At 43.7% G+C, this 72,089-nt stretch overlaps 2 long non-coding RNA genes across 2 annotated transcripts; both read left to right on the forward strand.

The window, feature by feature from the left end:
• The first annotated feature begins 23,196 nt into the window (after positions 1-23,196).
• Positions 23,197-46,527, forward strand: LOC121032802 (uncharacterized). Its single transcript, XR_005791486.1, has 4 exons — positions 23,197-25,340; positions 42,087-42,267; positions 43,312-43,368; positions 46,250-46,527. It is a non-coding gene; the product is annotated as an uncharacterized LOC121032802 (long non-coding RNA).
• A 4,832-nt stretch (positions 46,528-51,359) lies between these two features.
• Positions 51,360-55,604, forward strand: LOC121032803 (uncharacterized). Its single transcript, XR_005791487.1, has 2 exons — positions 51,360-53,029; positions 53,476-55,604. It is a non-coding gene; the product is annotated as an uncharacterized LOC121032803 (long non-coding RNA).
• The last annotated feature ends 16,485 nt before the right edge of the window (positions 55,605-72,089 follow it).

The raw sequence follows: 72,089 nt of genomic DNA on the forward strand, positions 1-72,089 counted from the left end.
GTCAAAACTGTTTGCCAGGAAACAGGATAATTACCAGAAAGAGAGGCCCCGGAGAGGAAGTGGCATGTGTGATACACACACTTGTAATATATCACAGTGCTTTCACTTTCTGTTAATTGATTAATCAATCAGTCGATAGATCACATAGTACTGGAAAGGACTGCTTATGTACATTGTAAAATAATTTTAGAATATTATTTCAGAAACAGGTAGCATTAGAGATAATCATCACCACTGCAAAGTCCTATTAAAAACGGTGTATTTTGCCTAGGGAAGAACGGTCCTCAGAGTTTAAATGCTGTTAATTTCGTGTACTCCATTTAACACTGGTCTCAGATGATCTGAGACAAAAGGTTTCTGTGGTAAATTATATCTGGGAAGCATGCCAACTAGATTAGCTCCCAAAGACTCTGGTATATCTTAGTAATTAACAGGCTCTGAGAAAACTTACAGAGAGAAACCCATTTAACGCTATATAAGTATATTCTAGTATTTTTCCTGTTTTTGGTCACAAGTACTTTTATTTATTAATACAACAGACACCTATTTGAGGGCCTGTCAATTCTTCTGGACCTAGGGGTACAGCTGTGATAAGGTCTTTGCTTTCATACGCTTATGTTGTGGAACCTTTATTTTTAACCAAAATTTTCCTCCAAGTGATAGCAGTTCATAGGACGCATGCTCTATGCCACATATTTTGGGAAACACAACTTTATGTTGATGAGCTCCCGAGAAAAGTGTGCATTTTCCAATTAGAATGCTTCCAGCCATAGTCTGAGATGCACAAAATTAGAATAGGAATCTTCTAGATAGTGAATGATGTGAGAATGGCTGGAAAAGTATAAAACATGATACCTGCCTCTCACTTTGTCAGCTCCTTTTTTTTTAATTTAATATAATTTAATGTCAAGTTGGCTAACTTACAGTGTATACAGTATGCTCTTGGTTTCAGGAGTAGATTCCTGTGATTCATCGCTTATATACAACACCCAGGGCTCCTCCCAACAAGTGCCCTCCTCAATGCCCATCACCCACTTTCCCCACCGCTGCCCCCACATCAACCCTGTTTGTTCTCTGTATTTAAGAGTCTCTTATGGGTTTGCCTCCCTCTCCGTTTGAAACTATTTTTTCTCCTTCCCTTTCCCCATGGTCTTCTGTTAAGTTTCTCAAGTTCTACATATGAGTGAAAACATATGCTGTCTTTCTCTGACTGACTTATTTCACTTAGCATAATACCCTCCAGTTCCATCCACGTTGTTGCAAATGGCAGAATTTCATTCTTTCTCATTGCCAAGTAGTATTCCATTTTATATATAAACCACATCTTCTGATGAATGGATAAATAAGATGTGGTTTATCAGCTCCTTTTCTTTAAAATATAAAATTTATTGTCAAATTGGTTTCCATACAACACCCAGGGCTCATCCCAACAGGTGCCCTTCTGAATGCCCATCACCCAATTTCCCCTCCCTCCCACCCCCCATCAACTCTCAGTTTATTCTCAATTTTTAAGTGTCTTTTATTGTTTGGCTCCCTCCCTCTCTAACTGTTTTTTCTTTCCTTCCCCTCCCCCATGGTCTTCTGTTAACTTTCTCAGGATCCACTTAAGAGTGAAACCATATGGTATCTGTCTTTCTCTGCCTGACTTATTTCACTTAGCATAACACTCTCCAGTTCCATCCACATTGCTACAAAAGACCATATTTCATTCTTTCTCATTGCCACGTAGTATTCCATGGTGTATTTAAACCACAATTTCTTTATCCATTCATCAGTTGATGGACATTTAGGCTCTTTCCATAATTTGACTATTGTTGAAAGAGCTGCTATAAACATTGGGGTATAAGTGTCCCTATGCATGAGCACTCCTGTATCCCTTGGGTCAATTCCTAGCAGTGCTATTGCTGGGTCATAGGGTAGATCTATTTTTAATTTTTTGAGGAACCACCACACTGTTTTCCAGAGCAGCTGCACCAATTTGCATTCCCACCAACAGTGCAAGAGGGTTCCTGTTTCTCCACATTCTCTCCAACATCTATGGTCTCCTGATTTGTTCATGTTAGCCACTCTGACTGGTGTGAGGTGATATATCAGTGTGGTTTTGATTTGTATCTCCCTGATGAGGAGCAACGTTGAGCATCTTTTCATGTGCCTGTTGGCCATCTGGATGTCTTCTTTAGAGAAGTGTCTATTCATGTTTTCTGCCCATTTCTTCACTGGCTTATTTGTTTTTCAGGTGTGGAGTTTGGTGAGTTCTTTATAGATTTTGGATACTAGCCCTTTGTCCGATACATCATTTGCAAATAGCTTTTCCCATTCCGTCAGCTGCCTTTTAGTTTTGTTGATTGTTTCCTTTACAGTGCAGCTGTATCTTATCAGCTCCTTTTTGTGCCACAGGGACATCAGCTTGTGAGGGCCTCACACTTGGCCCCAGGGCAACTTCAGGTCATGGTCCCTGTTGGTCTTCTAGGATCCTTAGGCAGATTTCCATTAGTCCAACTCCCACATTGGACCTCCACCGACAGCTAGGTGGTGAGTAGGCCTCAGTGTTCTGAAATGGTCCCTTTTGTCCCCTTACTTCTGTGGGTCTGGTTTGGCTTCACTGAACTTCACTGTCCGCTGAGCTCCTGGTAATTAGAGAATTTCCTTTCTGTTCATAGGATGCAAGCTCTGTATTTATTTCCTGTTACCACTTCACTAGACACAAATCCACATCTTCATTCGAGTACGTGACCACATCCAAACCAGGTTTTAGAAATAAGTTTCCTATCACTGTTCAGTGGAATATCTTGGTTTATTATTTTTCTGTTTTCAAATTAGTTTTGCTTCTAGCTCATTCCTTTATCCCAATCATGTTAGTTTGCACAAAAAGCCACATTGTGGCTGGGAGTTGTTAAGACAGGCTTGGACCACCCCACAGCACCCCCCACCCCCCCGCCTTCTGAGAAAGGCAAATGAGTGCTTATTGCTGTAGACAAACTTCAAATGTCCTAGCTCCTGCAAACCCCTCAAGTTAACCCAATACAAATATCACTTCCACAGTTTCAATCAAACCTCAAACACTGTGCCAGAAATTAGTATGCTAGAGCTCCAGATGATCAGCATCATGAAAAGCATTTATGCATTCTATGGACTGTGACTACATGTTTAATATCCAATTAAAGAATAGGGACTTTTGCTGGTGATGATAAGAGACAAACAAAGTAGTAATTACACAGAGAGATATGGGTGATGCGTGATTACAAAGTACAAAATTAGACACTGACTGGAATTTTCATACCTCCACTAAATTGTTCCCAGAGTCAGACTTTGATTTTGGGATTCTATAATTACATAATCACAATTTACACTTGTCCATAAAAAGTGTACCTATAATATATGCAATGTTTCCAAGGCATATATATTTTTTTCAGGAACCACTTGGACATTCTGGTGGAAGAGTTGATTTAGTGTGTAATTAGGAATGAAGTTTCCAAATTAGACTGAGACCAGATTCTGCATCTGGGAAATAGAAATTAGGAATGGTGCCAGATCTTCCCCAGTGTCTTTGATTACCCTTCAAAATCCTGAAAGTTTCAGAATTAGCATCAGTAGACCTAAGAACAATGTCTGTTAAAGCGACAGATTGAATAATTGGCTGCCTTTTCCTCCAGGACACAGATTGTTCACACAACAGTGATCAATTTCCAGTTTCCCCCAGCACCCTTCAGGGCCCTGACTACCCCATACAGTGGGGTACCCTGGGGTAGGTGGAGATCAGGATGCGTTTCATAGTCTTGGGGATGATTTCTAACCTTGTGATGCACTATAGCATGGAAGGAAGAGCTACTATGTCTGTGTTCTGCTCAGCAGGTCGAATGTTTTTGACATTTATAGAGATGGGTATACTTTTCCATATCACAGCTTTATTTATTTATTTATTTATTTATTTATTTATTTATTTTTAATGTTTATTTGAGAGAGAGAGAGAGAGAGACAGTGCATGAGTTGGGGAGGGGCAGAGAGAGAGAGGGAAACACAGAATCTGAAGCAGGCTCCAGGCTCTGAGCTGTCAGCACAAAGCCTAACTTGGGGCTCAAACTCATGGACCGTTACATCATGACCTGAGCTGAAGTCCAACACTTAACTGACTGAGCCACCCAGGCGCCCCATATCTTTTAAAGACTCCTTTTAATTGTATCCACCCCTGCCCTGCACTATGCCAGCATACATTCCATAAAGGGGGTCCTTTTTGTGGTTTCCTTCAAGGTCCCATCTGAAGCTTTCACTCTCTTCCTCTGTGCTCTTGGCATTTTGTGAAACACACATTCAGTGAACTCTGTAGAGGTGTCTAGATTGTCATGGGCATCCCTGATACCTTAGCATCAAGTGTAGCACTCAAACATGCATATGTGTTCTCAGAATCTAGTATTCACAGGACAGGTGAGGTGAATAAGAAAGTTCCGCCTATACAGCAGACAGCAGAAGGATAAAGGATTCTAACTCCCATGTGGTGAAGCTGTCTGAAGCCCAGTGGAGAGGCAGAACACAGAAGTTCTTATCTCTGAGTTTAAAAAGAACCAAAGTTAGAGAAGATGATAACTATCCTAAAGTTTCCATCCTATAGCTGTAGGGGTGGAGTCCTGAAGGAGCAGGTAAGGGGTTTGCTAATTTTGATGCCTTCTATATGTGTCCGGGTAGAGATCAGTTAGGTTCGTTAACACTTAAAAAAAAGTGCTTTGCATTTATTTCGGAGGTGTCAAGGAAGCAGGTGTGGGGGTGGGGAGCTGAGGAGCATCTTGAAATGAAAGTGGTCCCTACTCTGTAGCCTGAAAAGCTAAATTTTGACAATCAGAGAGTCAGGGAGCAAAACCCCTGGGCCTGTAAGAGAAATAGAAAAAATATAAGAGAGAACTTACTTTATGCTAGACGTTATGGTAGATGCTTTGCAAACATTTTGCTATTTAATCCTTAAAACTGTATCATTGGCCCAATTTATAGATGAGGAAATGGAAGATGTTTGGGATGAAGCACCTTTGCTCCATGCCACACAGGTCATGCAGAGAAGAGCTGGGGATTTGCTCCGGCTCCTCCAGCTGCACCAGGGTAATTTTCTGTACCAAAGCAGCTAAGCATAAGGATTCAATATTTGAATATACTGTGAAATGATCGTCACAATAATTCTAGTTGCTGTCTGTCACCACACAGGGTTACCAAAATTTTTTTCTTACAGTGAGAACTTTCAAGAACCACTCTTCCAGCAACTTTCAAATATGCAATAGAACACTGTTGGCTGTAGTCACATACGCTATGTTATATCCCAGCACTTACTTATTTTATAACGGAAGGTTTGTTCTTTTTGACCATCTTCACCCATTTCACCTCCCCACTTCTATCTATCCTTGCCTCTGACACCACCCATCTGTTTTCTGCTTATGAACTTTTTGAGGATAGAGATGGAATCTTTTGCTTCTTCGGGTCACCTCTCATTTGCTCCGTAGTGCTTTGCACATAGAAAGTACAATCAGTAGTTCCTGCTTTTATTTGGAAACCACACCCATAAGTCCAAAGATTGTACTTCCGCTTGGTCTTATAATAGCAAGACTGACTTTTTAGTGAAGAACGCTTTCTTTGACCAGCCCTTAGCACGTGGAGATTAATTCGCTGAGCCTTTCTCCTTGATCTAGGACATGCCGACTGAGTCTCATGTTCCCGTGGTTCTCATCAAGGAACCCTGAATAGTTTTCAGGTCGGACACAAAAACAAAACCAGCACGCCCACATTTGACTGTTGATTTTCACTTGATGTAACCAGTTTTGGTCTCTTGAAACAACACACAATTGCTTGCCACTTATTTGAGGCACACTGTCTGTGACCTCGTCCTTTATGGAAACACCATGACATGGGTTTACAGTCAGAGTTGGGCATATGGTGGATGTATTTCAGGAACCCTAAGAAGGGCACAATATTTCCCTACTCATTGTAGTCAATGAGTACCTATCTTTGACATGTTGCAAGTTTATTTATGGAGTCCAAATTATGAGAGTTAATCCTGTTTTGTCAAAGCCTTGTATGACATCCCTCTGATTAGGACTGTGCATGGTGATTTATTTTCAGCAACGGAACATGGCATGATGTGCCATCATTATTCAACATCTCATTTGAGCCCTGGCAGATCACTTGGAGCTATTCTGCATAGGCGAGTACTTAGCATAGTTAATGTGCTTCACCAACAGTTGACATTCTGATCAAAGATTTTGAACACAAAAACATTTCTAACTTTTTCTTTCCCTTTTCCTTTGGTATTTGTTTGGTCTCCTGGGGTCAGTTTTATTCAGTGACAGAAAGAATATATATTTTCCTTTAGTGTTAGAAGTTTTACTCAAGTGTGTCTTTAAAAATGGGGAAGATATAGGGAAAGCATTTTATCTCCCTGGTGTTGTTTTCCTTTTGTTTCAGGCTGGTTTCCATGCACTGTTGGCAGGCGGCACGATGCACTATCAGCTCCAGGGAATGAGGGCTCACCATGTGAAACTGCCGTGTGCACACCTGTGACCTTGGGTCAGTCACTCAGCCTCTGTGGGTGTCCCAATTTGTGAAGTCAGGACAATGATACAATACCATTATTCTAATATTATCCAATAGATGGTTATACATGTAATGTTACCCACCAGAGATAGCTCACCATTAAAAAACATTTTTTTTGAAGTTTTTAAATTTATTTTGAGAGACAGAGAGAGCAAGCAGGAGTGGGGCAGAGAGAGGGAGAGAGAGAATCTCAAGTAAGCTCCACACTGATGGCTTTAACTCACGAACAGTGAGATCATGATGGGAGCCAAAACCAGAGTCAGATGCTTCACCGACTGAGCCATCCAGGTGTCCTGACATTGGGCATCATTTTGAAATCTGAAAAGAACAGTGCAAACATAAAAGTATTTGTTCCCATTTGCTTTACTTTCCATGTTCTGTGCCTTTTGAATGTTTTTGGGACTGAGTTTTAGCTTACTTCCTTTGGTCTTTGGGAAATCCCTGTGCTGGCCTCTTAAGACCATCTTGATGTGTCCGTAGCTTTGATCTACTGCAAATTCCTGCCTCTAAACCTTTGCTCTTGGGATCTCTGAATTCACATTTGCCCCTTTTCCTTCTCTAGCATCTCTTCGTCTTCCTGTTGCTTTTTCCCCACCACAGACCACTGTCTGTTTCTTCTGTATCCCAACATTTTCTTCTTTCATTCACCTGTTTTTCCTTCTCTCAGCCTCTGTTTTGCAAGTACCAAAAATAGCTAAAATTCTAAGAGTAATTCATCCTCCTCCGTGGATGCATTTCATGCGTTTCCTGCTGCAGCTTTAGTGGCCCCAGTGGCCAAGCTCATCTGCTCACACAGCTTGACTTGTCCCTACTGGACTTCTAGCTACTGCCCAGGGTTATCTCCGAAGCTCCCGACCGGACTACCCACCAACTTCCTGCACATCTCTGGGGACCACTTGCTGGCACCTCCAGCTACACACGCCCAAGCTGAGCTGTGTTTCTTCTTTTCCAAACCCTGCCCCCAAAGACCAAAACCTGAGGGGACCCCTCTCCTTCCCCATCTCCTAGAGGCATTTCATCAGCCACTCCTGGAGTATTTGTTCTTAGGTCTGTTGGTGGCCCTCCAGACACCCTGCCAGGACTCTGTTCAGACCTTCCCCATCTGATTCAGCATGAACGTGTTTGTTGTGCATGCACTAGCTGGCAAACACCTTGAGAAGGAATATGTTACAAGTCTGCATTCTCAGTGACTTGCCTGTAGTGCCCAGCACGTGTTTTCAGAGCAAGAGGTTGGATATCCTGAGGCTGAGCCTTCCTCATTATTGAAATATACCTTTAGGAGAGGGTCTCTAGAGGTCTGCCCCATGGTGTTCACCTCAGAAGAACCAGTCAGGGTGTGAGCTCCTGGATCACATGGGTGTGGTGGCTGTCAAGGGACCCCTTTGACTAATTTTGTGTCTTATGAAATTTGGTTTGAGTATTCCTTGTGAGGAGACCACCTAGTTGTTGTTGTTGTTTTCAATGTGTATTTATTTTTGAAAGACAGAGACACAGACAGAGTGCGAGCAGGGGAGGGCAGAGAGAGAGAGAGGGAGACACAGAATCTGAAGCAGGTTCCAGGCTCCGAGCTGTCAGCACAAAGCCTGATGAGGGGCTTGAACCCACAAACCGTGAGATCATGACCTGAGCTGAAGTTGGACGCTTAACTGACTGAGCCCCCCCAGGAGCCCCAGGAGACTACCTAGTTGTTACCTAGCAGGGAGTACCTTGCAGAGGTCTTGTAGACTACAGAATGGTGCTTAATTCACCTAATTAGCTAAATGTGACACCACACACACACACACACACACACACACACACACACACACACACGCTTTGCAGAAAGGAAAGATTTAAGTTCCGGAACAGGTGGAGGGGTCATCGTCATGAGTGTCAACGAGTGTTCTCCACACTTCTCCTGGGCTTCGTAGAGTAAGAGTAGCTGCCGAGGGTTGGATTTGTCCTGCGGGTGGCACACCCTGGGGATGGGGAAGCCCTCTGGTGGCCAGGATGTGTGGTTGCATCCTGCCTCTCAGCCACCAGATGCTACTTTCCTTATCTGTTGAAGCTATGCTCTTATGGCTATCTCTGCAGGGTAAGTGTGCCTGTGTGTGTGTGTGTGTGTGTGTGTGTGTGTAGCAAGCTGAACAGTATGCTTATGAACAGTTTCATAGCCCTTTGTGACCTGCAGGGCATTTATAGTTAGAATGTTACACGTTGGCCCTATGGGCTGGGAGAATTACCACCCCTTTATACAAAAGAGTGTGGAGTGAGTGAGATTATGATTTGCCCAAGGCCACATAGCTTCTAAGTGGGAAAGCTGGGGCTAGAAGTCATGTCTCCTGTTCTTAACTCTATTATTTTATTTTATTTTTGAGAGAGAGGGAGAGAGAGAGAGAGAGAGAGAGAGAGAGAGAGAGAGAGAGAGAGAGCGCAAGCTGGGGAAAAGGGCAGAGGGAGAAAGAGAGAGAGAAAGAATGTTAAGTAGATTCCATGCTTAGCATGGAGCCCAACTCAGGGCTTGATCCCACGACCCTGGGATCATGACCTGAATCAAAATCAAGAGTCAGAGGCTCAACCAACTGAGCCACCTAGGTGCCCCTGGCTCTAAATCTAGTGTTGCCTGTCATGAAAGACCTATCAGTTGCACCCAATGAGTTTCTCAAGAATTACCTACCATTCCATGTCATGTAACCAGTGAGAGTCTGGGCTTCAAATGCTTTCCTCTAGTAGAAAAATGATCGTGTTCCAAAGTGGTCACACTGGGTGTTAAGTGGTTAGCTCTCCATTCAGCTACCCAAATGTGCCTCAGTGTTGGACGAGAGGGGTCTGTTAAAAAAAATTAGAAAAGTGAGCAAGTCAAGGACAGTGTGGGACAGTTCATTCTACCTCTGCCAGTGGTGCCACGGTGACATTTCCAGGGAGTCGGGGGTGGAAGTCTGACGTCTCATCCCTTCACGCCCCACCCCGTGCATTCTCCTCTTCCCTACCCTCTTTTTTCACCACTAACCCTTGTCATTTGCCAACCAGTGAATGAGTCAGGGGCATTGTCAAGTGAGCCTGCAGACAGAGGACTGTCCTTTATCCAGTGGAGAGTTACAAAGGGAGTAGAAGCCATGTTCCCTGGGGTGAGCAAGGTTTATGGTCCAGCTTTTCCGAATGTAAAGGGCAGCTTTTAGACTCAGGAGTGGATTTTGACATCAAATAGCACCAAGACTGCCTTTTTTCCTGGGATAATGTGTTTAGCTTCTGTCAGTAAATAGCAGGGATGTTCAAACAATATACTGGCAGCTGCTGAGCTGACCTACTGCATGTAAAGAATCAACTGAATAGAATTCACCAACTTCAACCACGTACATAACACGATGGCATTGATGGATCTGATTTAGATGTACTCTCAACTCTATTTCCAACAAAATTGCAGTCCAGTTATGACATGATCTTTCTGTGTCCTTTTCCAGGCAATTAATGAATCCCCAAAAACTTCCTTAAAATGTGTGATTGCTATCTGTCTGCTTTCAGCATAACCACAATTTAGCCACTATCGTGCATTCTGGTTTATCTTTGGTGTTATTAGCAGTTACAGCATGCCCTCTAAGTAAGGCTGCCTTATTCTAATGCTTGGGTGGGTAGCTTCTCTGCATTGCTATCTTTGATAGGAGACCATAGGAAGTTTCATCTATTTATGGGCATTTGCATAGCTGACATGAAGAAGATAGGCTGCAGTGAAAGATCAGATCTGACGGAGGTAGCGATTCTTAAAGGAAATAAGAGGAACATTCTTCCAAGGCTATCTGTAATCACCACTGCACCTGAAAAACCAGACTACATTTTCTGAACAGCATTAAATTCTGACAGCTGTAAAAGTCACACACATTTATTCTTGCTTCACATCAAGATTTAGTGGACAGGTTTACTTCAAGCATCATGTTGAGCTGATAAAGTAAGAGAGGGGGAAAAGAAAAACATGCTCACTACTTTTACAGCTCTAAAGTTAATGGCTTAAAAAATGTGTGCTCTTACTTTTTTTTTTTTTTTTTGCATGGTTCGTGGAAAAAACAGTGCCTCAAGTTATACTAATGTTGTCATGGTGATTCTATGAAGGCTCTTTTCATCTTGTGGCTGTAGATTTACCCACAGGCACTGCTGAGGCGTCCTGAGACGATTGTTCCAGCAGCTACGGGCCTTGGGGGACATGCACTTAAGGTATTTGTACACTGGCAGGATTGTCAGTCACCCCACAGTGGGCTCTCCCACCAGGGAATTTAACTCCAGAGTGGATACACTCAGGGCCTTAGCAAAAGGGAGTAGGAACGGAATAGAATACAAGGGTAGGCAGATGTACATAGAGAAGAAAGAGAAAAGGATCAAATCCAAACAGAAATTCTGAAGAAGCTGAAGGAGAACCTAAAAAGTCTACTAAAGGTGTTATTTCCTTGAAGAGTTAGGGTCTCCACCCATTCTACAATGAGTGATTTTGAGTGAAGGACACGTGACAACACATTTCCCTGGCCAGAACACTGGTTCTCTGTGACTTTGTGGCCTCCTTTGGTGTCATTGTCTATTAGAAAAAGCATGTGGCTACTGTATGGGCAGGAAAGCCAAGTGCTGCATCCCTGTCTGGTGGGCCACTGAAGGGTTGAAGTGGATCCCTGCGTGTGGCATATGGAAGTACCATAGGAGGCTCCGGGGTCTTCTAGTGCCGGGGCTGTGCAAGGAGCTAAGGACGTCTACTCGTTTTCTGGAATGTTCCTCATGGAAGTTCTTCTACCATCACTAGCATCAAGAGAAGTCCAGGACATTTGATTTTCTTCTTCCAGCAACTGTGACTTTCCACTTAATATTGGGTTAGAACTCACATTAGGAATATTTTGGAATTATAGGAAATTTTAATGGTCATTAAGTATAAATTCTAACAGAAAAATGACAAACTACTTACTTCCAAATAAAGTGAGGACAGTATTTATTTTCTACCAGCAGAACCCGAAGGAGTACAAACCCCGTATGATATTCTGAGAAACCTCGTCCCCTCACGCACCCCTGTACCCATTCATCGTAGCGTTCAAAGCCGCTGTTCACGTTGACAGCAGTGGAACTTGAACGGTTCCCAAATCTCACAGTCTTGCAAGCTGAATCCAAATGCTTAAATGCAGATGACCCTCGGCCACAGGACCCAGGTGACGGGGGCAGGAAGGGCTTTTATTTCATAGACTCCTATAAACAAGCTGCTTATAAAAAGGTGGAAAAGAGTTGTGGTCCTGTCAGTGCTTTCGACAAAAGACCCGCGGCAGTTGGGAGAATCTAGTGAAGCCGAATTTAATGTTCCCATTAAAGTGTTTGAAATTTTTATTCATGTAAGAAAAATGCCTTTGCTTAAAGATAGTTCGAGGCAATAAACAACAATATGGAGAAAACTTTGAATTTAAAGCAGGTTTTAAAGAGACTACTTTCCACAGGCAAGTTTTCCAGCATCTTGGAAGAACCCCCAAGAGCTCAATTTAAAATTTACAAAAGTGTACTGGGTTTCAAGTTCCTGAATTCAGCCAGTGGGGAAAGATGATCTTGAGGGAGGAGATGTAAGCATGGAATAATAGCCATCCTGTGGCGTGACTGAAATCTCTCCAGTGACACGGGCACTCAGCCTTGTCTAAAGACCCTAGACGCAATGCAGACATCTGGGAGAGTATGAGGGGCAGCCTGGAAAGTGTGGGTGGGAAGAGGCAATGAAGAACCTAGGGGAAAGCAGAAACCAGACAGACACAGAGGCACAGCGGTACCTGGGACTCTAAGACACAGCCCCTGGAATGTAGACTGTGCAGAGAAGCCCAGGAGTAGAACTAGAATGATGGAGTCAAGGCAGGAGAGAAGGCAACAAAAGGAAAAAAAAAATACTTTGTACTGATGTAATAGTGAAGGCTCTCGACTAAAGGATGACCCTTTCCAATATCCTGGGGCACACAAGGAGCTGTCCAGCAAGACCATATGCACTAGGGACTCTCAACAAGTCAATGGTATAAATGTAAGACAGATTTTTGGCAATTCAACTTTACAAAAGTAAGACATTTGTGCTATGCTTTAGCTTACTTCTCAAGAACTAGTTGGAGAAGAGATCAGCCCTGCCAGGAGAACCCAATGGTGATTCCACCTAGTTGGAACAACAACAACAACAACAACAACAACAACAACAAACCTAAGCATTATTCATTACCTTCGAATGCAAGCGGTGACCCTAGGAGATACTGTGCCCTGATTGCAGAAAGGAAAGAAACAACAGTCTTCAAAAGTAATTGAAAAGTTGGGAGTTTTGGAACGGAAATGCCAATTTAAATCATGACACGGGAAGATGTGGTTAGCAACTGTCAGTAGCATTTTATTTAGAGGACAAGATTGCAACTAATATAGGCAATAGTGAGAAAAAAAAGCTCAAGAAGTCATCTGAATGTGATTGATAACCAAGAAGTATTTCAGTGATGGAGAGTCAATGGCATTGTCTGCAATAAAAAGCGAATCAGATATAATCTTGGTGATTAGGAACACTATCTTTGAGTAAATTATCCCAAATCATGACTTACAGAGCCCAAGTAGATAATTCTCTATTTCTGATGAGTTTACGAGAAATTGCATGGCTGTTTGGGGACATCTTTGGTAGTAGGTTGCAATAGTGTTAGGAAATAGTGAACAGCTCAGAGACACAAAGGACATTCATAATGATATATTTAAAGGAAGAGAAGTAAAATGTTAAAAACCACTACCTCCACTACTGTTGAAATTCATTTCTGAGAGGCTGCTCACAAACTCTTAGCTGCTGATTCCAAAGCCCCTTTTCGGTCCACATTCTGCCCAGCTTGAGAAGTGTTGGGAATTACTGCCTATCAAGTGCAGGCATCTGCCAATGTTCTACCACTGATGTCTCCTCATTCTCCTTGGTGATTGATGCCCTGTGAAAACCTTTTCTTTCAACTTTATGTCTCCATAACTCTCCAGAGAGCTGCACTTGTAGTTCTGACCGCCATGCTAAGATTTGATCACATCTTCAATCACTCATTAACATGTACTTGTGGAGGGCCTAAGACTCCAGAGAAAGTACTCAGCACAGAGATGTTGTATCTGGAGCATAGCAAGGAGTTGGTAAAGCAAGGAGGTGTGGGAGGGACAGACATCTGAAGACCTGGAGGCCCCAGACTGGCACGCTGCACGTGGAGAGGTATGCCTAGAGCACGGGGTGGGGGTGGGAGGGTGCACAGGTCGAGGTAGGTAGGCATGAACTCAGAAAGGGCCCTGGTTGCCATTGTAAGGAACTGGGGTTTTGTTATGAAGCTTACCAGGAGCTATTGAGGGATTCTAATGACAGCTATGATGTGTTCAGTTTTGCCTTTTAGAAGCATCGCTTTGGTGGCAGAGAGGAGAATGGCTTGAAAAGGGTCATATTGGAAGCCAGAGGACCAGTTAGACAGCCACGGCAGGCCCCCGGTGAGAGGTGTGGGAAGCCTAAGATAAGGTGCTAGCAGTGTGGGTCCAAGGGCATATTCAGGAGAGTGAACTGGAAGAGACCTATAATCAGTCAAATGTGGGCGGTGGAGCGTCTGGAGTGACCATCAGGATTCTGACTGGGGAATTTGAGAAGATGGTTGACACTTCTCATCAAAAGAAGGAAAATGTAAAGGAGGTGGACTCTGAGGAAAAGATGAGAACCAGAGACCGCTCTCCATCTCTCCCGTTCTCTCTCTGGTGTGACATCTCAGAAGGGATTGTATAACAAATAGTAGAAATTCAGTATATGAAAGATCACCGTTGGAACATAATTCTTACCTTTGAGCCAAAAGAATAGTTATATAAACATAAGTTTCCTCTGTCTTCTCTCTCATGTATGCACAGGTGTGTGAGAATACACACACATGCACACACGCTCTTGCTTAGGAAGAAGAATCAGATTCAGTTATACTTTCAATGACATGCCCTTGAGAAAAGTCGTTTTTTTCATGGATTTTCCATACACCATCTGGGATGCCCACACACTTCCTCGAGTGTGGAGATGCTCTATGTGGCATTGGCACTTTTTTAGGGTGAATAATTTTGTAGGTCTGCTGTTTACATCAGTGGTTTTGCTGTCCTAGTCTCAAAGAACTTTGGGTACAGAATGTCTTTTCAAGTTCCTGTTCTTAAAAGGCTTGACATCAGTCCTTCCTGGAAGGGGAGCCTTCAAAACAGGGAGTTCAGCTGAAATTATTTTAGCTGGCTAAGTTTTGTTTTTTGTTTTTTTTTTTTTTTTTTTTTTTTTTTGTATTTTGGTAAACTTCCATGAACACATTTGGATTCCCACAAACTCATACATTTATGTCTTCACAGTTCTATATTTTAACAAGGTCTACAATGACTTACTATCCTCTTCATTGAGTTATTCTTATTGTCAGTCACTTCTTAGACATGTCATGGTTCCAGACATGTCACACTCCTGATGGCTAGCCCTGCCCCAGTTTGTAGGTACCTCTTACTTGCCTCATGTGCTGTGGCTTCCACAACCGGGTGGTGCACAGGGTGCGGCTGGCCAACTGAGGCCAGACTGGACCCCCTTATATCCTGGCCATGGAGCTCTGATGTAAGTTTGTGTGTTGACTCATCTTGAGCACAAAGATGACTAGAACTGCAGAGTCTTTGCATAGATGTGGCTTTTTAGTCAAATCTTCTGCATCCAGATGAATTTTGATTCCAGGAACTCAACTTTACACTTGTCTGTAGACTTGGTGTATGGATCTAGCCTGTGGTTTATAAAGACAACGTGAGGTAAAATATGAGGCACAATAATAAATACAACTAAGCTTATAACTTACTAGATTAAATTATACCCAATATTTAGCATATTATGTATTAAACATTATGCATTAAATTGAATATATTAAATACTTATAATAAATATAAAATAATAATAATAGTAAGAGTCAAGACTAAAGTAAGACACATTCCACTACACATATGCATGTGTGTGTATGTGTGTGTGTGTGTGTGTGTGTGTGTGTGTGTGATATGCATTTGTGTGCATGTGCATATATTTGGCAGTAGGCCAGGGTTTGGTGAGAAGGGGGACTGGGACATTTTGCTCTGGGTAAGGAGAGTGGAAAAGCTACTGAGCTACTGATCTGAGCTACTGACCTTGCTGGGCCATGTGGTGCTGCTTAGAGCTCAACCTTGTGGCCCTGGGTAACTGTGAGCAGTGAGGGAGGTGGAGAATGGAAGGGGCAGGGGGGAAGGAGGAACTTGGAAAGGGTCAGTGAGGTGTAGGGGAGCCCAAAGCAAAGACAAAGGTTTTGCAGAAGGTGCAGCGTCTGGTTCAGACTCAACCCCAGATTCATCCTGGGACGTCCCACAAGTCACTTAACCGCTGACTGCCATGTCCCTCCCTGGTAGAATTGGGACACTAGAGCGTGGCTGCAAGACTGAGAGATGCCCTGTGCAGACTGCCAAACACTCAGCAGGTTCCCACTGCAATATGGCGGCCAAGAGCTGAGAGAGCCAGTACTTTGGAGCTCTGGAGCTCTGGAGTTCAGGGAGTGGTGGGTGTGAGGACCACTTACCAGCTGCATGACTTTGGGAAGCAGTTAACCTCCGTACACCTCATTTGCTCATCTGTAGAATGGAATGACCAGAGTGCTTCCATTGCTGTGTTTTGAGGAGGCTAAAACAGTGAGACAGGGCCTGAAGAGTGCCTTGTCAAATGCCACGTACAACCTCAATGTGGGAAAAATGTTAGCTATTGCTAATAAGTGATGGCCATCCGAGATTTTCTCATGTCCAATAATACTGTTTCTGACCTTTCCCAGGGCCACAGGATGTTTTTAACATGTAGAAAGTTCTTCAACTGTTTGTTTTCAGTTTTCTTTTTTGGTCCACTTGAACACAGACATGCCTGTAGAAGATGCTTAACTTGCAACTTGCACCCAACACATCAGTCCAAAAAGGCAACTTACAGCGCAAAGACTCAATCATTCCACTGGCTACATCCCTAAAAATCTTTTCGCAGAAAACCCTGCAAATAAATCCGAGTGTATCGCGAGTCAGAAAATTGAGTTATGTCGGTAGCCTGTGCCACCTTCAGTTGTATTCTGAAGGGGAAGGGGCTTTGTGAGGTGGACCCAGAGTTCTCCCGGAGACACTCATTCACTGGAACCATCTGCGCAGAGGCCCCTTGTGGCTCCCATGGAGATGAAATGCTGTCGAGAGCCATAATTCCCGCCAGCACGAAATAGCGGCCAGTGCCCGCTGCAGACCTGAGGGAACACTCATTGCTCACTCTAGTTATGTGGCTCTACACCAGGGCCACATCGGGGAGGTATTTTCACATGGCATACGATCCTGCTGCTGCGGTCTCAGAGGCTTGAGACTGCTGTGTGTTCAGCTTTTGTGATTTCCTCTTGTTGCAATAGGTTAATTCTGAAGCTCAGCCATGGGTGTTTGGGAACAGGCTTCACATTTTGTGTGTCAGTATCTTTGCCAGGCTACCAAAGTGCCCTCAAGCTACGCAATGTCAGAAGCCTGATTGTATTGGAGGTAGCAGGCTGGGGGACTGGGATGGGTTGTTGAATCACAGTGGGAGAGGGATCTGGTTCAAGGCCTGAGACTTCATTGTTCGCTCATCCAATACTTGTGCCTTGTCTGTTACACACTGGGTGACAAACTCTATGAGGGATATGGTAATAAATACGACCTTCTTCCTTCCCTCAAGGTGCTTCCATTCTGGTGAGCCAGAGGGACAGATAATTCAAAAGCGATGGTGGAGTTAAGTTCAGGTGCTGTGGGTCCTTTGCCAGCCTAACGGGGACTGCGTCCTCAGAGGAGATTTGGGGCTGAGGTTAGTTGGGTGTGAGAGCCCCTGGGGAGAGGAGAGTGGGGAGGGAGCCCTGACAGAGCAAATGGTGTGTTTGCCAGCCTGGGGCGGCGGGCAGGGGTGGGGAGTGGGGAGGAAGAGAGCATCCTGAATCAGGCTGAATTGTTAGCATTTGGTGTGTTTGTCTGAGCATAGATTTCACATGGTGGGGGTTGGTGAGGTACAGGCCTGGAGAGAGGGGAAGGATCTTATCGCGGCTTTTGAAAGTGAGACAAGAGTGTTATTTTGTAGGGTGATGCGGATACGTTGAAGGGTTTTAATCAGGGATAAAATAATCAGACATTTGCAAGGCCCCCTTCCAGAATTCACTCAAGAGACCAAATTACAGATCTGAAGATTGCTTGATGAGTAGAAAATTAGAGCAAAGGAGAAGATGATGTGAAGAAACGTCCCCAACCAAGGAGGCTGGCTGGAGGGTTTTTGTCTCTGTTGTCAGTCGTGGGATGTTCTGTCCAAAGAACTGATGCAGTCAGGCAAAACCCTTCCAGCTGTTGACAGCAGCCTCCTTTCTGGATAATTCCTGCCTCCAGGGCCTGTGCCATTATTGCATCACTGTGCTCTGTCCCCAAGATTAGTGCTTATCTCACACCCATCTCTTGTTAGATTGGCATTTTCCCAATGAGCTGTCAGGCTCCAGTCATTAGCGATATACCCAGATTTTGTTTTTTTTCCCGCGAGTTATCATAAGAATGATGGCAAGCTCACGTTGTCTCACTTTGGGGACAGATGCTGTTTGTGGCCAGCAGCTCCTAGTGCACCAGAGATTAGTCCCTGTAGATTAGCAGTACGGACAAAAACATAATAAACATTCATGCACGCATGCATGAATGAATGAACAAATGAATGAGACCTGATTGGATGAGAAGCGGCATGGTGGGGGTGAAACACTGGAAAAGTAAAGTAGAGGCATTTAGGTTTGATTTCTCTTCCATTTGCTATGTGACTTTGGGTGGATGATGAGATTTACTGGGGCTTTAGTTTTCTTGTGTAAAATATAGCTAATGGGGCAGTCCTCATACAGCTGCTGATAAGACTGGATAAGTTAGTGTCTTGGAAAATACTTTGTAAAGTGTTACTTTACCATATAAAAATAAAGCCTGTATTAAAGTGCTCACATTTTTACAAAAAAAAAAAAAATTACCAGCCCTTTTTTATTTTAATCCTCAAAAGAATCCTTTTTATTCATAAGAAAACTAAGAGGAAGGTGAGCTGCCCTGCTCATGGCCCAGGAGCTGTGCAAATAGACACAGAAGGTCTCCTAGGTCTGTGCTCTCACTGCTACACCCTTCAGCTTCTTAATGGAAACCAAAGGCTCATTTAAGTGGCTTCCACCACTAAATCAAGAACTCTGTGTACTTTTCTCCCTTGGAATTGGAAGTGCAGACACTTAATTATAACTTTTGATTGCTTGAAATTATAGGGCTATAGAGTTACTGGCACATGTTTCTGAGGAAAATCATACTCCAAACCCCGCGATAATCATCTCTGGTTTTTTGTATTCAAGATGGACGCAGGGAATTTGGCACCATTAGTCATAAACTCGCAGTGTTTCCTGGGATGACTTGAAGCCAACTCTTACAGACATAGGCAGGAGTTGTATGTACGTATGTCCACGATTGACTGAAAGCTCCATGAAGGTACACCTGTGATGTCCTGTTCATCGCTGTCTTCCACAACCTAGCACAAAAAACCAATCCTTGATGGATGAATGAATGAATGAATGAATGAGCTACATTACCCTTTGCTATATCCCTTCTATTGAGAATGTGCTTGCCTAGAGATTAGCCTTTTATTTTATGATAGACACGCTACACTGTATTAATTTGCTAGTGTTACCATAACGAAGTTCCACAAACCAGTGGCTCAGACAACTGAAATTTATTGTCTCAGTTCTGGAGGTGATAAGTCCAAGATTAAGGTGTCAGTAGGGATGATTCCTTCTAAAGCTGTGAAGAAGAACACGTTCCATGCCTCTCTCCTAACTTCTTTCTGGTGGTTTACTGGCATTCCTTTCTGTTAGAAGCATCACTCGTATCTTCTCTGTCTTCATCTTCATGGGAGATTTCTCCCTCTATGTGTGTCTATGTCCAGATTCCCATTCTTTTTTCCTCTTTTTTTTTCAGATTCCCCTACTTATGAGGACATCAGTTGTATTGGAGTAGAACCTACCCTGATTTCCTTTTAACTTGATTACATCTGCAAAGATCCTGTAGCCAAATAAGGTCACATGATGAGGTACTGGGGGTTAAGATCCAATATACCTTTTTCCAGTGGGGGAGCAATTCAACCTATAACAAGCATCATGTTTTCTTGTTATTTTTATTTTATTTTCTATAATTTTGTGAGTCCTGGCAATGGATATTAAGTATGTCATTGGTAAATCGCCCCCCCCCCCAAAAAAAAATTGACAAGATAGGGAAAGACTAAAGAAGATTGATAAAATGTTCAATAACATTATCCTCATCTCTATTCATAGGGTAAACAAAACAGACCTAACTTGGGATATGGGGTGGGGTCTTACCACAGTCTGTGACAGCCTTCTGCTGATGTGGCCTGTTCCTTGGGCTTCTGTTATTCAAATCAGCCTGTAATACTGATCCCAGTCCAGATGACCACCTGGGCTTCGCCCCAGTTAGTTACCAGTAGGCATATATAGAAGATCCATCCCTCTCCCCCCCCCCCCCCGGCCCCTTTGGTAGAGATGGTTCTAGAAAGAATGCAGAGCCCCATGCTATTTTTATTTTGAAATAGAAAATAACATCTTTCGCTATACCTGCTAGGTTTTTCTCTCTCATTAGAGTGAAACAGATCACTGCCTTGTGGAACAAGTGTTCTCTCATAAATGGCAGACAGAAGTTCAATGGTATCAGATCAATACCAATTTCATATTTAGGCCTGGGGATTATTCCCTGACAAGGCAGATGGGGCAGGGCATTCTGTCTGCTGCTAGAATTGTTAGCACATGTCTTACATGGGAGGCCAGAGGGCCGAATGCTTCCCTAGACAGCATCTTTAGGGTGCCGGGCTGATGTCTCTGTCAAAATAGAAAATACTAAGATCGCACCCATGAGAAGGGATTCTTTATGCACGGATTTTTTTCACTTGTAGATTTTCAGTCTGAAACCCTAACCCATGAAGAGGGAGAAGCTAAAATAACTAGAGGCAGCAAGCCAACTCGGGAGAGGTGATTAGACTCTGGGTGTCTTGTCCAATGAGCGTTAGTGGGGCTGTCCCCAAGGCTGCTTTGAGGAAAAGGCTCTGGGTGCAGTGCAAGATGAACTGGGGATTGAGGGAAGAGGAATGTGCAGGAATTAAGGGCTACATTTTTACCAAATCACATTTCCACCTGACATTTCTGCAAAGTTCTATATAAATGGCTTTGGATTTTTTCAACAGAGGTTTGAGATAACAATACTCAAAATGAATAATTTTTTTGTTTTTAGGCATGTGGATAGAAATTAGCTCTTTCTTTCAGTCTGGCATTGGTGAGCTCTGCTCCTGGCTATGAAATAGTTACCAGGCAGGACTGGGTTTTTGAGAGAGAGTCATACGGGGCCTGGGGTGTGTTGAGAAATAGCAAACTCCTGGGGGATTGTTGGCTGATGGAGGGTCGCCTGGGAAGCCTGCGTCCAGCTCTCAGGGGAGGCTTCCACTGATTTATTACAAGGAATGGCTCGTGTGATTATGGAGGCTGAGAAGTTCCACAATATGTCATCTGCAAGCCAGAGACCCGGGGAAGCTGGTGCTACAAGTCCTAGACTAAGGACAGGAGAAGAGCAATGTCCAGCTCAAGGAGTCAGGCAGAGAGAGCAAATTCTTCCTTCCTCTGTTCTTGTTCTGTTCAGGCCCTCTGCATATCGGAGGATACCCACCTTCACTGTGGAGGGCAATCTTCTTTACTTGGATTATGAATTCAAATGTCAATCTCATCTGGAAACACCCTCACAGACACATCCAGAAGTCATGTTTAACCAAATATCTGGCACACTATGATCCAGTCAGTTGACCCCAAATTAACATCACACCGTAGTAGAGGGGTGCTCTGCTGATGACAAGTCAACTTTGCTGACCTGTTGTCCACAACTGCCCCTCCCCCTCTGACCCCAATAGCAGTCTTAAGACTATTTAGTTATACAAAGACTCAAAAAATGCACCATACCTTGCTTGTCACATTTGCTTCCAGTCAGAATTCCCAGTTCCCCCCAAATTCCCATTTATAATTTAGTTGATCTAAAAATAAACCATTACAGCGAGAATTAGTCATACATACTAGGGTGTGAATGGTTATCTTAATTTTCTTGATAATATTTGCTATATATTATGGTCAAGAGAATGGACTCAAGAGGGGTCAGGCTGCCCAGATTTGAATCTTGGGTTTTGCACTTACTACTCGTGAGACATTTGACAAGTTATTTATCTTCTCTCTGTCTCAATTTCCTCATCTGTGGACTTCTCCGATGATATTTGCTTGGGAGATACTTTCAAGAAAGGGTCTTTGTCAATGACATCTCACCCATTCCTATGCCTCATGCCCAAAGCTGCCTTCCTAGAAGAATGTGGGTATTCTATTAACCTTAAGCACATTGAGTGTGTCTACCTTGTGCCAGATTATGTTTCTTCTTCATATCTTACACCTATCGTTTGACATCCCTACTCTCTAAATGGGAAAATCTCAGCTCACAGAAGGCTAGTCCTTTGCGGAATGTTAGAGCTGGTTTGCAGCAGCCCTGGGGTCCAAATCCTGGCGCTAGAATTCCAGATCCAATATCCTACCCCTTGCGCCACCACCAGTCGTCCACATGTAAGAGATGGCTTAGTGCTGAGACACTGACAAGTGTTGCGATGGCCCAGGACAGAGGGAGAAACCCGCACGCCGATGGGTGCCACCTGGTTCCATGTTCCGGGGTAGCTAGCTCTTCAGTCTTTATGAACCTCAGTTTCCTCAGATTTGTCAGACATGCTACTAATCTCCTCTAAAAGTATACATTTTAAGAAAGCAGTACCAGCGGAAAGTTTGTACTAAAACTTTGTACTAGCATCAGTGACTTGCCATATAAGTACCTGGGTTGTTATAGACATTCCCCCGCGAGCCTCTTGGAGATTTTTCCCTTTCTTCTTCAGCATCTTTTGGCATCTTCCCTACGCCCACCATGCACTGACATTGTGAAGAGCTTTGAGACATTTCGGATGAGGCCTTGTATATGAAATTAAATGTCAACCTGCTTGAGTTGCCTCCAAATTTCCCCGGGAGACCTCTGCTGGCATTTAATTTCTGATTAATATTATCCTCTCTGAAACTTTTAAAGCCCAATATGCTTTTCTTAAAAGTGGCTTTGTTTTTTTTTTTTTTTTTCATTTTAAAAGATACCTGGGAAGTTCATGCTCAAGAACTTACTATACGACCTGGATCCATGCACTCTTGAAGAGCCCCAGGTGCTGCGTGCAAGCATGCTGTGTCCATTTCTGCACTTGGTCTGGTGCACTGATGTCAGCCAATCGAATGTCTGGTAGTGCTCATGACCCTCCCCTTTATGTGCTATTAGAGAACCAGTGTCATTTGCTTGCTTGAAGCTCTGGAAAGCTGGAAGCATTTCCTAAGGTTGAGGCGTGTGACCTCTAATCAACATGCGGGAGAAAGCGGCGTGTTCCAACACACGGTTTCTGGCTGACCATCTGTTCAGAGAGGAGGATGCCTGTGATCTGCAGACTTCGCCTTTCAAAACTTAGTTTCAGAGGGAAGATCTAAGGAGAATTAATGGTAAAAAAAAAAAAGGCGTGTAAGGGATCATATTAATCAGTTTGCAGTCACTCAAACTTCAAAAAAATTTCCTTTGAAAACAACTAATTTGCACAGCCTCTCGGCCTGTAATGATTCTCTATGAGTTATCGGCACGGATTTCACATCAGAAGCTGTATGCTGCAAAATAGAAGACCTTTAAACCTCTGTTCAGTTGGCTCTCGCGCACAGAGACTAATTTTCCTCTCCCTTTACCTCCATCCTGCCTCTTTGAAGAAATTGTTGCAAGGAGGGATTTTCTGCATGACCTGTTTCAGGGTCACTTTATGAAGACAACTTTCCCCAAAGCCCTTCCCCAGCACTATTTCAGGAACACTTCTTTCCCAGCCAGTGTGTTGTCAAGGTCACGTGCCTGACTCTTGTGCAGCTGCAACCAGTTCTCCCAGATTCGCCCAAGGTGGGAGCAAGTCTTTACAGGAACACAGAGCACAGGGCCAGGGAGGGGACAGCAGGGTACCGCCTGGCCTTGAGCCGGTGTGGCAGGGGCATTGAAGGAGACAGCTCCCAAGACACAGTAACTGGCATTCCGGTTCATGCCCTTGGACCTACTGTCAGGACCGGGTGTGCGGAAGGGGTTTTAGATACACAGACCATTTGTTCTAATTTAATTCCTATTTTAAACATTTCAGTTGACCTAAAGGGACTCTTAAAAGTTTATTTGGTGAAACTTGGCTCGCCCTAAACTGTAGAAGAATCTTAACAGGATCATCATTCCATGGCCTCAAGATGCTGACTCACTGAGATTATGACCAGATTAAAAACAGCAGAAACAAAAACCAAGGAGGACTAAGTCTTTTGTGCCATATTTAATCTTTGCAAAGCGGGGCAAAATGCCTTCAAATCATGATATTCAAAAGCATGGCCTGGTTGACACAGTTTGCATCAGGGGAAAACAACGTGGGTTGTACGAGTCTGGGATGTATGGTCTGGTGAAGGCCTTTCCGAGCAAGGCCCCCCGGACTCCACGAGGGTCTGCACTGGTTCCGGGGTTCCGGGCTCCGGAAATGATGAAGAGCAGCTTCTGATTTCACAACTGGATCTTTGCTTCCCCTCCCTTCCCGTGCATATCCTATATCGCAAGTTTATTTATAAAATACCTCACGGTGGAGTAATTCAAAGATTGGTGGATCCCAAGTGGCTAAGCTGGAGCTGGTTATCAGAGGAAAAACACATACAGATGTTCACCTGCTGGACTCACCCTGTTTCATCGACCTGTTTGATCTCAGGGGAGCTGCAACGCCATTTATTTCAGCCTGTAGGGGACAGGTCCTAAAGATACTGAAACTGTTTTCTATTGAGGATAAACTCTGCACCGTGTTATGGGTCCTCACCGTTTCTTCTTGATAGTTGAGAAAACGAGGCCCGGAGTTGCGAAGTGATTGTCAGGAGGTTACTCAGCTAGCTAAGAATTTTAGCCAGAACAAAGAGCCCTATCTTATATTCCTCCACTGACCCCTTCTTCCTCCCCTACCGACTTCCTTCTTGAGCCATACTTGCTGATGCTTCCAAAGTAGAAATCCTTGCAACACCATCTCTTCACTGCATTTCCTTGTTGCTCAAGATTTTTACAGATTCAAGATGTTCTTTGAAAAGAGAACTTTCCTGAAGTAAGCAAGAATTCCAGTAATGCCCCAAGGCAGACTTTTTTTTTTTTTTCTTCCTTTTTGGCTTCAGCTTACCCCTGACTCATGTCTCTTGATAACTGAGTTCTTCTATACCAAGAACTTTAATGATTTTCGTCACTGGCTCTTCAGCCGTTCTTTGGCCTGATTTGTTCTGTTTTCTTGGGTGGTTGGCCATGAAACTGGAACCTTGAGAAGGAGGAGGCAAGCTCTGCCGTTCACACTCTTCTCAGCCAGAGCTGATGGTGGCCCACGGATGTTGTAGCTTAAGATGGTTTTCTTGGATAGTACCTTCTGTAGAATTTGTAGCAATTTTAGAATTTCTGAGCAAACCATCGAAAATGATTTCCTCCCTTTGTGGCTTTCAAGAGCTGGTCTCAGCAGTAAGGTGACAGACTCCATTGACAACTCAGTAGCCTTTGGAAACGAATGCTCTGGATGATGACAGGTGCTTCCAAGGGTCTTCTGCACCTGACCTTAAAGGAAACAGTGGGAGGTGAGTGATGGCAGATGAAAATATATGATGTTTTCATGCATGCAGCTGGTGCTCGGAGTTTCTCTCACCATGAACATAGAGACTCCCCACGTGTGCCCATGTAAGGTGACATTCAGGATAGGTAGTGATGAGTGTGACAGAGGCACTGGGCACTCAGAGTGGACCGTTACAGGCGGTGCTCTTGGAGAGGGGGCCTGGAGCTCTCCATACCCTTCCTCACCCAGGAATTGTTTCTTTAGTCTGGGAATCATGGGAAGGTCCAGCAGGTTCTAAAGAGGGGCTGGACCACCCAGGGGTGGGGGCGGTGGCTATTTACTAATGAAAAAGGAAACTTTTTTATTTTAAGTTTATTTATTTATTTTGAGAGAGAGAGAGAGAGAGAGAACAAGCGGGGGAGGGGCAGAGAGAGAATCCTAAGCAGGCTCTGTACCGTCGGCACAGATCCTGATGCAGGGCTCGAACTCACCAACCATGAGATCATGACCTGAGCCAAAATCAAGAGTTAGATTACCCACCTGGGCCCCCCCTGAAACAGTGGTATTTGACAATCAATTCCATCATGCCCAGTGGAATACCGGGAGCAGCTTACACCAACTGATTGTTACCTTCTCGGGAATTTTGTGAGCTGGTTTTTAAACGTAGCAATTATCACACATTAAATAACGTAAACTTGTATTTAAAACAAGCACAAGTGATAAATACCCCAAACTCTACACTCGTTTATTTAATACCTTTTACTTTTATCTGTGCTTGCTAGGTTATTCACACCTCTTATGTCTGGATTGTGGAAATGCTGAGTAATGGTTTACCACTGCATTCTCTCCCAACTCTGTGCTAAGTGTTGCATTTTCATCCTGAAATTGGCTGGCTATAAACCAAGCTTTCCTCCCAGTCTGTTGACTGTCAAACTGGTTGTTTCTGGCTGGGTATCTGCCCTACTCCTTCTCTGGATTTCTGTTGTGTTGAGCCTTCAGTACTCACCAGGACTTACCAAGGGACCTGGCTGCCAAAGTCACTAAGAAGATAGAAGCCATGAACTAGATCTTACACAGAGGGTGAGCCCTAATCATTAAATACGGGGGCTTTTTCTCCAGAGTCACCACCCCCACACAGTTGGTTACTCTGTCTTTCTAAAGCTGTCTCCTCCACTGACTTGCCACCAGATTTCACCAATTCTTCTAACTCTATGTCAACTGTTTCTCCATCCATAATCTTTGTCCTAAAATGCGGTGTTCTTCAAGTTGCTGCTCTGGTCCCTCTTGCTGGGTCCCAGGTAGCTCTACTCGAGACTCATGCAAATGTCCCTGGTGGACCAAACTACTCAACATCGCCAGCACCAAATCTGTCATATCTCTCTTATCCAAAAATATAGGCTTTGCTTTTGATTTGTCTGTAGTTATTAATGAAAGACCAATTTCCCCAGTCTCTCAGTTTCAAAACCCTTAGTCATGTTTAAATCTTTGTGACATAGTTTTTGTATTTTTGTCTTATTTCTCTTCTAGAGTATAGGCTTTCAGGTGGGGGTCACTGTTGATTGTTCCCATTACGCCTTCTACGTAATGCCAGCCTTAAAAAATACCGAGTATATTTTGTCAAAGTGTACAGTTCATTTAGAAAGTGATAATATTTTATTTAAATGTCCTGTAATGTGGGGCAAACCAATACCCCTTTATTTCAAGGGAACAAGGTGGAGCCTAAATCCTGATGGTTGTGTGAACAGAAGCCACTGGAAGGTTACTTGAAAGGGGACATCTTATTTATTTGCCTTTGGCTAATGGGGATGAGAAAAGGTATTTGTGTAGTGTCTGTGCCAGAGAAGATAGAGAAGCTGTTTCCCTGGCCATTCATTGTGGTGTCTGTTTCCTCACAAAGGGAGTCTCGGCAGGAGACGGGGAGAGGCTCTCTGCCTTCTGAGTGCCTCAGCCTGTAAATGTGTTTTTTTTTTTTTAACTTTTTTTTGGTGTTTATTTATTTTTGAGAGAGACTGAGACAGAGTATGAGTGGGGGAGGGGCACAGAGGGATCTGAAGCAGGCTCCAGGCTCTGAGCTGCCAGCACAGAACCCAACACGGGGCACGAACTCATGAACCGTGAGATCATGACCTGAGCCGAAGTCGGATGTTTAACCGACTGAGCCACCCAGGCGCCCCAGCCTGTAAATGTTTTAACCAGTGGTCCCTCCTAAGGCTCCTGCTCACATCCCAGTTCCTGGGAGGCCAGGGGAGGGGTGGGGTGAATCCTTTCCGCACATTTCTTAGACTCCTCCATAGCCTCATATGTCCCCAGGGCTGAGTGCTTCTGATGAGGTGCAGACAATCCACGTTATGGTTTCAGAATAAATGGGATTTTCCTTTTATCATTTCCCTTTTCCTTCTAACCTATATTTTAGGTATCCGTGTTTATACAAATTCAATTTTAACATGCAGTGCTTTGAAGATGAGGTTATTTCGATATTCATGAACTTGTGCGATTATTCAAAGAAAGAAGCATATAAATGGTGGCTATTTGAGTGAGTGAACACGAAGGTACATGTGAGGGTCAGAGGGAAAGATAGAGGGAAACTGTGAGATTTGATTAATAAGTGTAGAAATGCAGGGGGAAAAAGCACTTTCTGAAAAGAGGAAAACAAACCCCATCATCAAGGTATTTCAGTCAGGATTCTTCTAGGAATTGAGCAGACCACAATGTGGTAGGATTTGGATAAACAAACACATTTTCAACAAATGTTCATGCATGTGTTTACTGTGACCACACTAGACATTTTATCACATGGCAGGATATTTACAATTTCAATAATATCCACCATTTACCAGTTAGGCGTTGACCACATATTTGCCAGGAACTCTTGTCTATAATTCACATATAATAGATACCATTTCAACTCGGTCCTTCTGAGGACTTTGTAAATTGTCATCCTGACTCACATTTGGGATCCTGGAGACTGAGAATGGGTAGGGCCATCGAGACTTGGCCACGTGATGCAGTCTTGAGCAGAGAGCGGGGGCCCATGTCCAGCTAGTGGGGACGCACCCCAGCTCACTCCCCGTTGTGGTGGGAGGTCTTCTGCAAACACTTTGCCTTAATATGTTAAGTGGGTTCTAAGATGAATATGTGGAGATTTGCTGGGGAAAGAACAAGCAAATATTTTCTATTTGTAGTCTTAGAAACTTACAATCTGATTTTTTAAAAAAAGACATTTTTCATGCATTTCACAAAATAAATTGGAAGTTATGATTCCTATTTAAAACATCCCTGAGAAGTGTCAATGACACTTTAAAACATTTTAAAACAGGTGTTTGGGGTCTGGGCTTTTGTTTGGAGAAGAAGGCATACATTAAGCACCAGTGTATATATATATTCAACACACTTACATCGAAAGCTATGTTTGTGATCCTCAGAAGCTCCCTCTTCAATCTTACAAGAATATGTAATTTTCACCAAATGTCTTCGATGTAACACAACCCATTTGCCAGTCTCATGCCCTTGAAGAAGCTGTAGCTGATTCCTGGCTATCGACTGTCTCCTCTCTCTCTCTCTCTCTCTCTCTCTCTCTCTCTCTCTCTATTGTCTGTCTGGGGGAAGAAGAAGCTGTATAGACCCTTGCATGGATGGAGAGCCCCACAGACACCTGGGAGAGCCCAGAGCAGACCAGAGAGAGGCTGACTCCCAGCATTCCTGGCTCTACCCGGTGTTTCCTTTTATTTATTCAGCACTGCTAAGTCGATCAGCATAAGGCTTGGTTCTTTAGTGACTCCAGGCATTTCTCTGAGCACCACAATAATCATTGGCCAATTCACGTTTTTCATTCCCACTCAAGCTTCTGCAGGCAGTGACATGTCACTACCTCTGCCCACTGAGAGCTTTCCATGGGGCGCGGCTGACCCCCCGCTGGGATCCTGCCCACATCTCACTTGCCTCCCACACCTGGGGCATACCATCCATGGCCACTGCTGCCTCCAGGGGGGACTTGGCAGAGCCTTCTTTGAAGGCAAAGGACAAATACAAATTAGAAAGAAGAGGCTTAAATCTCCCAGTTGAAAATAAGGGAAAAAACTTCTGTCCCCTCCTTTTTGTTTTAGATCAGTTACCTGAGAAAACATGCTATTGTAAATTCTTTCCCCTCCCTAAAGTGTATATAAATCCTTTCGCAGAGTAGATGGGTCTCTGGTGAGCTTTAGGACCCAAGGGCCTTTCTCAAGGGCCAGAAAGCCACCTCTGAAACACAATCATCTGGGAAGAAGCACCCTCATCTCCCAGTTCCCGTGGGGGGCTAGAAGTCTGACTCCTGTGGGAGCTTGCTCCAAGTTGCAAAGCTATCTCATGTCCTAAAGGTATGAGAAGTTTGTTTTTCCTCTGAATAGAGCTATGCAGCTCACACAGATGGGCACCCCCAGGACCAGGGGACTCTAGGATGAGCTCTACATTGACAAATGGTGCCATCAAGTCCTCTCCTGGAGGACTAGTTATCGCTTCACCTTGATAACGTGTATGTGATGTCTTGTATCTGCTTGGCTATGTTCGGGGTGAGATTTCCTTCTGTCTTTCCAATCTCTTAGCAGACTGACTGCGATGCATGCCACATTCTGGTTTAGAGCTTACTCAGTAATAAAAGTGTTTTCTTTCCTTTCTACCTTTGAGGAGAGGGCTTCTGGGTTGGGAGGAGATTTTGCTTTTATTTACATTTCCCCCAACAAGAGATAGGGGAGCATCTGGGAGAGTCCTTGTCTTACTGGCAGAGAGAAGCCGGACTCCTATGGAGTCTTAAAAGGGGTCTGTGGACACCTCTCTTCCCTGCCCGTATCTGGCACAGGGTCAGTGCACCACGCTTCACCCTCCTGCCTTATCACCCTGAGTCATCGGGGGACAAAGTGCAGTCACCCTCCACTCACCCCCTGAACCTTCTTTCTGGGACCCTCTCTGAGACAGATGGCCCGTGCCTACACCCCACATTTCCTGGGGAGGAATCCTCTCCCTATGCTTTCTTTAGCTATCTCCCCCATTTTCCAGGCTCCAAGGGCCTGTGAGTGAATGGCTATCAAGTGAATTGTCCCCCCTCAAATTCCTACGTTGAAATCCTAACCCCAGGGACCTGAGAATGTGCCTGTTTGGAGAGAGGTCTTTAAAGTGGTAACTGAAGTAAAATGAGGTCGTGCAGGGGAGGAAAAAATCTTCCTTCTACCCTTCTTGGATATGCGGCCGGTCTAAGAACGAAGCTGACCTAAAATTGATAAGCAGGAGGAAAAAACCAATCAGTTGAATTACATACGTACGCATGGGAATTTCACCAAAGTATGAGACTCAGTGAGGCGGGCAGCCAGATGATTGAGATCTATGCCACCCTGAGCTACAGAAAGGACAGAGGTTGGAGTTTCAGTGGGGAGCGGGTGGGGTGGCGGGAGACAAATTATGGGAAAGGGAGGGAGGAGATTATGGTAGAGTTTACTTTGTTATGCAGATGACAGTCTCTCAGGTAACAAAATTATCTCTGGGAGTAGTCCTCTTTCTGGAACTATACTTTGACTAATAGAACTTTCCTTTACAAAGGGGAGATACGTATTTTAAGCGGTTAGGGGGGAGGTTAAGAACTTTTTCTGTGTCTGCTGGTTTCCCATCACTTTAACTCAAAGTGGCACCTTCTGAACCCCTTCAGCCCTAATCCAACGTGACTGGTGTCCTTGTCAGGGGAGAAGGACACACACCAGGGGAAGGTCCCGTGAAGACACAGAAAGAACATGAACCGTCTGTGAGCCCACAAGAGAGGCCTCACAAGAAGACAGATGCCTTGATGCTGGGCTTCCAGTCTCCGGAAGTGTGGCAAAACAAGTGCGTGTGGTTTAAGCTGCTCGGTCTGTGGCATTCTGTTACCGCAGTGCTAGCAAACTGATACTGTGACCCAGGAGCCTTTCCGCATGTGTCCCCTGGTCATCTTACTGTTTTCCCGACATGGACAGGGAGTCACAGGAGGCCTCAGAAACTTCGGCTGTAATCACACAAAAAACATCAATGCGGTCATTTCCTACACGTATCGATTGAAAAAGTCTCCCGACGCCCTCTCTTCTGTTTAATCAAGGCGGGTACACAAACGTTTTAGCAGCCGAGGAAAGCTCTCCCTCCATCCTGTCCCGTAGTGGGCCCACGGGTGCCTCTCATGATAATACCAGAGACTACTGAAACAGGTTATTTTCTTAGTGCCCTTTTGCTTGTAGTCTGTGTGCTTTTGAGACAGGAAATCTATTCCGAGTTTGAGTGTGTTTTTGATGCCACGATTCTTCCGTGTTAGGAACTGAGCTATGGAAGATATTTCACATGTGATTTTACCTGGAATTTACTTTTGGTTCATCCTCAGTGTGTCGGTTTTGGGGCCGATTCCAGACACCTGTTTACAACAGCTCCCCAGGGCGTGCGCCCAGATGGATGGCAGGGACCCTGCCTCGGGTGGGCAAGAGAGGGACGATCTTGCTGCACCAGATAGAAAATGCAACTGAGTGAAATTTGATTTGTGGCTTGTGGACAAGTTCACTCCAGGCAGGAATAAAGCATTTGATTAAACTGCCATTTACGGAATCATTAGTTTCCTGCTGCGCACGCTTGATTGCTTGTGTGCTTAAAGCCCGCATCTCATTTGTGATTCACTGTGTCAGGAGTTTTGAGTGGAACGCAGCCTGTTGCTTCTTCCATGCAGCTTGAGTTTCTTGAACTGCCCCATTTTGTTATGCTCGGAGACAATGGTGAACACGTTGGCTGTGGAATCACAGCAGTGGTAGTCATGTCATTAGATTAGAAACCAGGACAGTTGTCCAGTCGTCACGCTTTGTAGAGGTAGCACGAGCCCTGCTGGTTATGGAATACGTAATACTTGGATGGCATTTTATTAATTAGCATTTTCCCCTGCTTGCCTGGGATGACGGTTCGTGAGTTCTAAGTGAATGTGAGCACAGACAACAAAGAACTGCCTCAGTGTCCCAGTTACCATGCCAACTATCTTCTATTCACTTTCTGATGACATTCTTGATTGATTCTTTAGGGAACTCTGGGTACCACACGAGCTTAAGGCTGTCTTTCTTCTTGCTATCTTGACAACAACATTTCTCTTCTCTCCAAGGAAAGTATGAGCGCATCTTCATGGTGGGTATTATTTCCACCTGAGTTTTGTAACTTTTGTTAGGAAATACTTATCAGAATTAAACAAATGATGCCATTCTTACATGGATAAAGATTTCTCTCTGGCCGTATTGGGGCTTTGCCTCAAGGGAGCAACCAGAGCTGCAATAGCCTGTGTGATCCGCTAGGTGGAGCCGCTGGAGAAAGTATTTGCATTCAGCGTTTGAAATGATGGAAGAAATAAATAATGAGACTCTTGATGGGTCTGTGGATAAAGCGATGACTGTTTGCCTTTTTTGACAACGGTGGTAGAGATCTCTGGAATAAAATATCAGCTTGACAGCTTCTTATCTATCCAGCACAAAATTAATTACGTTTCTAGTTAAGCACATTAAGAGAAAATAGACTTTTGATTCAAATTTAGGCATGCATCTTATTTTATTTCATTTGTTTTACCTCATTTTATTGATTTTTTATTTACAGCAGTTCCTACTTTTCTGAAGGCAAAAAACAGGGGAAAGAAAATGAAAGAATAATCCTCTGTTGTCTTCATTTGTATGTATGAATGCAGCCTTCCCCGTGAGGTCTCTATCCTGTTTGGCTTTAAGCCTTCTCAGGCAAGATATTACCTCCCTGGTAATGGAAGCGATGAACAGCTTGGGCATATGTGAGGCTCAATGCATATTCAATGCACAGCATTGTTCTCCCATTTAACAAACATCTTTATTGAAAGACAACACACGGGCTCTCTGGAGCCACGTAGAACAAACACACCCTGAGATTAAACCATGGACCACTCTCCATGTGCCCTGCTCTCATTCCCCACTCTTACCTACAAAAATGTTTCATTTTGTTTGGGATTAGTTCTGCTTAGAGCTTATCCAATCTAAGCTTTGATTCAGGTATTTAGCCAATTGCTATTGGTATTAGAATATGTTTGTGAACTTTGATTTTACATTTTACTGATGCAGACTCTTTTATTAGCTAGAGGAGAGGTGCTCCTTCCCTAGTGAGCTCAACCACTATTGTGGGTAGATGTGAATAGTTATGACCTCTCTGGAGAGCAACGCGGAACATACAGTGGCATTTAAAGGGCACGTATCCTTTGACCCAGCCATTCCAGGGCTTGGGATACAACCGACCTGCATGCTTGCACCAAAAGTCAAAGGCACGTGTGAAGATTTTTTTATTGCAGCCTTGTTTATAAGAACAAAAGTCTGGAAACAACCTAAACATCTACCACTAAGGGATTGATTGAATGAATGAGGGTATGTCCATACAAGGGAATGCAGTGTAGTTATTCAGACAGATTAATTACACTGACTTACTGAAATGTCACCCATATATTGACATCTCTTCAAACAACATCCAGGAACAATTAAGCGAAAAAAATGCAGAATGGCATTTGTGACATGTTACCATTTGTATAAAAAGTAAGGAACCATAGGGACACCTGGGTGGCTCAGTCAGTTAAGCATCCGACTGTGGCCCAGGTCATGATCTCACGGTTTGCGGGTTCGAGCCCTGCATCGGGCTCTGTGCTCACAGTGTGGAGTGGGAGGCTGCTTTGGATTCTGTGTCTCCCTCTCTCTCTGCATCTCCCCCACTCGTGCTATATCTCTGCTGTCTCTCAACAATAAATTAGTGTTAAAAAAAATTTTAAAAAGTAAGGAGCCATTAATTATGTAGCTACAGGTTTGTGTGGATGCTTAGATGGCATAGAAAAATCTGGAAAAATGAGCAAGAAAGTGACAGCTGTTATCGTCAGGAAAGGGAGCCAAGGGGAAGGGGGGGCATGTTGTTTCTCTATATTGTTCGTCTTCTGTGTGTATCCTGCAAAGTACGTTATGTGAAGCAAAGTGGGTTCACTCCCTAAATGAAGCATCAGTGTCTGGGGCATCATCAGGTGGTTTGGGGGTGTTGGTGACCCCTGTGTCCCCGGACCTGGCTGGGGCCTCAGGGTGGACTCCGAGCCGGCTAACACCGAGGAGCAGGGGGAGGCCTTGGCTCTCTGTGCTCTGGGGCCGAGGCCCCGCTTCGCCTCCAGGTTCGGGCTTGTGCACCGGCCTTTCCCTCTGCCCCCACTTGGCCTCCGTGCAGGGTGACAGCTGCTAGGTCGCCACAGGACAGAAGCCTAATGGGCCCGGGAAGTAGCTTTCCAGCTCTCTGAGGCTCGCTTCTTGGAACAGGCTGAGAGAGCGACATGATGGATGCCTCGACCGCCACCTCCCCACGAGGACGCATCGCTAACTTCATTGCTTATTGACTCAAGGCCCTGCTGCAATATGGTGTGAGGGACGCGGGGATTTGCTGACTCTTCCAAGGTTACGGGGATTGTCACTGAAATGCATGTGATGCTCTGAGCCGCCTTCCGACTTTACGCCTCAAGTTTGTGCTCTTCCTTCTTTACATTTAACGCTGAGTTAGACTCTGGAAAGTTATGGCTTTGCAAACCCAGAGCTCTTAATGCCAGGAGGGCACAGCGCTGGGCGACACGAATGTTCTAATTAGACCATTAGCTCCATAATGACCGCATTAAGAAAGAAGGGAGGGGGTGGAACCCACACAGCGTTCTAACTCTACAGCAATTGCTGCAAGCATTTTTTCCAATTACTGCTGCCCTCATTTTTTTTCAGACCTGCAGCTTGGATGCGGTGCCTGTCAGAGGTGCTGCTGGCCATGTGAGCAATTTGCAGCGAGCAGGTTCGAGCTGGTGCCGCTCCGGTGGGCCGGGTCGGCTGGTCCGTTGCCTTGACCGGCCCAGGCTGTCGCGGGCTAGCTTCTGGTTGGTGTAGTACAGAATCCTGCCCTTCCCGAGAGGGCTGTTCACCAGATCTGTGGGGGAGTGGGGACCGCGTGTCACTTAACGGCCGGGGCTACAGTGATGCCTTTTTGTGGAGTGGACACAACCAAGATCCCGGCCTTGTCAAGGATTGGTCCTTTTAACGAATTACACGTCAAGGCTAACGAGTCCGCTACAACCTTGACTGTATCTTTCCACGTGAGATGCATAGGATCGGCCATTTAGCATACTTTCTCTTGGAGGCACATTTCTTTGTTTTTCCTTCATTAAATAAATAAAGCCAAGCTACCTATCTTTAGGTAATGTATTTTCACTTTCCCCCCCACCCTGCTGTGACTCTATTAAGACTAGCTGTTTTAGCCAACCTACACTGGCTGGCACCCGGCTCTCCCAGGGGGTGAGGAAGGGGTACAGGGCCGCAGGGGGGCTGGGCCAGGCCAATCTCCACGGTGTCCTCGATGTTTGACAATATTCGGATTAAATGAGCTGTGGAGAATGTGCCAGAGGGAGACTGTATTGCTTGTAGAGTGTCAGGGCGGGACTAGTTGGAGTTCAGTAACTGCAGGATTCCTTAACAACTCTGGGATTTTATGGTGAGGCGGCTGACTATTTCAAATGTTTGTTTAGCAATTTCCTGAAGTAGAAGTTGGTTGAATAAAACAAACCGAAACATCAGCCTTCACTGGCTTTCACTGGCTTCGCTGGCTGCCTGTCTCCAAATAGCTCTACTGTGTTCCTGATCACAGGGGGAGCGAGGGCTTGGGTGGGGGCCACTGCTTTTCCTCATGTGACTTCTCCTAATGTCACATCAGTTTGTCTCCTTATCCCTGCAGCTCTAGGATTGTAACCTTCAGATGGAGATTCCCGGGGCTTCCTTGTAAAGCTGTGAGGGAATCAAGAGACCAATCACAATCCTCAAGTTCCCGTTTCTCAGGAGACCAGAGGAAGAGGGGCCTTGATGTTCTCTGCGCATTCTTCTGCAAGCTTCCCATTTTGCCTCAGTGGAGGGCATTTTCTCATCCGCTCTGTCGGTCCTGTTCTTTTCTTGAAATGTCATGGGGGTGATCTGATGTCCTTGTTGGACTCAGCTTCCTTTCTCTTTCTCGGCTGATGATGAGTGACCTTAAGTTCTCTTCCACCATTTCTCTGCTTGTCTCCCATAGGGGCACGTGGGCAGAATGTCTGAGTCTAACTTCTTGCAATTAGGTTGTGTTTTACGGAGTTCGAGTATGGAGAATGGAAATCAGAAGTAAACACCTTCCTTGCTGCCTCCATCAGGGGTGACCCTCTTCCCCTGACTAGAAGATCCTCCTGCTAAGAGAGACACGAGGACATTAGGTGACTCCACCGGGTCCCTTCATTTACTGTTCCACAGGATGCACTTCCTTTACCCTGGATATGGGATATTTCCCCTCTTATTGTTTTGTGATACGTGTTGCTTTTAGAACTGGCTGAAATACCTAAACTCTGTGCCAACTCTTTTCAGTAGATGTTACTTTTCATTGGGAGAGTCATTCAGTTAGACCCAGTGACCTCTAAGTTGGGTATCGCATCGAAAATTACAGAACACCCAGTTAAATTTGAATTTCAGATAAACAACAAATAGCATGATTTTCCCCTTGAAATTTAAGTTTATCTGGCAATCCTACCTCTACGGCTACTACCCAAACACACTCTGTCTGAGAATTCTTCTCTAAGAATACCTTGATAGTGAGGATTCCCTTTTCTCTCTGCGTCAAGAACATCCCCAAGAAGACTCATCTCTGCTCTTCATTTTGAATTATAGAGGAAGAAACCCTCTACCTTGTTGAAATTCTTGTGATTTGCACACATTCCTACCCAGTTGACGTTGGTGACTGCATTAAATATATTCCTGAAATATGTACACTAAATTATTAGAGCAAACGAGAAGGGCGGGTGCATTTGTGTTTTGAAACCACTATCGAAGTTAAGAGCAACGTTCTCAGGTTGCCCGATTTGGTATAATAACAGGCATCTCTTTGCCTCTGCAGCTCATTTGCAGTGAATGTCTTTTGTGATGAATTAAATGGATTCAGCCCGCTTCAGCATTTAAATAATCACAGCTGTTGTTTATTGCTTCGCATTCTAAAAGCAATAGAAGTGCTTGCTTAAATAGCCCTTTATGCCAAAACACTCAGAAGTGTAGGATGCTTGTAGGTGGCAAAGGGGCATGGTTATTTTCCCGGCAAATGGAACCTTTTCTGGAATAGTGACAGAACATCTGTATTTACCAAAGAACCTCAATCCTCTTATCAGGACTTGGGAAGTAAGATTCCCCCCAACGCCCAAGGTGGCTACTCTTTTGTAGTGGAAACAGGAGGAAACTTGAAAACAAGGGAGGGTGGTGGGTGGGGTCTGAAGCTACCATGGCTTTTATATGAATTGCAAATCATACTCTGAAGGCAGAGGCACTGTGGGCCTGGGACTCTGAACATAAAAATGGAACGTCCGACACCCCAATATTATGCTGCTTATGCTCACTTTTCCACTTAATAGGGTGTGGTTTGTGTTTTGTTTTTCTTCCCCTTTGCTCTTGAGTTTCCCTTCTTTTATGTGTAGTGTTTTGCATATAGTAAGTTCTGAGCACTTGCTGGCTTTTTTTTTTTTTTTTTTTTTTGCATATTCTCAGGTGGTAAAAACACTAATTAAAAGACTCTCTTGAAGACCGGGAGAGGCCAGCTAATTAGCCGTCAAGAATTCTCATCAGTCTTTGACAAATGGTATTGGGAAAACTGGATGTCCCTATGCAAAAGAATGAAATTCTTCTCCCCCTTTTCGTACACTGTTCACAAAACTCAACTCACTATGGATTAAATATTTAAATGTAAGACCTGAATCGATAAAACTCCTAAGGTAAACATAGGGGCAAACCTTCACGACATTGGTCTAGGCAATGATTAAGGTTCTTGAATCTATCACCAAAACCACAGGCAACAAAAGCAAAACTAGGTTTAAATAGGCCAGTGGGGCTACATCAAACTAAAAAGTTGCTACTTGGAAAAGGGAAGAGCAGAGTAAAAAGCGATCAATAGAAAGGGAGATTTTTTTTTTTTTTTACAAGCCGTATGTATCTGATAATAGGTGAATATCCAACAATTCAATAGTAGAAAGAACCCCCAAATAACCTGATTTAAAAATGGGCAAGGTACTTGAATAGACATTTCTTCAAAGAAGACACACAAGTGGCCGGCACGTGCATGAAAGGATGGTCCCATATCGGCAGGAATCATCAGAATTGTGAGGAAATGCAAATCAACATCACAACGAGAGATGGTCTCACACAAATGAGGACGGCTACCTTAAAAAACAACAAAAGATAACAAGTGTTAGAATGTAACGTTTAAACCCTTGTACACTGTTGGGTTTTAAGCAGTGTAAGCTAGTGTTGAAAAATAGTGAAGTCACTAAGGAAAACAATGTGGAGGTTCTCAAAAAATTATGCTAGCACTGCCCTACTGTTCAGAGTCCCACATGCAGGTATTAAAAAGAATTGAAATCAAGATCTCAAAGAGATATTAGCGCTCCCCTGTCCATTGCAGCAATGTTCGCTATCGCTAAGACGTGGAAACAGCCTGAATATCCGTGGACAGAGGAGTAGATAGAGAGAATGTGGTACATGCATACAATGGGATATTACTCAGCATTAAACAAGGGAATCCTGCCATCTGCAACAACGTGGCTGAATCTTGAGGACATTATGCCGAGTGATGTAAGCCAGTCGCAGAAGGACAGGTACTGCCCAGTTCCACTTACGTGAGGTGTCTAAAATAGTCGAACTCCCAGAACCAGAGGGGAGGCTGGTGGTTACCAGGGGCGAGGGGACAGGAGACGAGGGAACTGCCATCCAGTGGGTACAGAGTTTCCGTCACACAAGGTGAATGAGCTCTACAGGTCCGTTGTACGATACCACCCAGGGTTAACAGGGCTGGAGAGTGCACTGAATTTGTCAAGAGAGTGGAGCTTACGTTAAGTGTCTCTCTCTCTCTTTCTCTCTCTCTCTCTCTCTCTCTCTCTCTCTCTCTCTCTCACACACACACACACACACACACACCCACACACACACACACAGAGACTTCTTACCTCGAGTCTTTTTTTTTAAACTCCCAATCTTCTTCCTTTTTTAAAAATTTAAATTCAAGTTAGTTAACATCCAGTGTATTCTTGGCTTCAGGAGTAGAACCCAGCGATTCAATTTTATACTGTAAATTACCCCCTCTTTGACCTTACCTCCAGAGTGCAAAAGGAGCCTTTTAGCTAATGACAAACTGAGTCGCTATATATGGATGTTATAATTTGAGGTTTTCCTAAGATTTGACAGTCTGTTGATACACGTAAAGTCAAATAATGCTGACTAATAATTGTACTGGCCCCTCTCCTCCAGGCTCACTTGAACCAAGGTAACTTGGACCCCTGAAAATTTTTCTCTCCCTGCTCACAGCAAAAGCATTTCAGTCTCCAAAGTCAATCTTATGTGTGGTTATTGGCCCTGGGACTGCTGACTCAGTCTCATAGTACACAAGAGCCTGATGTATCAAATCCTATTGCCCTAATTAATTTATAATGAAGACTGTAATTGCCGTAAGGACAAGAAAATCACATTCTCTCTAGCGCATTCTCCTGCTGAAGCTGAGTCATGTGGAGGCCAGATTATATTCGGACAGTGAGCGTGGTGAGCATGGAACTGAGAGCAAGGAGGGCCTGTCACATGACTCAGGTATTCATGGCACGTGAGGGTCGTCTGCTGCTGCGTCCAGGTCCGCAAATAGATGCCTTCCGCTATGAGAACTGGAGTGCCAGAACGGGTACTGAGAATCGATTACTCACTTTTTTTCTTTGTGGCTTTCTTATTTCTAAGCCTCTATACTTCTAGATCAGACACGGCTTGTGTCTCACATCCTCTCTGTTTATCTTCTACTCCATTCATATTGATGGGAACCACTTCGCACGATGTGACCTCACGAAATTTCCCATGGTTTCGCGACCTCCTCTTTGTGTTCCAGAGCTTCTCTGAGGCTGAAGTGTGGGGCTCAGGTGTAAAGCTGGCAGTGCGAGGGGTTCACACCTGGGCTCGGGTGCAGGCCCAACAGGATAAGGGGTTTACGCCTATTGGGTCACCAGTGACAAAGGAGCTCTGATGGACAAACCTTCCTCTTTTCTGAACAGTTCTTTATACACTGAGGCACTTTAGACATCATTCCTCAGGGGGGCCCAGCAGAATCGAGCTCATGTCCACAATGGTGAACAGCTGAAAAACATACCTGTGTGTTAGTTTTCTTTCCCTGTTTTGTTCTGCTCAGCCCCCACTTCTGTTTCTGAGATCACGTGGCTCCAAAGAGTACCTGTACTGGGGTATGTCTCTGGCTCTGCTTTCAGGAAAAGACAGGGGGATGGAGTTCTAGAACTGGACCATGTTCTAGACTGAGGGGACCATGTTCTAGGGGGATTGAGTAACTGGGGTGTGAGAGCCCTGGGTGTGTAGATGTGTCCCAGAGATTCACACTGCAGCAGCAGTGATTTGGGATAAGTTTCAGCTAAGAGAGAATTATGGTCATGAGAGCTTTCTTGCTTGTGATTCAGCATCCTTCCAGGGACGTGAGGGCAGGTCCCATGGTGCTGCTGGAGTGCACCCTTGAGGCTGAGACACATAATGCACTACAGAAATGAGCTAGAGATCCCCAAATGCCTTGGCATGGTATCGAGAAGGGATCAGAAGGAAGGCTCAAGGTGGAAGAGATGTGGGGATATATTTATTATGTGAGAGCAGAAAACCTGTCACCAGAATTATGTTCCTGGGAGAGGCTCAGAGGACACACCCTTTAATAAAGCAGTATGGGAACCCTGGTGAGAGGGACAAACACCAGTGCCTTTAAGAATCCTGGAATACCATTGGCACACCTGGGTGGCTCAGTTGGTTAAGCGTCTGACTTTGGCCCAGGGCATGATCTCATGGTTCATGAGCTCGAGTCCTGCATCAGGCTCTGCACTGATGGTGCAGAGTCTGCTTGGGATTCTCTCTCTCTCTTTTCTCCCTCTCCGCCCCTCCCCACTTGGCTTCTCTCTCTCTCTCTCTGAAAATAAATAAATAAACTTAAAAAAGAAAATGAATCCTGGACTACCACAAGGAGACACTAACGCCCTGCGGTGGGAGATGGGTTCCATGCAGAGTCAGTGGCCCAGCCACCTCGATGAGGTTTCAGGTGCCAGTTGTTTGGAGCACACTGTCTTATCCTCTTTCAGATAAATGGCAAGTGATTGCATTCACCTTCCCTACTCATAAGAAGGAGGCATATTGCTGGGTAAGACTCTCTGGCGTTTGGAAGCAGAGTGTAGTTCAACCCATTTATCAGGTGACTCAAACGCTTTCAGTTTTGAAAGATTCCCAGAACAAAATTGAGCTTTGCAGCAGGTCTAGCTGCAGAGCAAACAGCTCTGTTGATCAGAGGGTATGACTCAGCAAGTCGGATGGGTAGAGGAGTATCCGTGGTGGACAACGGTGCTCATTAGAGGTGTAGTAACCCCCACATACAAGAGTCAGCATAGACCCCTTGAGATCCAGAGCAAGAACATACCTTCTGCAGCAAGGAACTACTCCCCACTTGAAAGGCATGTGTTTCTGGCCTGAAGGCATGGCTGGAGGTGTCTGTGGGGAGCTGGGTCTTATCAGACTCACCCAGCCAGTGGGCCAGGCAGGTGTAGCACCAGATCTTACACTGAAACTGTTTCTTTGGAGATCACTCTCGAGCAGGTCTAGAGGTCCTGTCAGCTACATGAACAGGCCTGTGCACCTGTGCACCTGTGTCACACTAATACCTTGGCTTACAGCTGTGGCCTTGGAGGTTTGCTGTGACCACTAACAGGAGAAGAAAGACCCGGGCCTTGTTCCTGGACAGTGGGCTCCATATCGTGGTGCTAGAAGAGAATGGAGTTCAGCCACACTGCGGCCTCACTCAGGGGCAGCCTGGGAGCTCGATCAGCCACTTTGGATGGAGTGGACGCGTTCCAGGTACTGGTATGTTTGCAGACTTCTGGCCTGTGTCAGATGGCTTGGCTGTTGCTCAGGGACCCAAAGGAAGATGACAGGATGCACGTAAATTTAGGAAGAGGGCGTCAGTGGTCTCATGGCAGTGGGAACATACGTGAGCACCTTGTGGAATGCTAAGTAATGGCACCGGCCACAAAGGTGACTGCTCCGTGGGTGTCAGCCAGCCTCTGTCCTTAGCCCCAGTGCCTTAGGACAGGCCGTGAAGAGAGTTGGTTAAGGTGTTGGGCGTGAAGGCCAAGTACAAGCTGTCGGCATGTCTCCCACGCCATGGCAGATTTAGATAACACCACCATTGCTGCCCAACTTGTCATCAGCGAAGTGACATGGTGGCTTGTGTGGGGGCCAGCCACTTGGGGGCAGGTGCTGCTCAGGGGACCAGCTTTGCCCCAGGTGGGATAATCACGCTTACCCTGCCCGGAGAATGGAAGGGTGTCCCGGAGGCAGGGCAAAGTCCAGTTCTGTGGCAGAGCCTTTAGGACTGCAGTTGGGTCAAGGGGGGCTACGGACAGTAGGCCCATGGGAGCCACTGCTCCGACTGGATCTCTTTGTCCAGCCTCCGCTACAAAGACCTGACAGGCGGTGGTGGTAGCAGATGTGGTGGCAGAAGTGACTCACTTTACTCAGCACCCTGTGTGCCTCCCAACCGTCCGTGGGATCAAGTGCTCCTGTTATGCCCATTTACTGAGGAGGATGTGGAGGCAGAGAGTCGTTAGGTAACTTGCCCATGTTTATTGGCACCCCTGGAGAGACTGGATTGGAATCCAGCGCCTCCCGGCCGGGACTCTCAACTGCCTTCTGGTGTTGGTTCGCTCTGTGAGGTGTGTGTGGTCCCCGAGCCCTGCTGGAGGAACTCTACAGCTCCAGTTCTGGGCTCTGAGTTCTTGCTGTGGATACACCACACTCTGTCCATGCACTGTTTGACTGTTCTAGAACCCAGATTCGGCGAAACTTCTAGATCCTGCGAAATCACTCCGTAGACTGGTTTCCAATCTCTGTTATTGGCAGGTGCAGGCTGGTGTGTGCTTCCAAGGGAACTTTCAAGTAATGAACAGATATTTTTAGGTAAGGTTCTATATTTCAGACCTTTCACTAATTAATATTGGCCTTTCAGTTAACCCAAATCAGCAAGGGTTCGTACGTATTGATTTGCACTTATTTTTGGTTTTCTCCTGTGAGTATTCTCATGTGTTACCTTTTTCATTTGTCTGTTGTGTCCCCAAGGACATCTCAAGTTCAGAAAAGCTTAATTTGATGGAAATATTCCTTCTCTATTAGTGATGACTTTCTTGTAAGCGTCAACTATTTCCTGATCTGTTTGGAATCTCTCCTCCCTCTGGGCCCTGTGCCCAGTAAACTACTCCAAGTAAACACTTGATAGGCACCAGTGGCCCACAGTGCCACAGCAGCCACGCTTACCACTGCCTTCAAGAACTTTTTTATTGATCCATGTTTCTCCTATTACTGATCTGAATATTTCCTAACCTGCCTTCTTTTAAAAAGAAGGTATCTTAAGTAAAAGACAGCATGGGGCACCTGGATGGCTCAGTTGGTTGAGCTTCAGACTTTGGCTCGGGTCATGATCTCACAGTTCATGGGTTCAAGCCCTGTGCCAGGCTCTGTGCTGACAGCTCAGAGCCTGGAGCCTGCTTCGGATTCTGTGCCTTCCTCTCTCTCTGTCCCTCTCCCACTTGCACTCTGTCTCTCTCTGCCTCTCAAAAATAAATAAATGTTTTTAAATAAAAAAGCAATTGGCATCTATTTCATGTTGATAAAAGGACTTTACTGTAGCTGCTTTCTCTTCTGTTTTGGAAACAAAGACAGAATGACTTTTATTCTTTTTTAAGTTTATTTATTTATTTTGAGAGAGAGAGAGAGAGAGAGAGAGAGAGAGAGAGAGAATCCCAAGCAGGCTCCACTCTGTCAATACAGAGCCCAACATGGGGCTCGAACTCATGGAACCGTGAGATTATGACCTGAGCTATAAAACCAAGAGTCAGACTCTTAACTGACTGAGTCACCTAGGAACCCCAGAATGACTTTAAAAAAAATTTTTTTTTAACGTTTATTTATTTTTGAGACAGAGAGAGACAGAGCATGAATGGGGGAGGGTCAGAGAGAGGGAGACACAGAATCTGAAACAGGCTCCAGGCTCTGAGCGGTCAGCACAGAGCCCGACGCGGGGCTCGAACTCACGGACCGTGAGATCATGACCTGAGCCGAAGTCGGCCGCTTAACCGACTGAGCCACCCAGGCGCCCCCAGAATGACTCTTTTTTAATGCCCCACTTCCAGTCTGGCAGACAAAAGTATTGCTTAGGATAAGCTGCTTCAGGGCTGGGGTCGATCCTACTATGTTCATGCCCCTGCAGCATGGTGCCAGGAGAGACAGACAGAGACAGAGGGACAGAGGGGGGCAGAGAGATAGAGACAGACACAGAAAGGGGGGAGACAGAGAGATAAGGGAGGGAGAGATAGAGAAACAGAGAGACAGAGAGAGAGAGACAAGGAGACAGGGAGGGAGAAAGAATAGAAGAGAAAGAGAAGGGAAGGGCAGGAAAGGACACCATTGCTGGGAGCAGCATGTCGAAGGTCTGCATGAAACCATCCCTGTTCCTCCTCCTGCCTCATCTGTCCTCGTCCTTGCTGCTCTGGGGCTCAGCTGCCCTTGTCCCCAGAAGCACCATGTCCAAGGCTATAGTGACAGCTGGGTCAGAGACAGGAATTACAGAGGACAGAAGTAAAATAATTGATAAAATGGTGGGTAACAAGTGTGTGCACTAAATTCACCTGATTGACTTAATTTATGAGTTTTGAGAAAAATTTAAAAGCTGTTTATTAGTTTGCTGGGGCTGCCGTGACAAATGATCACAAACTGAGTGGCTTAAGACAACAGAAATGTATTCTCTCACAGCTCTGGGGGCTGCGGACGGAAATTAAAGTGCCAGCCGGTTTGCTTCCTTCTGGAGAACCTGTTTCAGGCCTCTCTTAGCTTCTGGGGTTGCCGGCCACCCTTGGCCTGCCCTGTCTCGTAGACCCTCCACCCAATCTGTCTCTGTCTTCACATGGCCTTCTCTCTCTGTGTCTCTGTGCCGAGCTGCTCCCTGAAGGAGGAAACAGTCATTGCATTGGGGCCCACCCTCACCTACTAGGACTGCATTGTAACTTGATCATATCTATGAAGATCCTTTTTCAAACAAAATCACATTCACAGGTTCCCTGGGTTTGAACTTGGACATATCATTTTTGGAGGCAGAATTCAATCCACCATAGATGCTTATGAAGAAAAGTGTCAATTGGAAATAAAATAATAAATTAAAATAGCAGTTTTTAAATATTTTAAAAGGTTTTTTTTTTTTAATTTTTATTTTAGAGAGAGGGAGAGAGGGAGAGAGACACAGTGCCAACAGAGCAGGGGCAGAGAGAGAGGGGAAGATACAGAATCTGAAGAATGATCCAGGCTCTGAACTGTTGGCACAGAGCCCAAAGTGGCGCTTGAACCCACGAACCATGAGATCATGACCTGAACCAAGGTCAGACGCCTAACTGACTGAGCCACCCAGGCACCCCAAAATAGCAGTTTTTAAATGTATCCCTTTCCTCCCATGGAAAAAGAAACAAAAGAGGTACCATGAGTCCTACCACAAGAAAGCTCTTGTGTGGAGTCTGTCGGATCCTAGTTTTGCTCTCTGTGTCCTTGGTGACCGCTACCCCCAAGGTAAGGCCTGTGATGGAGAAAGGACAGTGGCAGTCCTTCAGTGGGATTCCTGGACCCTCCTGTCGCCTCTTCTCCCAGCACGTGTGTCCCAGGAGGTGAGTTCTGCTTTGGTCCCGGAGGCTTTCCCACTACCATGGTAGTGCTCTTCCTTCGTGGCCGCGCTCTTCCTTCGTGGCCATGCTGTGTGCCCATTTAGTTTGTCCTCTTCTTACCATTGCTGCTGCCTCAGCCATTGGAGAGAAATCTTCCCTCAAGAAGAAGGACCTCAGATACCCCCGATGATGTCAACACTCCACATGGCTCCTCCTCCTCCGGCTCACTCCAGGGAAAAACCCTGTGCCTCCAGCTTGTCCCTGGAAGGGCTTGAACTACACATCTGGCACCATGACTGTTCCAGCTCTTGTCTGACTTCCAACCCGCCAATCTCTGAGGCTGACATGCAGGCAATTGCTTCTCCCCAGGATCCACTGTGAATAAAGGGGCAAGTTTTGAATGGCCCAGCTCTTCCTTCTGGTTCCCCCCAGCTGCTCACTGAGTTCGTTTTCCTGTTCCTACAAAGGAGCCTGGCACCATCGGGTATACGGCATCCCCTGCCCCGACCGGGAGCCTGGGGCGAGTTCCCCAGAGCTGTGTGCAAAGCAGGTGTGTGAGGTGTGCAAGGGGTGCGTGTGTGAGACAGACTCAGACCCATGCCTTCCTAACGAGGAACTGCCGTCCACAAGTGGGGCTGTGTCTTCTGTCTCGCCCTTCCCCACTGTCTTTGCCAGGCCACCACCCCCCTCTAGTTCAGAGGCCTAATTCTGGTGCTCAGAACCCTAGTTTTGAATCCAAAGCTCCCTTTACTGTTCTTTGCAGCTTTCTACTAAAAGTGGCATTCATGGAAATCTTTCCTCTAACCCAAGGGGACATTGTAGACCAGACCCCTATCATGACATTTGTCACTCTTCCAATAGCTTCAAAGGTAAAGCAATCTCATTATATACATTATCTGGGATACAGAAAATGCTGAGAACCCTCACTGGAATAGGTCTTGCCCAGATCGGAACAGGGCTGTGAATTTATTGCAGACACATTTCCAGTGGCTTCCCTGCCATGTTTTACCTTCGCCAAATTTTATTCTTACATTAGTTAGTCAGGAAATGACTGTTTCCAAGAAACTCTGACAACATCCTGAGAAAGAATGACTGAGTCAGAGTTTTGCATAATCAGGAATCCTGAGGAATGTGGAAGCCCATGGACAGGATGCAGCAAAAACACAATTTGCTAAGTGGCTGTGCCTGGGTTTGAGGAAAGTACAACTTTCAAAATGCTTCTCATAATTTGAAAATAGGATGGGAAAGATAGGCTTTTGATTTTGGACTACAAATAGCTTTCTTTCAAGGATCACTGTGGCTAGTGGTCATCGGGACCTCTTCCCTTTGGTGGGGTCCCAACCCCAACTTAGGCACATTTGACCACTAGTGTCCAAGGAACAACAGATAAGTGCCATTCTGGATTAATTTTTGATGCATCTGTCCAAAGTAAAAAATTAACCTGAAGCTGCTTTCCAGTGTTGCCAAATTTGCTGCTTTTAGGAGATTTGAAATAGCTGCTTGAACCAGGAGGGATTCTTAGAAGTGCTTCAACCTTTAGGCAGAATGCTTAGAGTGTTTAATGACAACCTCTAGAAAATTCTGAGGGCCAAAGCTGATGGCAAATGTGGCCTGAGCTGGTTTCTCAAACTCTTCCCTGACTACGTGGGTAGCCATCTGGAACAAGTGTGGGAACACAGAAGAAATCCTTGGCCTTATAGAGCCCACCCTTAGCTTCCCTGCTCCAACATGCCTCCCTGTACAGATGGAGATTATTTCATTAGAGCAAAATGCCAGAATAGTAGCATTCTTTTTCTTTCCCATGTTCTGTGATACGATTTTTTATCTCTTTGCTGAATTAAACCTTCAGTTCTGAGTGTGTCTTTGGAAAGCCTGCTCTCCTAGTAGGCTCTCACATGTTCAAAGGTAGGTAAGTAGGTGAGGAAGGAGGAGTTGTACAGGGTGAGGGCCCAGCTGATATGCATAATCTCCCACAGACCTAGGAGACCTCAGGCATGTTAGAAAGTCTAAGGAAACCTTTTTGTTCTTTGGCCAGCATCAATCAAATTATAGTTGGAGTGATTTTCCAGCATCTTGCACAAACTGGGAGCTAATTTTGAAGCGTTTGCATCTTTTAATTTCTTCTTGCCCACCTCCTGTCCCAAAGGGGTAAAACTGCTGGCATGGTCAGAGACTAAGAGCAAGCCGAAGGCTAGGGCTGCAGATACGGGGCAGAGACCAAGCAAGGGAAGGGGAAGCTGCAGGAGAAAGCCAGTCAGGAGTGCACAGCCAACAGGGCTGCAGACTGTAGCCATGGGGAGGGACAGAAATCAAGTCCAAGTGGCATCAGAGGATTCGGCTTAGTGGGAGGCAGTGAGCAGTGTGGTGGCTGAGCCTGGCAGTAGGGTCAGAGCAACGCTTCTGGGGTAGAGGAAAATCTTCCTGAAGTGTGGAAGTCCCTTGTTACAGTGGGTCCAGTCAGGGCATTCCTTGAATTAAAGGAAAAGAATAAATGGAACTCACAAGATGAGGACGTGGGAATGAGTCCGAAAATCAGACTCCAGCCTACTGACTAGGGTTTCAGAGACACATAAACAGACCATGTGCATGGAGGACAAAGGGGCCCCCAAGTGACTTCCATGTACGACACAGTTCAGGGATGCAGAGCCATTGTTCCCAGCTGTGGTCAGGTCCAAAGTCTGCTGGCTGGTGGGTACAGGGCTTGTGCTGTCCCCTGAGATGCTGTGGGGTTGGGGAGAGACTGTGCAGAGTTGATGGTAAACATGACCTGTAGAGGAGCTGGTGTGGACCCAGGAGCTGAGCTTCACACATCCACTTCTTGCCTTCTAGAAACCTGCCCTAGTAACAGTAGCTGTGCACCCTTTGTGCCGCTCCTCTGCCCGAGGTGGACAGTGCTCATTGGTCACAGCAGCACAGCAGACTGGTTAAGGGCACGTGTTCTGGAGTTAGGCCTGTGTCTTCAACAGCTTCTCCTCTAACAATACATGGGTAAGTTACCTCATAAAACAAAGAGTCCTCATCTGCAAATATTACCCATCTCAAAAGTTTTTAGGAAGAGTGAATGAAATAATTGTATAAAATATTTAGCACAGGACCTGGCCCATTATTTGCTCTTAATAAACAGAATCCCTGACAATGAAATATTTATGAAATTATGTGTGAAGTCATTAATAATAAAATCATTACTAACATTCTTCGTATTTCCTACTGGTGAGTGAAGAATTGGCTTTACCCAAAGGGCTGTCTGGCCTTTGTCCCTGGCTCCTGGGAGGTAACCTCTAAATCCGTGGAATTATCCCAGGGATTGGCACCTCTTCGTGATTTGTGGTGGGCTGCTTGACCAGATCTGATAGCTCATGCTAAGATGACTCAGGGTGAGGAGCTGGCCAAACCAGAAAGATCAACCATGTGATGTGAGGGGTGGCACTTTGGACAGCCACATGGGACATGGTTCAATCAGTCATGCCTGTGTAATGAAACCCCAAACAGACTATGGACACCGAGCTCAGGGGCCCCGAGGTGTTAATGCTCTGTCTGCATATTTCCGTAGATAGACACTGAGAAGGTGTCCCGGAGGGCATGGAACCTTCCTATTCCCTGATTCCACCCTATGTGTCTTAGTCCATTTGGGCTGCTGTGGCAAAACTACCACAAACTGGGTGGCTCGTAACAACATAAATTCATTTCTCACAGTTCTGGAGGCTGGGAAATCCAAGATCATGACACTGGCAGATATGGTATGTAGGGAGAGCTTCCGGACCATGGATGTTCTACATGTCCTTACATGGTGGAAAGGGTGAGGGAACTCTCTGGGGCCTTTTTATAAGAGCACTAATCCCATTCATGAGAGTGCCACCCTCATGATCTTATCAGCTCCCCAAAGCCCTCCTCCTAATATCGTTTCACTAGGGGTTAAGTGTTATACGAATTTGGGAGACACAGACATTCAGTCTGTAGTAGTGTCTCTTCCTTTAGCAGGCACTGATTATTATCCCTTTGCTATAGAAAGCCCCTGTGATTGTAGCATGGTGTTTTTCCTGAGTTCTGTGAGTCATTCTAGCAAATTTTCAAATCTGAGAGAGTCCATGGGCATCCGTGAATTTGTAGCTAGGTGATCTGAAGGGAGGGTGTGTCCATGGACATCTGAGTACCAGTGGCTGGTGTCAGAAGTCTTGGACAGACCTGGCAGCCTGGAGCACAATGCTCTTAACCTGGACTTTCATTCCAGGTACGTGCTGGTCTCACAGCCTCAGAGTCCTGCTTAACACAAGGCTCTGGGCATCCATTACATCATTTGAATTGCATTTGAGAAGTCTGTTTGCAGTCCTTGTCCTCTTCTAGCATTCCTGTGCTTAAAGTCCTTCTAGAAATGCCCACCTCCTATTAAATTACCCGCTGCAATTATTCACATATTCTAAAACCACATCATCACACTTGTGTGCAGTTGCAAACTTCCAGTTCCTTCGTGTACTTTCTGGAAACCCCATATTCCTTATACAATCCTATGAAGCATATACTACCTTGTACAAATAGGGCGTGCAATGACATTGAATTGACTGCATAACTATTGACTTTTGTGAAGTGCAAGGCATTGCTAAATGGTCATATGGCCAAGCCATAAACATACAAGGGACAACAGTTCATTCTATGTCTCCGAGAACCGAGTTATCTCACCCCTGCCCAGAGAGAACTTGCTTTCATTGTGTCACTCTTGGCTCTCAGTTAAGCCCATCGCTTTCTACAGAGTGAGTGCAGGGTATCCTCCATGGAAGAGAGGGGCACCTTTTATTCAGAGCACCTCCTATATTTACTTCCAGCCTCCCCATACTCTCTTGGTATGTGCTTCGTTCTAGATGGTGGGCAGTGAAGTCTTTAATTACTGGCATGCAGCCTTCAAGCTCTCTCCTGTCATGCAGTTGAGGGGTCCATGTGCTAGAGGTGGCGTAGTTCCCAGATGGTGAAGCCACTGGTGTCCTGTGTCCCTGAGTATTTGTGGAGCAGTGACCCCACCCACACTTTTTGGACATGTAATGTTAATGAGAAATTCATCTTTGTTTTCCTCTTTAGTTTTGGTTTATTTGTTTTGTTTCCACAGAATGACCTAATGTTATCTTGATCAATGGACAGACTCACAGTTCATGGTAGTGTGTCCAACCACACTGCAGCTACTAGCTGTGACTTGAAAGTAAAAGAAAACAGAGATTAGCATTTGTCCTGAGTGGTGGTAAAACCAATAATAAAGGAAAGAAGAGGCAAAATTCATATATTTTTGTTATGCTTCTGTTATTTCATCTTTAAATTGGAGAAAAAGCTGTTTAAAATACTAGTTTTGCAATATATACTTGGGAAGCTAGATGTGGTATAAAGCCAGGTTTCTCAAACCTGGCTTTATTGATATTTGGGATGGGTAATTCTTTGTTATAGAGGCTGTTGTTATACACCGTCAGTGTTTAACAGCATCCCTGGTCTCTACGCACCAGATGACGATAGCATCACTCACTACCCCCTCCGAGTTGACAATCACAGATGTCTTCAGACATTGCCAGTGGCCCCTGCTATGCAATGTCATCCTCTGGTTGAGAACCGCTGGCACAGAAGAAAGAAACTCTGGCTTAGAATGGGAGGGCTTCTTAAGTTTATTTCTGCCACTCACTAGCTCCCTGATCCTGGGTAACCGAGGCCATGGAGGCTCCAGTTTCCTCATCTATAAAACTGAAATAATAACCACTATTCAGAGCATTCAGAAATTCATGTACACAACACGTTCACTTTTTAAGCTGTAAGGCACTGTGCATATGGAAGTTAAACTCCTCAGGTTGCCATTTATTTTCTATGTTGTGCACAAAAAATGCTTTTAACATAAGAATGTGTACTTCGTGATTTTCTTATCCTCATGATTGAGGGATGCTTCATAGATCATCTTGGGCTGTCAGGTTCGTGTGGGATACCTTCCTGCTTGACTTTCATCCCCTCCCTTTTGATGCCTGTGCCTGTCTTCATATTTCTCCCACCTGCTGGATCTTGTCTTTGGTACCCAGAATACCTTGAAGGTTTTCTACCCTTCACTCATCTGAACCTTTCTTGCTCAATCTAAAGGAACGTGTTTCCCCTCCTGCAAAAGCATCAAACCTCATTCCCTTCAGGTTTGGCTCCCGGCCACTGAAAGTGCTAGATAGTAATGTGATGAACAGGTTGAAAGCTAAGACGGCGAGGCTGATTGGCTTCTACATCTCTCGAGCATCATCTCTCCACAGTTCCACTCCATTTACCCTTACCAACGTTACAATTGCTTTGTGTCCTTGTCAGTACTTGACGTTACCATTCTCTTCAGTTTCAGCAATTCCGGTAGGTCTGTGTTGGTATTTCATTTTGGTTTTAAGAAGGCATTCTCAGAGGTGTGTTCCCTGACCTAAAGAAAAGAGTAATCCCTCGTTACAGGATATGTTGAGAGACTATAGCATCGTGGACTTTCAGGAGACAGGAGGACACATTTTTTGTGAACTTGCTACGTGTTAAACACAACATGAGACATTCCACCCAAATGATTACATTTACTGCTTCCAACTGTTCTATACATGAAGCTTCACTTTTCCCCCTTTATGGATTAAAAAAACAGACTTTGGAAATATTTAATAATTTACCCCAAATCTCATATTTATGAAGTTTTGGCTCACGGCATATCATGCAGATGACTGCAGGTTCCTTCTCACATTGGCACTGATATGGGGAATTGCCTGTTTCTATCGCAGAGAGAGAATAAAATGCTGCCTGTGGAGAGAGGAGAAGTTCAGGGCATTTCGAAGCCATGTTGGGCTTTGTGTGGGAAAGGCAAGAATTGGACCTGGCTGTCAATGTGCTCGGGGCACTTCTGGGCACACCTGTCCACGTTCCTTTGCAAAAACGCACACTCTGACCGGGTAGGCAGTCATACTTTCTGGCTTGCTCTTTAAATGCTTTAATATCCCTTACCTCCTGGTCCCCAAAGCCCCGAGAAGAGATACGGCAGATCCTATCTTCATGTTTGGATTGAGCAGCTGGTACTGGGAATATTTTAGTGATTGTTCAAGGTCACAGAGTAGACAGAGACAGAGCAAGAATCAAGTTCAGGACCCTGTCTGTGTAAAAAATGTCATGATATAATCCCACATGACCTGTTTTCTCAAGGGTCCTCTGTGGCATGCTTAGGTCCGATCGTCTCATAGTTGTCCTATTTTGTTGATCTGACGTTGGATTCAGGAGGGACACAGTGAGTGCAGCAGCACCCATGGTAACAGTTCCTACAGCCAACATTCTCTGACTGCTTCCTCTGTGAGGGACTTTGGCCACACACATGCTCATGGTAGCCCCTCGGGTCTGTCTCCAGATGAGAAGACAGAGCCATGCAGAGGGTCAGACATCTTGCCCAAGGACTGAGCTGGAAACCCAGGCATGTGAGGCACATGAAACACCACGTGTGTTACGCAGCCTTCTGTGAGTATGAAATGTGGTTTTACAGACGGGTCTTCAGGGATCATGAGCGTGGGGCTGGATGGTGTGATTTCAGACCCTGGGCTCAGGGAGACTCTGTGATGAAGCCTTGCCTGCCAGCTTTCACGCGCTTTCCTTGTAACTTCTAACTGAACCAGATAAAGCAGCCACATTCTCTACTTCCTCTCCTCTCTGCTCTTCCCACTTTCTTCTCTTCTTAGTTTTTGGATGGAAACGGCATTATGGTTCATGCACCTTTCTGTAGTGCAGATAAATCAGCTGGCCCTACCCAGAAAGCACTGCTCCACTGTGAGCCCGACTATTCCTTTTGTTACAAATGAAACATTTTGAACATACTCTGGGTTATTGATGCCCATGTACCCAGTGCTGAGATTTTTAACACATGTGAATATTCTGCAGTATTTGCCCTACAACTTTTAAATTAAGAAATGAGATGTTTCAGGTTAGGTTGAGAGTATACCATCCACCCCAGATCAACTTCACAAAACAAAACTTCTGATTTCCCACCAAATATGTTCATGCCTCAGACTCCTCCCTGTCAGTAAAAGGTGTTCACATTCCCCCACCTGCTTAGCATGAAGGATCTTTCCCTGACTCCCGTCTTTCCTTCATGCCGCACCCCTGCAGTGCATCAATTGATCCACGATTTCTCCCAAATACACAGTCTCCCTGTATCATCATCTCCCTCCCAGGCTTTGGTGATCATCTCCCAGATGGTCCCCCTGTTTCCCCCCATCTTCTACAGTCAGTCTGTCACACCACAACCCAGTGATTCCTAAAGAGCAAGTTATATCCAGTCACTGCCAGCTGTGGACTGAAACATTTGTGTCCCTAAAATTCCTGTTAAAACCTAATCCCCAGAGCGAGGTAGTAGGAGGCAGGGCCTTTGGGAAAGGCCTGGGCAGAGCCCAGGCACGAGGCCAGGCTCGAGGCCAGGCTTCGAGCCCAGGCTCGAAGGCACGAGGGCAGAGCCTTCACTAATGGGATTAGGGCCCTAATGAGAGAACCCACGGAGCTCCCTAGCTCCTTCCCCCACGTGAGGACACATCGAGAAGATGGCCATCTGGAAAGTGGGTTCTCACCAGACCCTGAATCTGCTTGCACCTTGATCTTGGACTTCCGGCCTCCAGAACTGTGAGAAACAAATGTCTGTTGTTTATAAGACGCCGAGTCTGTGGTATTCTATTATAGTAGCCTGAACGGACTGAGACACTCCTCATATCGTGTTCAGAAATGATCCACATTTGTCATGGTGGCTACCAGGGGCCAACACCATCTGGGCTATTGGTCTGTCTGGCCTCTTGCCTCCCTCCAGCTCTGGCCTGTCTGCTGCTCCTTGAGCACGTCAAGCTCATTCCTGCTCTGGGCTCTTCTTTCCGGAGAGCTTGTTCCCCAGATCTTCACTGGCTCCTTCCCTTCCTTCCCTCAGATCCCCACTCAAGGGCATGTCCTCTGGGAGATATTCCCACACAGATTCCCTGCATCAGTCCACTGCATTCTCTCCTTCTGCTCCATTTTTCCCATTGTGTTTATAAACAACTGAGATCATTACATATTCATTGGTTTGTCTCTCTCACATCCCTGGACTCGGAATATAAACTTCGTAAATTTGTCTTGTTCTTCACAGCATCCCTCATACCTATGTGTCTGGCACAGAGTACATCCTTAATACGCACTTATTGAATGGGTGACCAGATCTCATTAGCTTGCTTTCCTCCAAAAGTGGCTACTATTTTTAAGTTGATTGGTTTTAAGCCTACTTCCACATTGCTATATTTATCACATATTTATGTACCCATGTAGATTTCGTGTAAACCTGAGTGCAAAATTTTCACACAAATGACATCATATTGTACATATTGCTTTGCAACTTGACTTTTCTTTTCTGATCCCAAAATGTCTTTAGGATTAATCCATGTTGACCCTTGTAGGTTTAGTTATACAACATAACTGTTGTATAGTGTTCCACTGAATGAATAAATGGTTTATTTATCCATCCCCCTACTGAGTTATAGTTAAGTTGTGTTTATTTTGGAGGGAGGGGTCTCTCATGCGCATGGGTGAGAGTTCCTCTAGATAAGACCCATAGAAGTAGAACCATTGGACCAGAGGTTAAGGGCAACTGCAACGTTGCTGGATCTATCAAGTGGCCAAAACTGTTGGTATCATTTTATAAAGTATAATTCCATTTCCCACATCCTAATCAACATTTCTAGTTATCATATTTAAAAATTTTACATATCTGACAGGTGTCTTATGTATCTCATTTTCATCTTGCATTTCCCCCATTATTACACTTGTGTCTTTCTCCTCCCCGTATGCTTATTGGTCATTCAAGTTTCTTCCCTTCTAGGTTCCTTGTTCATATTTGTGCCTGTTTTGCTCTTGGGTTGTTTGTCCCTTATTGGTTTGAAGGGGCTGTTTATGAATGCTCTATAAAAATACTTGGTGGTTTATTCGCATTGCAAATATCATCTCACAATCTGTGGGTTTCTTTTCAATTTATTTATAGTGCCTTTTTTTCTGTATGTGTCTCAAATTTAATGCAGTATTGTCCTTCATGTTTGACTTGTCTCTATATATTTTAAAGAAATCCTTCCTAGCTCTTATATTATAAAAATGTTCTCCTATGTTTTCTTCTAAACTCTGACGTTTGCTTTCTTTTCTTATCTTTTCAGTATGGTATGTGATAGGGATCTAATTTATTTTTGTTTTTATTATTTTTTTTAAATGTTTTTAAAAAATGTTTATTTTTGAGAGAGAGAGAGAGAGAGAGAGAGCAGGGAAGGGGCAGAGAGAGAGGGAGACACAGAATCCAAAGCAGGGTCCAGGCTCTGAGCTGTTAGCACAGAGCCTGACGCTGGGCTTGAACTCACGAACCATGAGATCATGACCTGAGCCAAAGTCAGACGCTTAACCAGCTGAGCCACCCAGGTGCCCCATAATTTCTTTTGATTTTTAACACATGTAGCCATGTGAGCCAGCACCATTTAAATAATTTAACTTAGTTTTCTGAATAGGTAACACATTCTTTTGGTTCGAAGACCAGAATAATGTTACAAAATACATACTGAGTGATTTTGTTCCTAGCTTTACCCCACGCACCCTCTCCTCCTCATCCTGCATTGTTCTGGGTTTCTCCATGCAAATAAATAGGAAAAGAGATTCTTATTTTCCCTTTCTTAAATACGAATGACATGTTTCCATATCAGGCTTAAACCTCGCTTATCTCAGTTCGCCATTTTTCCTAGAGCCCCTTCTGTGTGAGTGAGCAGGGAGGGTTTTATCTCTCTTCCATCTGAGTAGGGTTCTGTTGTGTGGAGCTCTCAGAGTGTGCTTCACCAGTGACCTATGGATGGACATTGGGACGTCCCAGGCCTTTTCTAGTTATTGCCGACTGAGCAGCAGTGAATGACATTATACACACATCCTTTCGCATCCCTGAAGTGGGATGTCTGGGTGAAAGGGTGCCCGCACGTGCATCTGTAATTGTGATAGACGTCGCCAATCAGCCTTCGTAGCCACTGGGTTCCTCTGTCTGTTGGCAGAATACGTGACACCATGTCTTTCCTCACAGCTCGTCAACGGGAGGTCATCAGACTTGTAAACTGTTGACAGACAAGAAAGGGAATCAAGGAGATTCTTGACATTTTCCTCCTTTCATTGTCCATTTTAGATTTTTTAAACTTTGAGTTCTAATGAACATTAAGTACACAAATCTAAACTCTACAGTTATATGACATTTTACATTTTACTCATGCACCCTCCACTCAGGTAAAATACAGATATTTTCCACTTCTCTAGAAGGTTCTTTTACTCTGTCCCAGTCATTGCACCCCACCGATAGCAATCACTATTCAGATTGTTATTGTCACATTAATTTCCCCTTATTTTGAATTTTATGTCATTGGAATCATAGAATATGTTCTCTTCTGTGTAAGATTTCTTTTCCTCATCTTATGTTTGTGAGATACATCCTTATTATTTTTTTTAAAAGTTTATTTATTTTGAGAGAGAGAGAGACAGCGAGCGAGCAGGGGAGGTGCAGAGAAAGGGGGAGAGGGAGAGAATCCCAAGCAGGCTCCGCACTGCCAGTGTGGAGCCCGACGTGGGGCTCGATGCAGGGTTTGAACTCATGAACCGTGAGATCATGACCTGAGCTGATGTTTGATGCTTAACTGACCGAGCCACCCAGCTGCCCCTAGATACATCCATATTCTTATAGGTATCAGTAGTTTATTTATTTTCCTTGTTGTGTGGTATTTCATTGTATGAATATACCACAGCTTATTTATTCTATGTTGGTGGATATTTTGATTGTTTACAGTTTGGAATATTTACAATATAGCTGCCATCAACATTTTTGTGTATGTCTTTTGGTGCATAGTAGTGTTTATGTTGATGAGTATAAACTCTCTATCTTTATCTCTATCTCTATCTCTTTATATATAATCTATATCTATACATATATCTCTATATTTATCTATGTGTAATGTTATCTATATCTATATCTATATCTATATCTATATCTATATCTATCTGTATTTGTATCTAAAGATTTGGTTGGTTAGAGGTACTGCAAATTTTACATAACTGTTGTCAAGAACCCTGAGGTGTGAGGTTTTATCCTTGTTGGAAGCCAACACATTGGCCTGCCAAGTTTCATCCACAGAACTACTGGATCAGCAATGAAGGCAATTTATTAGAGTGAGCATGTCTGATGAAGGGCTGTTACCCAAAGTATAGAAAGGACTCTTAAAACTCAACAATGAGAAAACAAACAATCTGATTAAAAAACCCACCAGAGACCTTAGCAAATACCTCACCAAAGAAGATACACAAATGGCGAATAAACATATGAAAAGATGCTTCACAACAATTGTCAGGGAAATGAAAATTACAACAACAATGAGCTATCACAACACACCAATCAGAATGCGCCAAATCCAGAGCAGTGGCAACACTACATTTTGCTGAGGTTGTGGAGAAGCAGGAACTCTCATTTATTGCCAATGGGAATGTAAAATGGAAGACAGTTTGATGATTATTATAAAACTAAGCCTACTCTTGCCATACCATCCAGCAATGGCACCCCTTGGTATTTCTCCAAAGGAGTTAAAGAGAGTTATGTCCAGATAAAAGCCTGCATATGGATGTTTACAGCAGCTTTATTTATAATTGCCAAAACTTGGAAGCAGCTGAGATATCCTTCAGTAGGTGACTGGACAAATAAACTGTACCTACAGTTATTGGAATATTATTTAGCACTAAAAAGAAATGAACTATCAACCCAGGAAAAGTCATGGAGGAAACTTAAGTGCATGTCACTTAGTGAAGGAAGCCAACCTGAGACGGCTGTGTACGGTATGGTCCAACTGTGGGACATTATGGGAAAAGCCAAACTATGGAGACAATAAAAAAATGAAGGTTGCTAGGATGAATAGGTGGAGCATGGGGGGATTTCTAGTGATGTGAAACTGCTCTGTCTTGACACCATCATGATGGGCACACGTCATTGTACGTTTGTCCAGACCTGTAGAATGTACACCATCAAGAGTGAACCCTACGGTAGACTATAGACCATAAGGTTTGGGTGATTGTGATGTATCAGCGCAAGTTCACCAGCTGCGAGAAGTGTACCCCTCCAGTGGGGGCTGTTGATCACGTGGGAGCGGAGGGTGTATGGGAAAATCTCTGTACCTTTGATGGATCTTAGTGTTTTCTATTATGTCATCTCTGGTCCTGGGTTGCAAATGCTACAGGTGAGGAGTACATGTACTATCCTCCATAGTGCATTGCTCTTCATGGTTAATGATGGCAAAATTGGAATACATTTCGGATGAGGCATCAGCCTTGCCTAAATATAGTTTTAACAATTAAGGAAGTGATTTGATTGTCTGTAAGTTTTTCAATGTAAAATCTTTAGAAAGTTCGGTTAAATATAACGGTCTATCAAAAAATTGTGATATTTAAGAAATGGATTGTTAAAATTTTCTCATGTCTGAAATCAAATGTTCTATAAAGTTCTATAAACATGACCAGACTGAGAAAGAGCCAGAACGATTGGTGCCCTGGCAAAAAATATGGGTGTATTTATTTTGAGAAATTCCTCTGTTTTTGGCCTAGGGTCATTTCTTCTAAGTAAGGTCCAGCACCAGGAGCCCACCTAAAACACTCAGAGGGGACATGGAGGGAAAATGATTTCTGTGAAATAGATTGGAAATAATCAAGAGGTGGGGGTGTTGTTTTTTTTTTTTTTTAATTTAAATGGCTTGACCTTAAACATCATCAAAAGAAATTATGGGGTTTTAACTACTTTTAATTTTATCCTTATACACTTCACTACTGATCTTCAGCTTTCTCTGTGTTAGGAGTGGAAATAATCTGTAATTCTTTATTCCCTGTAATGAGAACCGTAACACTTTCCTGACACTTTAAGTGATCTGAGGTCTAAGGTGAGGTAAGTTTACTCTCCATCCCTTGCTTACTGTGAATAAATAATGAACAATAAAAACCATCCAGTGTTACAACAGGAAATGCTGGCCCATATTTCTCTTATTTGTACTTGTAATGAGAATTGCTGTCCTCATTTTCACTAGACATATGCCAATTTACCAGTCAGAGTGCAAGTTTAATGGCATTTTTGTGGCCCATTTTGTATGAAGTTTGTTTAAATCTTTAGATTTATTATCTCTCTACGAAGGTTTATTAGGTTTTTTTTTTTTTGTACTGTCTTTGCACAGACTTTCCCACAAATTTTATTACAAATTAGATCCTTCCAATTAGGAGATAGTTTTGATTATTACTTGGGGTGTTTACTGGCACAGGAGAAGTGAAATGAATAGCAAAAGGAAACTTCATTTTATTTAAAATTTAAATAGGCATCAAGAGTCTTTGTTTAAGAAAGTCAGTTCATATGGCAAAGGGACCAAAATAGGCACAAAAAACACACTTTTTCTCTTAAATAGTTTATGTCTGCAGTAACTCACAGTTACTCGCAGTAACTGGTAGGCTGATTGTTTTCTGTGCTCCTTCTATGTCCAAATTACTTTCTTTGCAAAACGTGAAATGCTAAAAAAAATACATAATGTAATCTTTTGGAAAAATTTACATTCCTAAAATTTACAAATATCAAAAACTTACTCTTTTTGCTACTATTCTGATGTTCATAATGCATTTGAGAAATAATGACAAGAAATGTGAGCTTTAACATTAACACACAAATTATAGTATTTATAAAATATTTTTTATAGAATGTTTTCTTTTTACCATCTGCCATTCTGAACCTATATTCACAAATAAAATAGAGTTTACATAATCTTCTGAGAATAATCTACTGTTTCATATATTACAAAACCATAGGAATTCCAAATCTGAATATTATTTAGTTGTTATATAATTTGAAATTTAAAAACACACCTTTATCTTAAAGCCTATAAAATATAGACGTGAATGTATGAATGACATAAAATGTTATTCTCTTGAGATCACTTATCAGACAGAATTGGGCATAGTTAAACCAGTCTTTAAATATCATATACCTGGGGCACTTGGGTGGCTCAGTCATTTGAGCATCTGACTTTGGCTCAGGTCACGATCTCATGGTTTGTGAGTCTGAGCCCGCATTGGGCTCTCTGCTGTCAGCCTGTCCATGCAGAGTCCACTTCGGATCCTCTGCCCCCTCGCTGTGTCCCCCTGCCCCCACTGCTGGCACTCTCCCAAAAATCAACAAATGTTAAAAAAAAAAAGTAAATATCATATATTTGTATTAATCTTTTAAAGTATAAATGCTGGGTGCTACTATCCTCATTGTCCTTCTCAAACTACCAGGCATGTCTTGAGCACCTGCTGTAAGGCCTGTCTTAGATGCGAGGACACAGAAAGGCTCAAGGTAATAATAGTAATCTAACATATCCTTTTTAAAAAAATTTTTTAATTTTTATTTATTTTTGAGAGAGAGAGAGAGAGAGAGAGAGAGCACAAGCAGGGGAGGGGCAGAGAGAGAGGGAGACACAGAAACCGAAGCAGGGTCCAGGCTCCGAGCTATCAACACAGAGCCCGAAGCGGGGCTCGAACTCACGAGCTGTGACATCATGATCTGAGCCGAAGTCAGACGCTTAACCGCCTGAGCCACCCAGGCACCCCATTAATCTAACATTTCTAAGCACCATGGCTGGCGTTAGAGGGAAGGCAGGAGGTAGTTGCCTCAGGTGCAAAGCTTGAGGGGGTGCCCAAATTTCAGCAACCAAGATAAAGAATATTCACTTGCCTCACCCTAGTTTCCACCCCGTTCAGCACTTACTACGTGCAGGGTCCTGTGCTAAGAACTTTATTTGCAATTTTCCTATAACTTCTTAGGAAGGTCCCGACCTGATTTTAATGGTGGAGTCACTTATGGCCAAGTTGACACAGTAATTGGTAAAAGTAAAATTGGGACCCAGGTTTTATATTGTGAATAGACTTTTTTTTTTTCCTTTTAGAAGTTGAATGTCTATATAGCACAGGCAGGGATGGAGGTCAACAAAGGTGAACAAAGACAACTCTGGATGGATGGATGAATGGATAGCACAAGGGAATATTATTCAGCCTTTAAAAAGGAAATCCTGCCATGTGTGACAACATGGATGAGCCTGAAGGACATTGTGCTGATTGACATAAGCCAGGCGTGGAAAGACAGATACCGCATAAGGTCACTTATATGCGGAATTGGAAAATGTCAAACGCACAGAAGCAGAGGGTGGAATGGTGGAATGCCAGACACTGGGGGTGGGGGTGGGGGTGGGGACGGGGACGATGTGGAGCCGTCAGTCAAAGGGCACAAGGTTTCAGTTTTGCAGGATAAGTAAGTTCTGGAGATAGACTATATTGCATGATGACGATAGTTGAGAACACTTGAAATCTGCTGAGGGTAATAAGTGTTTTCACCACACACACACACACACACACACACACAACACAGAAGCGAAAAGGAAGGAGAATGGGGACTGCGAGGCAATGGGTTTGTTCATTAGCTCGCGAGCGTAGTGATCATTTCACCGTGTAGGTATTTCAAAACATCAAGTTGTATACCTTAAATATATGTAATTCCTACAGGTGATTTGCACTAAATAAAACTGAACACAAGTACTTTTGCTTAACTTCTCTAAGAAGACTTGGCGCTCACTTTAAGGCTGTAGTCTCATATATTTTCATGTTAACCATGTACATCTGACCACTCTGACTCGGGGACCTTTGACAAATTTTCTCTTGGTGTTTTCTGTTCTGTTAAAAAAATCACCCACTTCTCTTTTCCATATGTCTCTAATAAAATTTCTGCATCCTTAAACCTTTGAATGCGTTTAAATGCTCTGTCTTCTATTTCCATGTTCGAGCCACAGCCTTAAAATAAAGGTGTGAAGAGATTTGAAAACAGGGTTCTAGCTGATTACTTCTTTCCATCAATCTTGAGGATGCTTGTCAAAGTGAAGCTTTGAAAGAAAGGTTGTTTTTCAGAAGAAAAGCTGAATACTTAAATGAACAAGCAGCAAAAGAACTTTTGTATTTTACTTCTGTGCAGTTGCTACATTTGAACATCATTATTGGCTGTTTTATTTTTTCCTTTGAGGGAACATTGTGAAGAATTGAGTGATTAAAGAAAACCTTTTCAGTTTGTGCTGTTTGCTCCCAATAACGTGAATCAAAATTACACTCTGTAATCATAAGGCTTAAAGGAATGGATTCTGCCTTGGCAATTTTTAGACTTCTTCCTTGTTGTTTGTTTTTTTTTTTTTTCCTAAGGAAAAACCCACCTAAGGACTCTGAAAATAAGACAAAAGACAGAGGAAAACAATAGAGATGATGTGTGGCTCCTCCTTCACCCTCCTGCTGGCAGGTGTTATCATCCCTACTTCGTTGATGAAAAAATTAGTCTCAAAGGCACAAATGAGCCTCATACATCAGTTCTCCTTTAAGTGATTTCTCTTTCTCCTCAAGTATAACAAAATCATAGAGAAAAATACTTGAAATTACCCCTATCCTCCAAATGCTAGATTTATTCAACAAACATGTGTTGAAATCCTCTGTTCTGAGTGGAGACAACTTGTATACCACCTCAGAGGGATCGTGGTGCAAGAGGGTGAGGCGGCGCCCCAGGGGGCATCAGGCCAGCTTACCGTGTGCCAGGCAGCCCTGCCCGTCGTATGGCTGAGCATCACAAATGATCAGGATCGATGATCCTCTCTGCTACTGTGTTCAGTGCATTCAGACACTTCCAAATATGGCTAAGCAAGGGTCTCTTTCCTACACACTGCACCCATGAACTGTAACTGTATACGGCACTATCAAATTTGGGCAGTGTGATGAAAGGCATGATTTGGCCCCATTTCTTGATGAGCCTTCATAGGCAATTTTGAAAACCTAATTGCATCTCAATACTCTCAACTGTAAAACCGAATGCTGATCATGATGATGCCTGACTTCTCCATGGGTTCTGGTTATGGAAAGGATGAAAGAAAATAAATGTACATGAAAGCGTGATCCGAATCTGGGTTCCCCTCTTGGTGGGCGTCAAGCCAAAAGACACAACCAAAGATCAGAAAAGGAAGAATTCAACTTGGAACAAGTAAGGAGAACACCAGGGATATTTCCCAAAGCGGTGTCTCCCAGAACGACAAAATTGGGGTGCGTGCATATTCACGAAGGGGCTGCAAAGGAGAATTCGTTATAGAATTGGGGAAAATTCATCCTACTTGACAGAGTAGGTCAAGGATGACTGAAATCAGGAGGGCCAGCAAGGGGCAGCATCATTAATTCTCTGGCTTCAGTTAGGCCGGCGTTTGAGTGCTCAAAGGGGTTTAAATCCTGCAAAAATGACTCAAGAATGTGTGTTGGGTCAACTTTTAGTTCTTAAACAGTACTGGGAGTTTTACCACTGATTTATTGTCTCTGATATGGCTAGGTTATTTCCTGGCCTGGTAGAGACTGTTAGTTTTGGCATTCCTTTGGTCCCTTAAAATTCTTAACTCCTGAGGTTTTGGTCTTCCTTTGTAATTCCAACACCTCCTAGGAAGTTCTGCAGGAAGTGCTTTTGGCAAATAGAGCCAGTTGCTATAGATTGTGAAAATAGCTGTGGGCCTAAAACAACTTCTGTTAAGTCAACAAAGCTGTATCTCATCTTTTTTTTTTTTTTTTTTTTTTTTTTAGGGAACCCCTAACTCTTTCTGCTTACAGAAGTACTTGTCAAATCTACATTTTTAATGTTTCCATTATCATTGTTTTTAGTTTATTATAGAATCCTGTTCTAAAATTAACCTCATTAAAAACATTCACTAAAGGGGTGGAAAGATTAAAGATCCACATTTTTTTTTCCCAGTTAGTGTTGCTTCTAATAGAAATGATTAGCATTTGTCATTTTATAAATTTAAAGACCACTTTGGGTACCTATATTATTCTATTTCAATCTTACGAAAAGCCTGAAACAGATAAGTACTAAATTACTAAATTTTTAGCCCTTTTTCATGTGATGAAAAAATGGGCTCCCAAAGTGCAGTGTGCGTGACATCAGTTTACCAATAACGAGTGAATGTCCCATATCCCGGTTTTAAACATGAAAATGCCAAGGGTAGGGGCGCCTGAGTGGCTCAGTCGGGTAAGCGTTCAACTTCAGCTCAGGTCATGATCTCGTGGTTTGTGAGTTCAAGCCCTGCATCAGGCTATGTGCTGACAGCTCAGTGCCTGGAGCCTGCTTTGGATTCTGTGTCTCCTTCTCTCTCTGCCCCTCCCCCCCTCGCATTCTCTATCTCTTAAAAATAAATAGTAAACATTAAAAGAAAAAAGAAAATGCAAGGCTATCTTTAGGGCACGGTATTCCTTGGCTAGTCTCTGCCTGTGATCTGTGATTCAGGAGGCTCAATGGAATAGCACCTTCAGTTATGTTCTGCTCCCAGGGGGGTCCCAACCGCTTTGAGGATGAACGGGATCTGGTTTTCAGGTAATAGTGGTGGGGTTTGAGCACATTTATAGGGTATATGCCTAAGGAATTTGCATGTATGCTTAAATGAGGAAAAATATTGACTTTTATTTACTAATAAGATTATGTACCTAGAATGTCATATTTTTGAAGCGCAAGCAATTCTGTCATTGATGCTTTAAAAAGACACCTCTATCTGTTGAGTAAATTAAAACCCAAGGCTTATGATGAGGATTTTCAATATAGCCTCCACTAGTGCAACCTTAATGTCATTATTGTGATACTATATATATATATATATATATATACACATACACACACATATATATATATATACACGCATATATATGTACACATATATGTGTATATATACGTATATATGTGTATATATACGTATATATACACATATATAGTACATATACATACGTATACATATATATATACACACACATCTATATGTATATACATATATACACACATATATGTATATATATACATACATATACATATTATATATATACATACATACATATACATATGTATATATATACATACATATATTTACATATATATATAATATACACTGTTTTTATAGCACCAGGAGTATAAATTTAGGCATTAATAATTTGCCATTTTTAATTTTCTTCTTATTATTACATTTTTTAAAAAATTCAGCCCAATTTAACATAGGGCGTAATAATAATTTCAGGAATAGAATTTAGTGATTCATCACTTACATATAACACCCAGTGCTCATCCCAAGTGTCGTCCTTAATGCCCATCACCCCTTTAGCCCTTCCCCCACCTACCACCCCACCGGCAATCCTCAGTTTGTTCTCTGTATTTAAGAGTCTCTTATGGCTTGTCTCCCTCCCTGTTTTTATATTATTTTTGCTTCCCTTCCCTTATGTTCATCTGTTTTGTATCTTAAATGCCACATATCAGTGAAATCATATGATATTTGTCTTTCTCTGAATGACTTATTTCACTTAGCATAATACACTCTAGTTTCATCCACGTTATTGCAAATTGAATTTGCCATGTCTTAAATGGCTGTTTTCAAATCATTGTCATTATATGGTACATCCATGATCAAGATGAAAATAAGGAGCTGTTCACTCTGAAAGCTTATATACAGTCCTATGAATTTTCTGTTGTTTCTGGTGGAACTTCCTATTCATCATCAGGGTGATAAAGGCATCTTCATTTCAATACGAGAATGAATCTGTGTGGTGTTACATCTGTAACAAATGTGGTTTATTGAAGTCATGAGGTGGTACCAAGTAGTAGTGAAAGGAAGGTAGAACCATGCTGTACTTGCAGCCTAGGGTCCAAGGACAGTCCATCCCCAAGATGGGCCATTTTGGTATGAAGATTATTTTGAGTTAAAGGCAATCAAAATTCAGCACATTCAGGAAAAGTTCTTTACCTACCCCTCAACTGCCAGTAGGACCTGGAATAGAGTTATTAACAGAGATTCCTCCTGACCTAAGAAACTTATCTGCATAACAAGGCAACCTTAGTTTTCCAAACATCTCTCACTTTCCTCCTAGTGGTCTTCCTCCCCTTTGTATCCCCTAACCCTCTCCTGAACTCAGGATGTCATACAAGCCTTATGTTGCCTTTGGAATTTCTTGTCTGTGTGGATTCCCAGTAGGGAGAACATTAAATTTGATTTTCTCCTGCTAATCTGTGTCATGTCAATTTGATTCTTAGTCTAGCTAGAAGGATGTTAAAAGGCAGAGGAAATTTTTTTCCCCAACAACAGCATGGCAAAGATACAGAGTGAGGCACTCCACAAAGCCAAGTCACACACTCATATTTGTAGAGGAGGAAAAACAAGTTTTTCTCTACTTTTCTAGTTTTCTTGGCTGAGACCCTCCCTCCCCTGTAATAAAAGATAGATTAAAAACAGAAAAACAGGCAGAAGTTTAATAACATGCATGCCTCCTGTATACATGGGAGAGCCCAGGAAAACTGAGTAACTTCCCCAATGCTCCAAGCCACCAATGTAAAGACCATCTCCAGCTGAAGACAAAGGAAAGATGTGGAGGGATGCAGGGAGGTGGTGGGGGGGGGCAGCCAGTGATGGAAGAAAAACACAGTAAAGGAGGGTAAGGTGTTATGCAGATTCAAGTCCTTGCCTTCCCACTGGTAAAAGTTTCTAGAGATTTAGTCATCCTCCTCTTCTTGGTACAAAGAGGAGACCCCCTTACAAATAGAGATTTCCCTTATAAATGTAAGTTTTCCTCACAAACAGGCAACTTCTATTGTGTCTGTAGCCTTTCAAAAATAATCAGCCTAAAATAACCAATATGCCAGAGATGTATTTTAGGGAAGTTTGTTTTTCTTCCTTTCAAAGGTTTGTACATTTCTACAGACATGAATCTTTTAAGTTTGAGAAAAGCCTTATATACTACTTACAAACTATACACTTACACTAATATTTATAAAAGTATACATACAAATGGGGTACCTGGGTGGCTTAGTCGGTTGAGCGACCGACTTCGGCTCATGTCATGATCTCATGGTTTGTGAGTTCGAGCCCCGTGTTGGGCTCTGTGCTGACAGCTCAGAACCTGGAGCCTGCTTTGGATTCTGTGTTTCCCTCTCTCTTCGCCCCTCCCCTGCTCATGCTCTGTGTCTCTCTGTCTCAAAAATAAATCAAAACATTAAAAAATTTTAAAAAAGTATACACACAAACACATATATACGTATATATAATATATACACTTTTTTTAGTGTGTGTAATATTGTGACTTATAAGATATATATTTGGACATTCAGATGACCAAAATAAGCCAAAAGACCAAGAGCAATGGGAACATCTTTTGACACAGTATTTGGTCTCTTGTCCTCAGTTCCAGAAATTTCTCCAGAATCATAAAGGTGAATGGGTGTCTTGTTATTTATAACAAGCTCCTCTCCTCCACAACTGGGTTTATGTTAATGAGGTGAGTTCTGGAAAGCACCTAAGGATGGGGGCTGGTTACCAAGGGAACCAACCATGAATGGAGGGTTGGAAATTTCAATTCTACTCCTTGATCTCCAAGGAGGGGAGAGGGACTGCAAGTTGAGTTGATCACCAAAGGCCAATTATTTAATTAATCATGCCCATTTAATGAAGCCTCCAAGAATGCGGTTTGGAGAGATCCTGGCTTGGTGAGCACATGAAGGTGCTGGAAGAGAGGTGCACCCGAAGAGGGCCTGAAAGCTCCCATGTCCTCCATCTGGCTGTCACTGAGTTGTATCTTTTTATAGTAAACTGGTAATTTAGTAAGTAAAATATTTCTCTGAGTTCCATGAGCCACTCTAGCAAATTAATCAAACCAGAGGAGGGGACCATGGGAACCTCTAATTTTATAGCTAGTTTTATAGCTGAACTTACAACTGGCATCTGAATCGGGTTGGGAGGGCAGTTTTGTAGGTCTGAGACCTTAACCTGTGGGACTGGATGCTATCTTGGGGTAGATAGTGTCAGAATTGAGTTAAATTGTAGGACATCCAGCTGGTGTCACAAAGAATTATCGGTGTGGAGGACCCCCCTCCCTACATTAGAAATTGGCGATCAGACACCTTTTAATAAGTATACAGTATAAGTATATATATGTATACCATAAACATATTTGCATATCATTATATGTAATATATAATACTATAATATATACTCATATATATGAATATATAATATACCATATACAATGCATACTCATATATATTATATTCATACATATCTATGTATTTACACTATACATGATACTACTTACAGCATAATTAAATGAAAGGATTTTGAATCAATTAACCAATCTTTAGTCTAAAACTTTATATAACAAGGTCTTCTCATAGCAACTTCATTAAAACCATTTTCCTCCATAGATCTTGAAGACCTAACCCAAAGCACTTCCAAAATTTAATTATATCCAATTATTATTGGATATATCCAATGATATCACTTCTCCTCTCCCTTTATAGTATTTGCCCTTCAGAGACTTTGGAAAATGTCACAAGAGGATCTTCCCTACTCCATTTCCTGCCTTTCGTTTCATTGATTCTCTCTTCTAAAGTCAGATAAGTACACAACGATATCAGAAGGATGAAGTTTTTTCAGCTTTTACAGCGAAAATAATGGTATTTTCTAGCAGATGCTCAAATACTGCTCATGGATTGTTTGCAAGTTTCATAGACATATAATTTCAAGCTGAAAGAAAAGAGCTCCCATGCTGAACACTGACAAGAGGCTTCTCTAACCTACTGGATGGTGACAGCCTGGAGTCCTGATGTTGTCTTGTGCCAGAGGACAATGGCATAAGTAAGGCACTCCTTTTCACGTTTTGTTGTTCTTGTTCTTGTCATTATTATTGTTATTCTGTAAAATGAAAGTATATTCGGGGAGGGAGATCAAAGTAAAGTAAGCAAGGACTAGAATCCGGGAGGCTGAATGGCACTCTGGAGTAGGTGACCTGGGTTTGTGTCCCAGTTCTGCCACCGATTCGCTGTGTGGGTGCACACAACTCATGTGACAGCCTCAGCTTCTGCTATCTGGTCTCTAAGCTGGTGTTAATAATGGTAGCAACCACCCAGGGAGTTAGTGAGTATGCATGCTAGAATGTTTATAGCGCCCAGAGCAGTGCCTGGCACATAGGAACATTATATAAATACTAGTTATTGCTATTGCTTTTCTACTATATCTAAGAGAGCTATGATGAATAACTTAAAGAAAAATTAAAGGCATTATAAATAAAAACTCAGTTGTCATTCTAACCACTGCTAAGTGGGACAGCACATCCTGAGCGCAGTGTGGAGAGAAGTTTCCTTCTTTCTGTGGTCTTGCAGACAGAGAACCTCATTAAAAACAGGCATGTCACAGCTGATTGTCAACAGCATCCTCCAAGGAAGGACATAATGCTAGCTTGATATTGTCTTGACCCTCTGGTTGAGACCTAATAAGCATCCAGATATGTTTCAATTCAATTCTTAGGCTATGGATCCTAACCACTGGTCTGGAAAACAAAACCTACCTTATGAAGAACCGGGTATGTGTGCGTTTATTGAAGGAAGAAGCAATGAAGGGCAACAGAGATCCCATCTATAAGCTACAAATCCGCTAAGATTACATAAACGAGTTGCTCCTAACAGAGATGTTCAAGGGGATATGCGGGGAATGTGACCTTTCAAGAAATGCAGTTAAGTGAAAGGTTCTTTTGAACCAAGGGAAATATGTACTTTTCACATTATTAGAGAAATAAAATCGTTTCCATCCCTAAAGAAAAGCCCATGACAGAGATTCAAGTGTTTGGAGTCTGTGAGGGAAGGGAGTTCCCTTGCAGGGACTGAGGAGATCTGCTTAGTGAGCATGGGGATAAAATGTGCTCCATCTGGAAGGACCATGAATGAACCCCACACGGTTATACAGTCATATAATTTATTGCCTACTTAGGGTCATTTTTGAGCATGAAGGACACTAATCATACTTGTTCTGGGACAGGTGTTATAAACTGGGACAGTGCAGGCAAACCAGAGGGGCTCTATATGTTAAAAAAGAAATCTAGGGGCACTTGGGTGGTTTAGTTGGTTAAGTGTCTGACTTCATCTCTGGTCATGATCTCACAGTTTTGAGTTTGAGCCCCACGTCCGGCTCTGTGCTGACAGCTCAGAGCCTGGAGCCTGCTTTGGATTCTGTGTCTCCCTCTCTCTCTGTCCCTCCCCTGCTCACACTCCATCTCTCTCAAAAATAAATAAACACTAAAAAAAAATTTTAAAGAAAGAAAAAAAAAAGGAACCCAGTGTGGCTAATACTGGGCAAAATGCCATTAACTCTTAAACACCTGGATTCTGTCCAGATGAGTCCCAGATACCAGAGCCTTCCAGAACCAGGGATGGGCATAGGGATACTCTTTGGTCTACTATACAACTAACCGAAGGAGAAGCAATTACATAAACAGGATGCAGTATTTCTGGCTCCCTCTCTGGTGATTTCTCTTTCTGTAGATGACTCACTTGAGTGTGGGTGTCTGTGAAACAGTATTGAGTAGTAATAAACGAGTATAAAGTTTATATAGCTTACTGGATTCTTGTAAAAACCAGCAGTACAGTTGTAAAGAGCATATAGAGAGAGTTTTTAATTTCTTAATTCCCTTCATTTATTGAACAGCCTTGGGCATTGATGCAGTACTTCCCCAAGTTTATCAGAATTGTTTCCGTGTTCCTCCTTCTCAGAATTGTGGGAAATAGCAGTAAAATTGTTTTGTACTCAGAAGGGAAAGACAAAAATATATAACTCACAGGAGAAGACTTTCACCCCGATCTTCATATATGAACGGAAGAGCATTGAGGGGGGACAAAGGGCATTAAAAATCTTCGTGAAGCCGAATTTTCATGTAATGCATCATGGTGGCCTCCGAACCAGAATGGGACAGTGTTGAATGCATTCTGCTGGTGTCCATTTTTGCTCGAAGGCACACTCAGGCTCATTATTTTACTTACTATGACATTAAAAGGTACAGTTCTTTCTACGCTCTGAAGGAGTCGAAGCTTTCATTTCC

Source organism: Herpailurus yagouaroundi, unplaced genomic scaffold, assembly GCF_014898765.1.
Source record: "Herpailurus yagouaroundi ecotype Mexico unplaced genomic scaffold, PumYag 142, whole genome shotgun sequence".
Lineage (NCBI taxonomy): Eukaryota > Metazoa > Chordata > Mammalia > Carnivora > Felidae > Herpailurus > Herpailurus yagouaroundi.